This window comes from Anabrus simplex, chromosome 1 (genome assembly GCF_040414725.1).
Source record: "Anabrus simplex isolate iqAnaSimp1 chromosome 1, ASM4041472v1, whole genome shotgun sequence".
Lineage (NCBI taxonomy): Eukaryota > Metazoa > Arthropoda > Insecta > Orthoptera > Tettigoniidae > Anabrus > Anabrus simplex.
Window position 1 is genome coordinate 76194907 of NC_090265.1, and position 60948 is coordinate 76255854.

Below are 60948 nucleotides of genomic sequence, written 5' to 3' on the forward strand. Positions count from 1 at the left end.
GAGTGCCTAACCCTCTCGAGCTCCCACTCATATTGTTTTGAGGTGACTACGTTTTCATAACCGTTTTCCTTCTCTTCGTAATGTAATAAAGTTTTCTTATCGTTTCACCTCCTTAGTATGGGATTAGCCCTTGCGTAAGCGGCCTAGTGCCAAGTAGGTTGCAAAAGTGTATTAGGAGTGCAAGCTTCGCCTCCATTCTATTTTGTATTATGGGCCAGTAACTTAACCTGATGTTTTATTTTCCTCATGTAAAGGCCCTGTAGGTTGGGTATCAAATACCCCTGTTTCACTGTATGTGTGCCTTAAGGGCAGTTAGGAATAAAGGTTGTTGTAGCCTTTGATAGGCTTGTAAAATTGAGAGCGGGTTTGCTCTTTTCCTCTTAACTTGGTAATTAGGAGCAAGTGCTCCTCGTACTTAGGGGTTTTTCTGCCCTTTAATTATTGTGGTGGTGAGCTGAGAACTCAGAAATTAATCTTGGGGCTCTGCAAATTCCTAAATTGTTAACCTGCTATTTGGTACCTGTTACATCTTTGTTATTTGTTGGTATTTGTTGATTTTGAAAAGAAAATATAACCTTTGTTAAAGTTTTAAATTAACTTTAATTTCGTAAGTTGAGACCTATTCCCGCCCGCACCTTCTTTCACCTCTAACTACCACGGATAACTCCGTAACAAGTGGTAGCAGAGCGTGGTTGAATGGGTCTCAATTTTGCCTCTTTTGATGGCTAAACATTGTTTTCGTTTCGAACTCTAACAATTTTCTCAGTTGCTGGAATTTTTTAAATTAATTTTCTAAAAATTTGCGCAAGGAGGAGTTAATTTATGAATTAACCATTAGAAATGTTCAATCTGGAGGCACGGTTGCGATAGACACCAATAAGTTAAAAGATTCCCTTGATTTGCCTATTACCATCCCGACTTTGGGAGAAAAAGAGATCGATGACGCTCTCTCCACGACCACTGATAATGCTACTGAGCTAGCATCTGTAGTGCCAATTAGCCCAACTGTAGAAATTTAAGATATAGGGACAATGTAATTTATGTCTATTTTATTATTTTTCAGATCAAATGTGAGAAAAATACCACAAAGATCAACTTTGGGATACTGCGATGCATCTGATACGAGTACAGAAATCTGTATCAACGCAACCTTTCTACCAGTCCACTTTGGGCAGCGACCAACAACCATTTTCTTCAGACCTATGCACTGCAATGTTGGGAGCTAATTTCTACCTGCATAAACCGGAGCATTTTCAAATTTCAACAAGCTGCCGGGAGCAATCACCAAGTTGGAGAAGAGTCGCATGCCCCTGGTGGAGTCATTTAGGATTGTGGAAGAAGTCAGGGGAAGTTTTGACCGAACCTTTCGGAAGGCGGCCGCTGTCAGCGAAATAAAACCAGCTGAAGTGACTTCATTGAAGTTTTGTTCAATCACTTCAAGTGATGTCGAGAGATCTTTCTCTCAGTACAAAAACATTATGCATGACAGGAGAACAAGACTATTACCAGAAAAAGATTGAAACGTTGCTTGTAAACTCCTTTTATAGTAATTGAGTGTGTTATTAACTTATAAGTAATTTTTTCATGCCTATTTTTTGCCTATTTTACACCTTAGTGCCTATTTAAATGCCTATTTTGGCTAATTTAAGAGCCTATATGCCTGCCTATTTTAACTGTTTTAGTGCCTATAATTCTCGTCTCTAGTGATCACCTATGTCCGTAACTACGTCATTTAATGAAGTGTGTCTACTCCTTTGCTATGACCTATCTAGTGGAACGGCTGTTGTTTTCTGTTATAACTTAATTATCTGCCTCTTCTATTGTTTTAAGTTATATATCCTCTACACTAGACCATGTAAGCATTATATATCGGTTGATTTTTTACTACTGGTAACCATTTATTTTCTGATTGCATATCATGCATACAAGATTTTGTTGATCGAGTCAAAATGTGTCGAGAACCGGGTAGCATTTCCGTTTCATCACCAGGAAAGACATAATTAACCTACTATTGTTCCAGAATATTCTTGTACACTTTTTTATATGAAATGTGATGTGTTTGGAGGTGGGGCCAGGGTTTGTTGCACAAGAGAAACATATGTGTCAGATTGTGCACACAAGCAAAAATGAATCGTTCACCCAGTGACTTATTGTCTTTCTTTCTCTCTTTCTTAATCCATTTACCCTCCAGGGTCGGTTTTCCCCTGAGACTCTACCGCCTCAAGGGCAGTGTCCTGGAGCGTGAGACTTTGGGTCGGGGGATAAAACTGGAGAGAAGGACCAGTACCTCGCCCAGGCGGCCTCACCTGCTATGCTGTGAGGGAATTGGAAGATTGGGAGGGATATACAATGAAGAGGGAAAAAAGCGGCCGTGACCTTAAGTTAGGTACCATCCCGGCATTTGCCTGGAGGAGAAGTGGAAAACCACGGAAAACCACTTCGAGGATGGCTGAAGAAGGAATCGAAAACCCCTCTCCTCAGTTGACCTTCCTAGGCTGAGTGGACCCCGTTCTAGCTCTCGTACCACTTTTCAAATTTCGTGACAGAGCCGGGAATCGAACCCGGGACAATGAGGGTGGCAGCTTATCACACTAACCACTACACCACATAAGCGGACCTGAGCTTATTGTCATGTATACTTACACTCAACTTCATCAGCTCTCATAAAGCACTATAGGTAGCTAAATAATTCCAGCAAAACTGCTAATAGCTGAACTTCACATCTTATTCAGTATTTTACTAATATCTACCTGGTACTTCGCGAACATTCCTTGTGAATGCAACCCGCTCCAGTATCTCAAACCAAGATTTACATTAATGCAGAAGGGAACCAGTGAAGATGTTGGTACGTTTTAAGGGTAAGTACTACTAGATAACCATCCCGTCTCAAATCTAGTCATAATGAATTAACAGATCCGACCCTTTTGTGTTTGAGAGGGAAGAAAGGGAATTATAACGGTGGTGTGAATGTAAAAGCAAATAATACCACACAGGTCGGAAGAAAACAGCATCTAACCAAAAGAGGTCAGTTAGGAAAGGTGAGAACGAGGCTTTTATACAAATAAATGAAATCAAAGAAGCTATGTCAGACTAATCTAGGAGCCTAGTGGTCACCAAATCATGCTCATAAGTCGAGGGCTCCTATGGATTCACCCTATTTTATCGTCTATTACTACAGTGAAAGAATACCGTAAATGTATTTAATGCCCCTACCGACGGGAGAAACCGAGCTAACTGTGAGGGAAGCCATTAAGCTAATCCCCAGACCGCTCCAGAGTCAGAAATTTTCTTATGAACTCCAGCCATCGTCAACATTGAACATTATGCACAAGGTGTGAATTGTAAGTTAGCATCGTTTTGTTCTTGGAACTACTAACTGAAGAAGTGCTATTTTCTTTCCGTAAGTTTGTGAATATTATGTCACGGATTATATATTGTCATTTCCCTTTCGGACCAAATTTCGCATGACCTTGCAACCAGTATTGAAAGTCAAAATACTGAGCTGGAATTCCTTAGAATGAATTAACACTGACGATAATAATGAATGATTACTGTAATTAACATTCGTGGGAAACAAATAAGTGTTAAGCAATTTGTTAACGACTCACTTTTCCTTTAAAAGTTCACACATCCTGATAGTTATAGTGAGTATGCACTCTAAGTACAAATGGGTGACACTCCTCTAAGCAGTGCCAACATATTATTATAGCTGAGTGCTGTAGACCGCTTTTTAAAAAACACCGTGGCATGTACGAAGCTCAAGTTACTTTCTAGAGTTATCAAGGTTAATGTGCAATGATATCCGGCTTCTTCATGATAAGCATTGGTCAGCTCTAACTTGTCTCTATGGAAAACGGTATCTACTATTCTCTACAAGAAAATCATCATCATCATCATCATCTGTTTACCCTCCAGGTTCGGTTTTTCCCTCGGACTCAGCGAGGGATCCCACCTCTACCGCCTCAGGGGCAGTGTCCTGGAGCTTCAGACTCTTGGTCAGGGGATACAACTGGGGAGTATGACCAGTACCTCGCCCAGGCGGCCTCACCTGCTATGCTGAACAGGGGCCTTGTGGAGGGATGGGAAGATTGGAAGGGATAGGCAAGGAAGAGGGAAGGAAGCGGCCGTGGCCTTAAGTTAGGTACCATCCCGGCATTCGCCTGGAGAAGAAGTGGGAAACCACGGAAAACCACTTCGAGGATGGCTGAGGTGGGAATCGAACCCACCTCTACTCAGTTGACCTCCCGAGGCTGAGTGGACCCCGTTCCAGCCCTCGTACCACTTTTCAAATTTCGTGGCAGAGCCGGGAATCGAACCCGGACCTCCGCGGGTGGCAGCTAATCACGCTAACCACTACACCACAGAGGCGGACCTCTACAAGAAAATGCTCCCATTAATTATGAAATCAACCACAGGAGTCTACAGATTATCTTTTTATCTTTACCCCTTAGTGATCAAGATTCGATTTTCAATTTAAAGGTCTGGATCAAGGTACACACATCATCAAATAACAGAATGCCACAGTCCATGTAATAAACACGATTCATGTTTTATCATCCCTATATTAATTATAATCCAAGGTTTCTGTATGGGCTGCCTGCCTGAGGCGGTAAAGGCGTGCTCGGTTCGCCCAAATCCCCGTCAGGAAGTCGTAAAATTTAAGAAATGAGGTTTCCACTTCCGGAGGTGCATATGGCCCTGAGGTTCACTCAGCCTACACCAAAAATAAGTACCAGGTTAATTCCGGGGGACAAAGTCGGCCGGGCGTAGAGCTAACCACCCTACCCCGTCACGTGCCGAGGTTAACAATGGTGGAAGCCTTTACCTTCCACTCCTCCAAGGGCCTTCATGGCCTGTACGGAGGTGGTTTTGCTTTGCTTTAAGGTTTCTGTAGCCTCTCAACCTAGATATGATTGTCCATGGTTTCTTCCTTTTCAGCTATAATAGTTTAACGACAATGCCATGACAAATGGGAATAGACAATGGTCTGAAATTAGCATACACGTTTCCATTGTCAATGTACGTTGGACTACAGAGGATTTAAAATTACGTACCCCACCGGGTGAGTTGGCCGTGCGGTTAGGAGCGCGCTGTTGTGAGCTCGCATCCGGGGGATAACGGGGTTCGAACCCCACTGTCGGTAGCCCTGAAGATGGTCTTCCGTGGTTTCCCATTTTCACACCAGGCAAATGTTGGGGTTGTACCTTAATTAAGGCCACGGCCGCTTCTTTCCCATTCCTAGGCCTTCCCTGTCCCATCGTCACCATCTGTGTCGGTGTGACGTAAATCAAATAGAAAAAAAACCCGCATCAACCGTTATGTGAAATAGGCTACAGAAACCTTGGATTATAATTAATTTAGGGATTATAAAACATGAATCGTATTTATGACAGACTGTGGCATCCTGCCACTTTTTTGTAAAAGGATTATACCAGACCGAATTCTATTACCCTTCATTATTTAGACACAATTTTGTTAAATTATAAGTGATGTCAATTCACTGCAGAGGTAAACATGAAAGATGCGTAATATTAAGCGCTTCACATAGTTCTGGAATCATCAGCAGCACCAATCTCGATTGTCTGCATTTAAACTGACTATATTTTCTAAACCGTGGTTCGGGATCTCAGCCTGCAGATTACGGAAGAAAATCGCGTAACCAATTTAATTCCAAGTTTAGCGAGCTGCAATTCAATGTTTATGCAAGAAGTAACGTGAAACTGCTTAGCTAATTTTATCCTAGCACTTCGAGGAAGATGATTCCTTGCAGTTATCAAGGCTATTTTAAGCCTTTAATTTGAAAGTAATGAAAGGATTCGTGTTGTGCAGGCTCTGCATTTCAATGAGGAGGATTAAACACAACTGCATCATGATCTCATATTAAACTGGCCACATAGTAATTTTCTCTGGTCTTTATACTATTGAATTTCATTATCATTATTCTTGAACGCATATTCTTCAGTAAAGAACTGTGACATAACTCATTTGTTGAGCTTGTTGTATGTTGTTTTTCATACCAAAGAATTACATATCTTCACGAGAATTTTTACGATTTTGTTAAATGATCAAAACTCCCAAACTCTTTCATGCAGAGATTCTTTGCAAATGTCTTGATTCAAGCAATTGTCGATTTGTGACACTATGACATGATAAAATTAATTCTTTAATCGTGCCATAAATATTTAGAAGATTAACCCTCTACTGCATACTGTTGCCATTAGGCAACAAAGAAATTTTCACCTGTGTAAATCGATAAATATTGTAGACACAGGTAGTTTTACGGCACACCGTCAACTGTACAGTCAATTAAACACATGTCCCAGTGATGTTTAGTTTTTTTTACATAACATAAGACAAAACAGCCCTACAGCCAAAGGTACTCCTTCCACCCCTTCAACATGCACGCGAACCAACCACCGTTTATATTACGTGGGCCCTCCCCATCATATTACCACAGGCTTCAGGAGTACATCTGGCTCAACCTCAAAGGCATTACCGACCTACGGTCGTGCAAGTATACTTGCGCCTTGCAATACGTACCCATGGCCAGTAGGCAGTAATGTTCGGTCTTTGAATGTTAAAAGCTTAGCGTAAAATCGTGCACGTGCGTGAAAAGTTTTCATTCCCCACCCGAAGGGCGGGGCGGGCACCCTAGATCGTTACGCGATCTCTCGGGCCAAGAGAGGTGAAGATAACTGAGTGATGTTGTAAATGAAGAAGGTGGGTGATCGATGTGACAGATTGAATGAGGAGGGAATGACTGCAGTGACAGGAAGAAGGGTTTGCTTGGGAGTGAAATTTTAGAGCGGGGTTCCAGGATGCAAATGGAGGGTTAGGAGATGCAGCGACGTTGTGATAGGAATATGTTAAAGATCGTAGGACTTCAATCACCGAAGGTGTATAACGGCGATAACTAGGTGTAGGAAGGCATGGACTGACGAATTGCTGAGGTTGAAAAGAAGTCGCTGGCCGGGTGCGACGATGAGAATTGTTGTTGGGATGGCGAAGAGGTTGGGGTGGAGAGATGGAGGGTTCCACTTTGTGGCGATGACGATAGATGTAAACTCCGTTGTTAATTAGGTGCTGGGCATCGGCGGCTCTCGGGACGTGTAGACGAACCATATAGGTTGGGCCAGATGCGTTCTTATTTCGGAAGGCGCGACGGACTGGGACGCCTTCAGCTTGGAGGTGACGGAGAATGGCCAGTTCTGAGAGGGCAGGATCCACACCGCGGATCACACAGCTGGACATAGTGTGACGAGTTAATGAAGGCTGCATCAGCGATGGTGGTGCGGAGGCTGCTAGTTCATCGGCAGGTGGAGATAACGAAGGCGGTGCTGCGGTTGTAGACCCTGATGATTCAGCTGGTAGGTATTGATGCGGGGGTTGTTCAGAAATTGGGGAGAGATGGAGGGAAGAACTCATGAGTAGGGAAGGATGGCAGCTGGCAACAGTTGTAATTGGAACAGAGGAGGAAAAATTGGTGGTTGTCGTGGTGGTCGTAGTAATGGCAGTAGTGATGGTGGTGGTGGTGGCGGTGATGGGAGGAGGGGAGAACGGGAACAATAACGGTTGTTGGGTTTGCTGTGGTGTTTGTTGCGTCGTCGACATCCGGAAGAATTGGTTCCACTCGGTGGTGCTGGCTGTTGAGGTAGACTCCGTTGGCGAGGATGTGTTGAAGTGGCCTGGCCTGTAGATTTGAACAAAAACACGACGTGTGGGAACGTTGTCTTGCAGTATTCGGGAGACGCCGACAGCTGCGACGCCTTTCCGTTGGATTTGTTTAGGATGGCGTGGTCGTGGACAGCAGGGTCAACGTCAAGGATCCCACAGTTATCCATGATGTTGGGGAAGCCAAATTCCCACTGGGTGTCTGGCCGATATGCTTTATTTGGTCGGCTGGCTGCGATGTTAGAGTTGCGGCGTCACCCGGCGAATCAAAAATAATTTGGGATGAGGTAAGAAGTGTACAGTCCAGTGTACAGACGGTGAAAAATCATTGTGTGGCTCGTATCCTGGGATGTGTGTTTTCCTCTAAAATCGTGCTGCTGCCGCTGTTGGAAAGCTTTCATTCCCCGCCCGAAGGGCAGGGCGGGCCCCCTAGTTCGTGTCGCGATCTCTGGGGCCGGGAGATGTGAAGAGAAAAGTGAGATGTTTCAAATGAAGAAAAGGGAAAAACGGTGTGAAAATTTGGATGAATGGCTACGGGGCTGACGTCATGAGGGTGTGCGGGAGGAGTGAAATATTTAGAGGCTGGTACCAGGCTGTAAATGGAAAATGGAGAGGTGCCGGGTCGCGGTGATATTATAGAGGGAGGAAGTTAGGAATAGCAAGATGTCGAGTGTTGTATCTGATGGGGGGAAGAAACTGATTGGTGGGAGGGGAGGGTAGACGGGTGGAGGGGGTCGATAAGGTGGGAATGGCCGAGTGTGACGATGGTTATTGTTGGAGTTAATGAGAACAGGTTTGGGTGGTGAAAGAGATGGCTCGACTTTGTTGCGATGGCCAAAGATGTAGACTCCATTGACGATGAGATGGTGAACGTCGGCGGCAGTAGGGAGGTGGATGCGGACCATGTGTGTCAGACCGGAGGTGTTCTTGATCCTGAAGACTCGACGGACGGGTACGCCTTCTGCTCGAAGTTGTTGGAGGCTGGCTTGTTCTGAGTGAGCAGGATCCACTCCACGGATCACACAGCTATACATGGTGTGGCGGGACTGTGATGACTGCGATGAGGGTGGTGCTTCTTCGGCAGCGTTGAAAGACGAAGAGGACGACGGTGCTGCAGATGCTGCGGGAGGCATGTAGGAGGCATGACGTTCTTCAGGTGTTGAAAGAAGAGGGAGGGAAGAAATCACTATAGACGCAGGATGACTGATTGTAACCATAGTGATAGGAATAGGGGAGGGGTTGAAGGTTGATATTGTAGTTGAGATGGTGGTGGTAGTGGTAGTTATCGGCGATGTAGAAACGGCGTGTGATGTTGGCCGGCTTGACGGCGTAGATTCCACTTGGTGCGAAGGCAGCTGGTAGGAAGTCTCCTGTGCTGGCGCGACCGTTGTAGGCGGAGTAAAATCAGTGGCTGTGAGCTGATCCATGAGTGACGCAGGAGTAACTTCCACACTATTTAAGATGTGATGAATATCGACGCCGTTGTTCAGGAGGCGGCAGACGTCGTCCTCTGTGTGGAAATATAGAAGGACATCCGGTGACAGTCCGGAACTGTTTAGTAGCCTTGTGGCCCAATGAACTGGAACACCTGCCTTGCCGATTTGTTTTACGATGGCGTCAAATGAGAGAGCGAGGTTGACGTTAAGCAGTAGGCAGGTAAGCATGGCGGGGAGGCCGACCAAAAAACTAGGTGTCAGCCAAAATGCTCTTTAGAGTCGGAGAGGTAGCTGAGGTAAAGATGGTGAGCCACCCCGCCGAGAAAAAATTAAGGAGTAAGGAGTATTTTGCATGTTCCACTCGGAGATGTCGCTCCTAGCGAGAAAAGTAAAATCGTGGAAAATCGTACGTACATTCCAATATGGCAATCCTCATCACTTATGAGTGTTAAGCTATTAGGTACAGTTACGAATTGTTGGTATATCTAAACCACTGAGAGTATGTTGAACATTAAAGCTTGAAATTTTCTTCACCAAACGGAAACGAAAAATAATTCATGCAGTAGAGGGTTAAAGAAAGAACAGCCACCTTGTGTGTGAAGAGTGCGGGCACTGACTTGCCAGTCAAATCTGACTGGAGATCGTTCGTTGATCAAACACTGATTGCTCTTTGTGCGATACAAATACATATATTTCCCCATTTGTTTCTCCTCTTTGGTTGATAGTACTGCATAAAAGAAGTATGAAGCGGGACTCTTCTTTCCTCCCTGTCCGTACTTCCTCAGGGAAGCCAGTGCTCTGGAAGACTCCTGCGTGCAGGAAAAGCCATATTTTCACCATATAATTCTTAACATTAAAATGAGTTTTCGACGAGGATGGGATTCGAACCCACGAGTGCAGGGCACACCGGATTAGCAGTCAAACGACTTAACCACTCGGCCACCTCGTCTCCGTGTTCTCCGTCTTAAGTACACAGAGCAGAACGAAAGGAAGATGCTAGTTCAGAGGACCGCTGAAGTACGAAGTTAGCTCAAATCGTGTCAACACTCTTAAAGACCCCGTTTCACAGTTTGAGTTTAAGCCGAAGCTTTAGTAAGCCACGCACGCCTCTTAAGCAATGCTTACCCAGTCGTATCCACGACCTAGCGTCTGAAGCTCCAGGACACTGCCCTTGGGGCGGTAGATGTGCGTTCCCGCGCCAAGTCCGAGGGAAGAACCGACCCTTTAGTGTAAACATATGAATAAGAAGAGGATACTGTTAAAACATCAGATTTAAAGAAAGAACAGCAACCTTGAATGTGAAGAGTGCGAGCACTGACTTACCAGTCAAATCTGACTGGAGATCGTTCGTTGATCAAACACTGATTGCTCTTTGTGCGATACAAATACATATATTTCCCCATTTGTTTCTCCTCTTTGGTTGGTAGTACTGCATAAAAGAAGTATGAAGCGGGACTCTTCTTTCCTCCCTGTCCGGACTTCCTCGGGAAGCCAGTGTTCTGGAAGACTCCAGCGTGCAGAAAAAGCCTTATTTTCACCATATAACTCTTAACATAAAATGATTCTTTGACGAGTGTTGGATTCGAATAAGAAGAGGATACTGTAAAAAATCAGTTTAAGTGTGTTGACACGATCTGAGCTAACTTCGTACTTCAGCGCTCCTCTGAACTAGCATCATCCTTTCGTTCTGCTCTGTGTACATAACCCGGGGAACACCGAGACGAGGTGGCCGAGTGGTTAAGGCGTTGGACTGCTAATCCAATGTGCTCTGCACGCGTGGGTTCGAATCCCATCCTCGTCGAAAACTCATATTAATGTTAAGAATTATGTGGTGGAAATAAGGCTTTTCCTGCACGCAGGAGTCTTCCAGAGCACTGGTTCCCGAGGAAGTCCGGACAGGTAAGAAAGAAGAGTTCCGCTTCAGCCTTACTTTACGCAGTACTACCAACCAAAGAGGTTGAAACAAATAGGGAAATATATGTATTTGTGTCGCTAAAAGAGCAATCAGTGTTTGATCAACGATCGATCTCCAGTCAGATTTGACTGGTAAGTCAGTGCTCGCACTCTTCACATTCAAGGTTGCTGTTCTTTCTTTAACCCTCTACTGCATGAATTATTTTTCGTTTCCGTTTGGTGAAGAAAATTTCAAGCTTTAATGTTCAACATACGCTCAGTGGTTTACATATACCAGCAATTCGTAACTGGACCTAATAGCTTAACACACATATGTGATGTGGATTGCCATATTGAAATATACATACGATTTTCCACGATTTTAGAGTAAAACACACATCTCAGGATACGAGCCACATAATGTTTTTTCACCGTCTGTACACTGGACTGTATACTTCTTACCTCATCCCATATTATTTTAGATTCGGCCGGGTGACGCCGCAACTCTATCATCGCACCCAGCCGACCCAATAAAGCATACCGGCCAGACACCCAGTTGGAATTCGGCCTCCCCAACATCATGGATAACTGTGTGATCCTTGACGTTGACCCTGCTGTCCACGACCAAGCCATCCTAACACAAATCCAACGGAAAGGCGTTGCCGCTGACAGAGTCTCCCGAATACTGCAAGACAACGTTCCCACACGTCGTGTTTTTGTTCAAATCTACAGGCCAGGCCACATTCAACACATCCTCGCCAACGGAGTCTACCTCAACGGCCAGCACCACCGAGTGGAACCAATTCTTCCGGATGTCGACGACGCAACAAACACACCACAGCAATCCCAACAACCGTTATTGTTCCCGTTCTCCCCTCCTCCCATCACCATCACCGCCACCACCACCATCACTACTGCCGTTACTACGACCACCACGACAACCACCCATTTTTCCTCCTCTGTTCCAATTACAACTGTTGCCAGCTGCCATACTTCCCTACTCATGAGTTCTTCCCTCCATCTCTCCTCAATTTCTGAACAACCCCCGCATCAATACCTACCAGCTGAATCATCAGGGTCTACAACCGCAGCACCGCCTTCGTTATCTCCACCTGCCGATGAACTAGCAGCCTCCGCACCACCATCGCTGATGCAGCCTTCATTAACTCGTCACACTATGTCCAGCTGTGTGATCCGCGCTGTGAATCCTGCCCTCTCAGAACTGGCCATTCTCCGTCACCTCCAAGCTGAAGGCGTCCCAGTCCGTCGCGCCTTCCGAATTAAGAACGCATCTGGCCCAACCTATATGGTTCGTCTACACGTCCCGAGAGCCGCCGATGCCCAGCACCTAATTAACAACGGAGTTTACATCTATCGTCATCGCCACAAAGTGGAACCCTCCATCTCTCCACCCCAACCTCTTCGCCATCCCAACAACAATTCTCATCGTCGCACCCGGCCAGCGACTTCTTTTCAACCTCAGCAATTCGTCAGTCCATGCCTTCCTACACCTAGTTATCGCCGTTATACACCTTCGGTGATTGAAGTCCTACGATCTTTAACATATTCCTATCACAACGTCGCTGCATCTCCTAACCCTCCATTTGCATCCTGGAACCCCGCTCTAAAATTTCACTCCCAAGCAAACCCTTCTTCCTGTCACTGCAGTCATTCCCTCCTCATTCAATCTGTCACATCGATCACCCACCTTCTTCATTTACAACATCACTCAGTTATCTTCACCTCTCTTGGCCCGAGAGATCGCGTAACGATCTAGGGTGCCCGCCCCGCCCTTCGGGTGGGGAATGAAAACTTTTCACGCACGTGCACGATTTTACGCTAAGCTTTTAACATTCAAAGACCGAACATTACTGCCTACTGGCCATGGGTACGTATTGCAAGGCGCAAGTATACTTGCACGACCGTAGGTCGGTAATGCCTTTGAGGTTGAGCCAGATGTACTCCTGAAGCCTGTGGTAATATGATGGGGAGGGCCCACGTAATATAAACGGTGGTTGGTTCGCGTGCATGTTGAAGGGGTGGAAGGAGTACCTTTGGCTGTAGGGCTGTTTTGTCTTATGTTATGTAAAAAAAAAAAAAGGCATCACTGGGATATGTGTTTAATTGACTGTACAGTTGAAGGTAAAACTACCTCTGTCTATAATATTTATCGATTTACACAGGTGAAACGTTCTTTGTTGCCTAATGGCAACAGTATCCAGTAGAGGGTTAATGCCCGGTTTCACAGTTTGAGTTTAAGCCGAAGCTTTAGTTGGCCACGCACGCCGCTTAAGCAAGGCTTACTCTTTGGCTTAACACTACGAGTTTCACAGTAGGGGGAACATGTGCAGCTTTACTAAGCTGAACATCTCCGAAGTTGGTAATGCTTGCGCATGCGCAATGATTCAATTCTCATCTTTGTTTACATCCGTAGCCTATGATTGATTGACTTGTAGGTTATACATCGTTTATCAGCCAAGATAATTTAGAAAATCGAACGGAAAATGTGATTCCAATAATAGTAACAAAAATAGAGTTTAAAAAAGGTCACTCGGCCGTCCTACTGACACGTATTACCACTACAGTCTAAAATGGCCATAACTTCTGAAACATTCATTCAAATAATATCCTGACAAGGTTATTGTAATCCTTATGAAATACTGGAGGCGGTCAAACAATTTTCGATGAGGAATTCGAGGATAATATCGAAATATGTATTTAATGTTAAGGTGTTATAATTTTTACCGCTGAGTATAGCATAAAATCGCTTCAAGGGGGCGATCCGGTTGGAAATAGGTATATACCATCGCGGACTTTTTTGTAGAGGTTTCCATGTTTTACAATTCGCACGCTTACACTTGGGGTCCATCGTTGATGGTTCACGCTGCGTAAGCCAAGAAAGCAAGTGACCGACCGACATTTTTTCTCTTTTACTTTATACGCAAACTGTATTATTTCACGAGCCTCGAAATATATTCAGAAATATAGGTTAATGTTAATGTTATTGGTTTTACGGCCCACTAACTATGAATTTGAACACCTTCACCACAGGAAAGAGACAGGATCGAACCTGCCAAGTTGGGATATAAGAAGGCCAGCGCTCTACCATCCGAACTGAATCCTTAGGTTAAACCTCAGTTTCATACAGCTTAAACCAGTCACAGATAAGCTCGGCTTACCACTTGCACTCCCCACTGTGAAACACGTCCAGAGTTTAAGCTCCCGCTTAAGCCCGATCCAAGGCTTAAGCGTATACTGTGAAACCGGACCTAAATCTGATTTTTTAACAGTATACACTTCTTATGCATATGTTTAACCTCCAGGGTCGGTTCTTCCCTCGGACTTGGCGCGGGATCCCACCTCTACCGCCTCAAGGGCAGTGTCCTGGAGCTTCAGACGCTAGGTCGTGGATACAACTGGGTAAGCCTTGCTTAAGCGGCGTGCGTGGCTTACTAAAGCTTCGGCTTAAACTCAAACTGTGAAACCGGGCCTTTAAGAGTGTTGACACGATTTGAGCTAACTTCGTACTTCAGCGCTCCTCTGAACTAGCATCTTCCTTTCGTTCTGCTCTGTGTACATAACACGAAGAACACGGAGACGTGTTGGCCGAGTGGTTAAGGCGTTGGAGTGCTAATCCAATGTGCTCTGCACGCGTGGGTTCGAATCCAATCCTCGTAAAAACTCATTTCAATGTTAAGAGTTATATGGTGAAAATAAGGCTTTTGCTGCACGCAGGAGTCTTCCAGGGCACTGGCTTCCCGAGGAAGTCCGGACAGGGAAGAAAGAAGAGTGCCGCTTTAGCCTTATTTTACGCAATAGTACGAACCAAAGAGGTTGAAACAAATGGGGAAATGTATGTATCTGTGTCGCACCAAGAGCAATCAGGTATTTGATCAACGATCGATCTCCAGTCAGATTTGACTGGCAAGTCAGTGCCCGCACTCTTCACATTCAAGGTTGCTGTTCTTTCTTTAACCCTCTACTGCATGAATTATTTTTCGTTTCCGTTTGGTGAAGAAAATTTCAAGCTTTAATGTTCAACATACGCTCAGTGGTTTAGATATACCAACAATTCGTAACTGGACTAATAGCTTAACACTCATAAGTGATGAGGATTGCCATATTGGAATATACATACGATTTTCCACGATTTTACTTTTCTCGCTAGGAGCGACATCTCCGAGTGGAACATGCAAAATACTCCTTACTCCTTAATTTTTTCTCGGCGGGGTGGCTCACCATCTTTACCTCAGCTACCTCTCCGACTCTAAAGAGCATTTTGGCTGACACCTAGTTTTTTGGTCGGCCTCCCCGCCATGCTTACCTGCCTACTGCTTAACGTCAACCTCGCTCTCTCATTTGACGCCATCGTAAAACAAATCGGCAAGGCAGGTGTTCCAGTTCATTGGGCCACAAGGCTACTAAACAGTTCCGGACTGTCACCAGATGTCCTTCTACATTTCCACACAGAGGACGACGTTTGCCGCCTCCTGAACAACGGCGTCTATATTCATCACATCTTCCATAGTGTGGAAGTTACTCCTGCGTCACTCATGGATCAGCTCACAGCCACTGATTTTACACCGCCTACAACGGTCGCGCCACCACAGGAGACTTCCTACCAGCTGCCTTCGCACCGAGTGGAATCTACGCCGTCAAGCCAGCCAACATCACACGCCGTTTCTACATCGCCGATAACTACCACTACCACCACCATCTCAACTACAACATCAACCTTCAACCCCTCCCCAATTCCCATCACTAACTTCCTCCCTCTATAATATCACGGCGACCCTGCACCTCTCCAGTTTCCATTAACAGCCTGGTACCAGCCTCTAAATATTTCACTCCTCCCGCACACCATCATGACCTCAGCCCCGTAGCAATTCATCCAAATTTTCACACCGTTTTTCCCTTTCCTTCATTTGAAACATCTCATTGTTCTCTTCACATCTCCCGGCCCGAGAGATCGCGACACGATCTAGGTGGCCCACTCTGAAAGCTTTCAAGCAGCGGCAGCAGCACGATTTTAGAACAAAACACACATCTCAGGATACGAGCCACACAATGTTTTTTCACCGTCTGTACACTGGACTGTATATTTCTTACCTCATCCCAAATTATTTCTGATTCGCCGGGTGACGCCGCAACTCTAACATCGCACCCAGCCTACACAATAAAGCATATCGGGCAGACACCCAGTTCGAGTTCGGCCTCCCCAACATCATGGATAACTGTGGGATCCTTGACGTTGACCCTGCTGTCCACGACCACGCCATCCTAAACAAATCCAACGGAAAGGCGTCGCAGCTGTCGGCGTCTCCCGAATACTGCAAGACAACGTTCCCACACGTCGTGTTTTTGTTCAACTCTACAGGCCAGGCCACTTCAACACATCCTCGCCAACGGAGTCTACCTCAACGGCCAGCACCACCGCGTGGAACCAATTCTTCCGGATGTCGACGACGCAACAACCACGCCACAGCAATCCCAACAACCGTTATTGTTCCCGTTCTCCCCTCCTCCCATCACCGCCACCACCACCATCACTACTGCCATTACTACGACCACCACGACAACCACCCATTTTTCTTCCTCTGTTCCAATTACAACTGTTGCCACCTGCCATCCTTCCTACTCATGAGTTCTTTCCTCCATCTCTCCCCTATTTCTGAACAACCCCCGCATCAATGCCTACTAGCTGAATCATCAGGGTCTACAACCGCAGCACCGCCTTCGTTATCTCCACCTGCCGATGAACTAGCAGCCTCCTCACCACCATCGCTGATGCAGCCTCCATTAACTTGTCACACCATGTCCAGCTGTGTGATCCGCGCTGTGAATCCTGCCCTCTCAGAACTGGCCATTCTCCGTCACCTCCAAGCTGAAGGCGTCCCAGTCCGTCGCGCCTTCCGAATTAAGAACGCATCTGGCCCAACCTATATGGTTCTTCTACACGTCCTGAGCGCCGCCGATGCCCAGCACCTAAATAACAACGGAGTTTACATCTATCGTCATCGCCATAACTTGGAACCTTCCATCTCTCCACCCCAACCTCTTCGCCATCCCAACAACAATTCTCAAAATCGCACCCGGCCAGCCACTTCTTTCAACCTCACCAATTCGTCAGTCCACGCCTTCCTCCACCTAGTTACCTCCGCTATCCACCTTCGATGATTGAAATCCTACGATCCTTAACATCTTCCATCCTCAATATCACAACGTCGCTGCATCTCCTAACCCTCCATTTGCATCCTGGAACCCCGCTCTAAAATTTCACTCCCAAGCAAACCCTTCTTCCTGTCACTGCAGTCATTCCCTCCTCATTCAATCTGTCACATCGATCACCCACCTTCTTCATTTACCACATCACTCAGTTATCTTCACCTCTCTTGGCCCGAGAGATCCCGTAACGATCTAGGGGGCCCGTCCCGCCCTTCGTGTGGGGAATGAAAACTTTTCACGCACGCGCACGATTTTACGCTAAGCTTTTAACATTCAAAGACCGAACATTACTGCCTACTGGCCATGGATACGTATTGCAAGGCGCAAGCATACTTGCACGACCGTAGGTCGGTAATGTCTTTGAGGTTGAGCCAGAGGTACTCCTGAAGCCTGTGGTAATATGATGGGGAGGGTCCACGTAAAATAAACGGTGGTTGGTTCGCGTGGATGTTGACGGGGTTACGTTTGGCTGTAAAGCCCTTTTGTCTTATGTTATGTAAAAAAAAAACAGGGCATCACTGGAATATGTGTTTAATTGACTGTACAGTTGAAGGTGTGCCGTAAAACTACCTCTGTCTACAATATTTATCGATTTACACAGGTGAAAAGTTATTTGTTGCCTAATGGCAACAGTATGCCGTAGAGGGATAAATCTGATTTTTTAACAGTATCGTCTTCTAATTCATATGTTTACCCTGCAGGGTCGGTTCTTCCCTCGGACTTGGCGCGGGTTCCCACCTCTACCGCCTCAAGGGCAGTGTCCTGGAGCTTCAGACGCTAGGTCGTGGATACAACTGGGTAAGCCTTGCTTAAGCGGCGTGCGTGGCTTACTAAAGCTTCGGCTTAAACTCAAACTGTGAAACCGGCCCTTTAAGAGTGTTGACATGATTTGAGCTAACTTCGTACTTCAGCGCTCCTCTGAACTAACATCTTCCTTTCGTTCTGCTCTGTGTACATAACACGGAGACCACCGAGACGAGGTGGCCGAGTGGATAAGGCGTTGGACTGCTAATCCAATGTGCTCTGCACGCGTGGGTTCGAATCCCATCCTCGTCGAAAACTGATTTTTATGTTAAGAATTATATGGTGAAAATAAAGCTATTTCTGCACGTTGGAGTCTTCCAGAGCACTGGCTTCCCGAAGAAGTCCGCACAGGCAAGAAAGAAGAGTCCCGCTTCAGACTTCTTTTACGCAGTACTACCAACCAAAGAGGTTGAAACAAATGGGGAAATGTATGTATTTGTGTCGCACAAAGAGCAATCAGTGTGTGATCAACGATCGATCTCCAGTCAGATTTGACTGGCAAGTCAGTGCCCGCACTCTTCACATTCAAGGTCGCTGTTCTTTCTTTAACCCTCTACTGCATGAATTATTTTTCGTTTCCGTTTGGTGAAGAAAATTTCAAGCTTTAATGTTCAACATACACTCAGTGGTTTAGATATACCAGCAATTCGTAACTGGACCTAATAGCTTAGCACTCTTATGTGATGTGGATTGCCATATTAGAATATATAAACGGTTTTCCACGATTTTACCACATCAACGAGCCATTCGACTGGTAACCTCCGGACTGTACACATCTCCGAGCTTTCTCCGTCGATCTGCCGTGCCCTCGCCTACGGTAACCGGTGTCAGCCCATCATTCGTGGTCTCCATCGTCGTCTACGGCGCCTGCCTTGACCTCCAAGTCGTTCCCGGCCAGCCACTGCCGTCTTCAACCTGAATTACCAGCCCGGGACTCATAACTGCTGAGGAGGTATTCCAACTGGTAGTTGGGCGGGTAGCCTACCCCCCACTGTTCAGCGGGCTGCATTCCCTGCTGCTGCAATACTTCACCGAGATCCGACTTCTGTGACCTGCCGAGTCACTTCTACCTGTGCTGCGGGTTGCATAACCCTCTGCCGCCTAGAGCCCCCTGGGCCCGCACCTCATCGACTCATCGCTCGTTCACGAGCACTGTTGGCCCCATCCGACCACTGCTATTAGCCAGGAGAGAATTTCCAAAAGAGCAAATTCCAAAAGAGCATAAATTTGTCGGCTCCTTGGCGCCTTAGTGGTCTGGGTGACATTGTTGCTCGTGAACGCCTGCCCCCCCCCCCGTAGCTGGACTGGTAGATAGGGAGCTTACTTAGCGTCCTGCTACGGGCATAGGTTCCCCTTAAATTATTTTTTCTCTGCTGCTTATCGGCCATCGTATCTCCGTTACCTGTTGTCCAGAGCTCGTGACTTGTCTGTGGCCCCATCCACGTATAAAAAACTGTCCCTGTCACGACTACTCTGGCAACAGGCATACGGCTTTCACTGTCCACCTCTGGTGTTTGACATTCCCCCTTCTCCCAGCTCACCATTTTTACAGATCCACTTTAACTGCATTGATGTCTTCTCTCACATCCTACTGACTGCCTCCCCAGGCCTAGTGACCCCTCCCCTGCCTCGGCAGGGGACCCAACTGCAACCTTCTTATTTCTTCAGATGTCTTTATTATGACTAAGGTAGGGAAACACCCCTCCAAAATGAACCGTTCCTCCACCATTCGCCATATTAGGCCTGTGAAAGCCAATTCTGTGAAGGGGAAGAATCAACCCTGGCACGAAGAGTATATCCCCCCTACTAAGCTAGGTACAGTTATACAAGCAAGGCATCGCCTTGATGATGACGATCCCGTACTCTCCCCCAGAAACACGACTGCATCCTCGGTAGGCACTACACAGGGTAATTCCCCACCAAGGACAAGGTCCCCCTCACCATGCACCTCAACCGACTCTGGATCTTCAACTCCGCCACCATCGCCTCATGAACGTCAGTCGTCTCATCCTCACGACCAAGATGAAGTGCGCACTCTTTCTCTCAACCAAAGAGAATGCTACTCACCAGACAGGGAAACCAATGAAGATGGCTTACCCTCAGAGAAGCCCTCTACTGTACTCAATCAGCAAGAAGGACTTACTACTACTGTTCAAGATAGTAATGATTGCGGACTACCCTTCTCTTCGCCGACAGGAAGGTCACAAAAGAAACGGTTGAAACACCTCACCGTTGAGCCCCGACCTATCGTGACCTCAAATAAATATGACGTATTCAACAGTTCTGCTATGCCTCCTGCCACCTCGCCTGCTCATAAAGCATCCGCATCCAGAAATCTCACCCCCAATCTCGAATCATCCTCATCCGTCCCCCCTACTCAGATATCTCCCAACCCCAGCACTTCCAATCATTGTGGCAACGCCTCTGTTAATACAGGCACCAGTCAAGTTACCACGCAGAAGAAAGTCAAAATTCCTCCTGTTTACGTCAAGAACGTCAAGGACATTCATGCCTTCACTTCCATTCTCATTGAAAACCAAATCGACTATTCACTCAAGATTCTCCATGATGGTGTGAGGGTTCAAACCAAAACCCCTGAAGACTTCGAGACCCTGAAAATGGCCATTCTCTATCATAAGGGCGAGTTCCACACCCGCCCTCTCTATGATCGACGTTATAGGAAGGCAGTCATCCGTGGCCTTCACATCACCCAGGATCTTCAAGATATCCAGGAAGCTCTCACCGAACTTGGATTTAACATTGCATCCGTAGCGCAACTCACAGCGCTAAGAACCAAGAGAAAACTTCCCCTCTTCCTCGTTACCTACACAGGGGACACCACAGATGAGAATAATATCTACAAAGTAGATCATCTTCTTCGCACCGACATTAAGATTGAGCACTACAGGAGCCTTGTTGGTCCTGTGCAATGTTACCGTTGCCAAGGCTTTGGACATGTCTCTGGTGGATGCCACTGTCACTCCAGATGTGTTATCTGCGGTCAACTCCACGCCACTAAGGACTGTCCGAGAAGAGGGGACAGACAAACCAAACCCTGCTGTGCTAACTGTGGCCAGGAACATACGGCCAACTACCGAGGTTGCAGTACCTACCTGCGTCTCATTGAAGCTCAGAACTCTAGACTCCCCTCTATCAAGAAAAAGCCTGCTGGTCCTCCTCCCTCTCGTCTCAGACCAAACATCAGTTTCGCTAACGCCACTACTGGTACAGAACCTCCCCCACAACCTACCCCCAATACTCTGTCTCCTTCCGACTTTCCCGCTCTTCCACAGACCTCTACGGCCCCCTTACCATCAAGGGAAGCACCGTCATCCAACCCCTCTCTCTCTTCTTCTGAGTTCCTTGAACTCTTCAAATTACTCACCGATCCTGCACTAAAGGAAATTATCTCCCTAATCAAAGTCACCCTCCAAAAACTAATCTCCTCCCCCACTATTAATGATAAGAAACAAGTATTACTTGAAGCAGTCTTCCTCTGGTTCAATAATGCCTAATAATTCAAACAGAACAACTCTTTCCAGGCAATTGAGAGTCCTTTACTGGAATTCCGAAAGTGTCAAGCGCCAACATACAGAATTATGTGTAATCTTAAAACAACTTCATGTCGACATAGTACTCCTAGGAGAAACCTGGCTCAAACCACACATCTCCTTCCACATTCCCAACTACATAACCTACCGCAACGATCGACCTACTCCTGAAAAAGGCGGCACTGCTGTACTCATCCGGAACACCATCTCACACCATAGAATTCCCCCCCCCCCAGATCTTACCTCCCTTGAAGCTACCACAATACAAGTTGACACCCAGAAAGGACCTCTCAATCTTTCTGCCTGTTACATTTCCCCCTCAGCCAGGTTCGACTCAGCTGACTTGGATAAAATCATTCAGAGCGGTACCCAATCTATCTTAGCAGGTGATTTTAATGCCAAGAAACCCAGATGGAACAGCCGCACCACTAACTATAGAGGCAAACTCCTTTCCAGATACTGCGATAAAAATCTCCTCCTAACTCATGGTCCAGACAAACCTACCTATTACTCTCATAACTTCAATGTAAGACCCGACACACTGGACATTGCCATTTCCAACAAAATCAGGCAACACATCGTACTCAACACTATAGACGCCCTTGAATCTGATCATCTCCCTGTCCTTATGACTCTTTCTTTCTCCCCATCCATCTCTCTTCTACATATTCCCATCTACAACCGCAAAATCAACTGGGCACATTTTAGAGAGCACATTAATAACCACATAAATGGCAATCCCAGTGTAAAAGGCCCCGAGGATATAGATGCACTAGTGTCCGAGATAACCAACACCATTATCTCGGCTGCTGAGACCTCCGCCGTGGGACCAGCAGTGGTTCAGTCTAGAAAAGACACCCTGCCAACTGAAATTCTGGATCAAATCAAAATCAAAAACAGCACCCGGAAACACTGGCAAACCACCCGCAACCCCTATTTCAAACTCAAGTGGAACAGACAAAGAAGAAACCTTCTCATCCTCATTAAGCGCCACAAAATTAACGCATGGAAATCCAGACTAGCTGAGTTGAACGTAGCTGATAACTCCCTTCACAGAATGGCTAGAAAATTCACTAGAAAACGGACTGGCATATCCTCCCTTCATGGATTACAAGGATTGGCCTACACAGACCTGGATAAAGCAAACGCACTTGCCGACACACTTGAATCCACCTGTATCCCTAACGATGACCCTTCTGATGATGACTTCATCGATCTAGTTGAAGATGAAGTCGAGGACATAGGTGATACCATCCTTCCCCCTAATTTTAAATTTATCATCCCTCGAGAACTCTACTCAAGTATCCACAGACTCAAAAGCCGAAAAACCCAGGGTCTGGATAACATTTCAGCTACTTTTCTGAAAAACCTCCCCAAAAAAGCCCTTACATTCATTACTAAAGTCTTTAACGCCATATTCAGATACGGTCACTTCCCTACACCATGGAAAACAGCCAAGGTCATCATGGTACCAAAACCCCTTGCAGATTCCACCTTCCCTCAAAATTACAGGCCAATCTCTCTTCTATCTATTCTTTCAAAATTATTTGAAACACTCCTTCTTTCCAGGCTAAACACCTTCATTGAGAACAATCAACTAATTAACCAAGAACAATTCGGTTTCCGAAGTAAGCACTCTACGGTTCATCAACTCATGAGACTTACAGAGGAAATCACCAAAAACTACAATGACAGAAGACACACGGGAGTCTGTTTTCTAGACATATCGCGTGCGTTCGACAAGGTATGGCATGAAGGCCTCATATTCAAGCTCAACTCCTTCGGCATCCCCCCATTTATGATTCAAATCATCAAAAGCTACCTTGCAGATAGGAAATTCCAGGTACAAGTGAACAAAACCCTGTCCAGCCCTCGCCCCATACTGGCGGGTGTCCCTCAGGGTGGAGTTCCTTCACCAATTTTATTTAATTTGTACATGGCTGACATACCTAAGCCAACGCACGCGAAGGTCTACATGTATGCTGATGATACGGCAATATCCTCTGTCTCTTGGCAACCACCTAGAGCACAAAATTACATCCAAGATGCCCTCTCCACCCTCAAACCATGGTTTCGGAAGTGGAGAATCAAAATCAATGTCAACAAAAGCAATGCTACATTCTTTTCTAAACGTACTAGGATAAACCCTTTCCCACTGGTCTTTTTCGGCGAAGTGATCCGGTGGAGAAATGCAACTAAATACCTAGGTGTTATCCTAGACAGAGGACTTACGTTCAAAGATCATATCAATTCGATTTCGGCCCAAGCGAGCAGACGCTTATCTGAAATTATCCCACTTATGAAAGCCGATCAAGGCCTAAATCTAGAAAACAGGCTCACGCTATACAAGACACACATTCGACCTATTCTAGAGTATGCCAGTCCGGTCTGGGGAATGGCAGCCAAAATCCACCTGGATAAGGTGCAGCGCCTCCAAAATCGTGCGCTGCGCCTCATCTCTGGTGCTCAATGGTTTCAACGAAATCGGGATATCCACTAATCCCTTAGGATTGATGAGATCAGAACCAGAATAAAGAAGGCATCCCGGAAATTCTTTTCTGGTCTGACTACTAAGCCCAACCCCCTCATCTCGACGTTGGGCAACTACGATACCCTTGGTCTCCGCTATAAGCGACCCCAGGTTGTCTTAGATTAGTCGCCCCTAAAAAAGGGGCGCAGGTCACATTCTGACCAGTACTGATTTCGTTGATTCCAGGTCCCCCTACCATACATCAATGCAGTCTCCTTCTACCAATTAAGAGATAGCACCCAAGACCTACACGGTCGGAGGGCTAGAATCCTCAACGGATCCAAATCTCCTGGATTCCGTCTGAGACTTGGGGCATGGCCACATCAACACGAACACACACAACACATTGACTGCCCAGCGCTCGTAGACTGCAGACCTAGAAGCACCTAGTAGCGACAGCCACGACACTTGCGCCCAGCCTGCAAGCCACCTTGCCGCCATGTACTAGATCTTCCGACAGCCCCAAAGCTCTCGAACCCAGCACCCGCCAATAACGACTGCCAGACAGCAGCCCCTGCAGACAGGCAACCGTCAATAGCCTGTTTAAACTGCAACAATTACCAACTGCCTTTCAAGAATAAAGGCAGAACCAGCCAGCCTGTAAACCCCGTAAAAACAGGCCAAGCAAATTGTCAGAGCCCTCAGTGTGGTCACTGGTTCGGAACTTGTCCCGTTGCGATACGGTAAAACTATACCTGTTCCGACCGTGCCCACTGAGCGAGCGCCAACCACGCCGGTCCTCAAAACCGAGTTTGACCTAACCAGTGCTTCACCTTACCTACTCCTGTACACTGTCACTTACTATGAGTCAACCACTTAGTTGGCAGGAACAGCTACAAATCAATTTTCAAAATTTTCAAGCAGAAATATCATCTTATTTAGATACACCATCCACTCCACCTCAATTCACCCCTAGCCCGCTCGGACACTACTCTCCGCCATATTCCCCTGCCTCCCCCCAGCACTCACCCCCTCCACCGCTCATCCAGCCCACCCCACCGGCAGCAAACCGAAGCGACAGTTTCTAAGAAGAAAAAGAAGATGAACCAGCACCCACAACGAAGAAGTCGACTATTCAGTCCCACTCTTCTTTGTTCGTGGGAACACCACCTTCCCAGTCTCTCAGAAGTGCATGGTCACTATCTTCAATCTAACAAATCCTGATCCAGTACCCATGACAAAAAAGACCAACATCAGCTCCCTCATGCCGATCTTCGATGAACACATAGCTGTCATCGAAGAATCTCACAACAATCTGTTACTGGTCACTCCTCGACGAAACAAGTCAATACCTCATATACTTCGTACACTGGAACACACCAATGTCTCGACCCCAATTATCATCAATCCGCTGAACGGAGATGTCAATCAACAAGTCACCATCCCACCTGAAACCGCAGACCAAGAAACTCAAACTTTTGCCACCACCACATTTCAAAGAGATGATATCCTTGACGACTCAACAATGAAAGCAGCTCCTGTCACCGATATCAAGAATATCCAGCCGGACGATACAACCGCAGAAGCTGACCACCGAGCCGCTGCTGCTAAGAAAACCAAAACCAAACCTCCCCCTCCTACCATAAGTACCATCACTCAAACCCAAACTCCAGTCACCCTTCAGCAAGAAACGCAAACTTCCCCGGATACCCAGGACATAGACACGCAAACCATCCCAATTCCCCCACCCCCACCCACCATGAACAAGTACCCAATTAACTCACGTCTGTACCCAACCTCAAATCACAAATTCAAGCCAAAAAACCTCACTCACACAGCAAAGGAAACCTAAACTCACCCGAAACTCGAACCAAGCTCCTTCTCCAACACCATATCACAAAACCAAAACCCAGCCTCGACCTCCTCATCCCTCATTAACAATACTCTGCTACAATTGCCTCAAACTGAATCACCATGCCGCCAAGTGTAAAAATGCCACCAGATGTAACCGGTGTGGTGGCTCTCACCATCACTCCGAATGCCAGGTACCCCGGGACCAGGCGACCTGCGCGAATTGCCAAGGCAATCACGCAGCGTCGTTCCCTGGCTGCCCGTATTTTAAGAAGGCAATTAAACAGAAACAGCACAAAATCGCACTTCACAAGTCACAGACAACACCTAACATCCAACCTAACACACCTCAGCCTCTTCTGACCACCCCAGCTCTCCCCCCCCCCCCCCCAAGTCATACCAAACAATAGCCTACTCACCCTCATTCTCAGCCTTCTCCACTATCATATCCAGACTAATTCAGGGCCCCCTCGGTGGACCGAATAGCCGAGACCCTGAAAAGCCCTAATCAGCACCCCCCCCCCCAAGAGCAAGAACTACCAAGCTTAAGTCCTCACTTCCTAAACTGCAATACAACATCTTAAGATGAAGCACTGGTCGCGGGAGACGAGGCGGTGCACTTGCTATATGCTGCCAATAAACGATGCTTTAACATTTAACATTACATCCGTCAACTTACGATGCTATTCAGTTCAAATTTACAGTGCTGCTAACAGCTCGCACACGTCATCATCATCATCATCATCATCATCTGTTTACCCTCCAGGTTCGGTTTTTCCCTCGGACTCAGCGAGGGATCCCACCTCTACCACCTCAAGGGCAGTGTCCTGGAGCTTCAGACTCTTGGTCGTGGGATACAACTGGGGAGTATGACCAGTACCTCGCCCAGGCGGCCTCACCTGCTATGCTGAACAGGGGCGTTGTGGAGGGATGGGAAGATTGGAAGGGATGGGAAGATTGGGAATCGAACCCACCTCTACTCAGTTGACCTCCCGAGGCTGAGTGGACCCCGTTCCAGCCCTCGTACCACTTTTCAAATTTCGTGGCAGAGCCGGGAATCGAACCCGGACCTCCGGGGGTGGCAGCTAATCACGCTAACCACTACACCACAGAGGCGGACGCTCGCACACGTAATACATTAAATTGCGTCAACAACAACGGCAGGGCCCTCTGCCGCTTACACCGACAATTTCACAGTGAAGCAACATTGAGCATAGTTAGTACCCGGATGGGTGACCGCCGAGTCAGCTACCTGTCGTTGAAACAAAAATTTTAACATCTCACTAACTCAGCCATGGCACACACGGATAATGTATGTTCTAACCATATTCACAATTACAGTACACACAATACAGTAAATAATCTCACTATATTACTATTATTATTATTATCACATCAGTATTATAATGTTATTATCCTTATACTTTATTTTCTACAACAGGCCAGGTGAGGAGCGCAACTTTGCGCACCGGTACTGGCACTACAGTAGGCACCCCTTCGGGGGTGTCCAAACGGACATATGGTTTACCACATCATCACATTCCAGCTACTTGTGTACTGTATGGCAACAACTACGAACGGCAACACCTGTATATCAGCAGCAGATCAACAGAGAGCATCATTCGTCGAAAATTTACCACCTGCGGGTAAAGCAACATTCATGGCGTCCGGAAGTACTTCACCACCACCACGAGGACAACACACCGTGATGGACTAAGAAACAATAAAACAAGCAAGGAGTCTTGAATCCAACAATTATCCGAGTCCCACTCATCGTAAGAAGATCGCCTTTGCTCCTGAGGATGACAGGTCCCGAGCATCGACTGGCAGTACTTATACAACACTGTCAGCCAAACCCGAAGCGTCTCCAAGCGGCATATCACTTCTCAACATCAAAGAGAGTGATATTATAGCACCGTTCCATTTACCACCTGGGAACCAGTCTCCGGAATTTATGCCATCAAATATTAGAAGCTATGCAGAGGCAGCATAAAATCCTGCACTGCCCTACCAAGTACGACAGCGCAGTGGCACAGCAAAAAAACACCGGTCTACCTGCCCCATTCTACATTGTGAAGTTGAGGCATCTGAACCCGGACATCAACCATCCGAAAGCAATCTACCATATTATGACCAAGTTTCTGCCCAACGCCATGCATGGATATAATCTAGAAATTCAATGGAGCAAAGACGACTACAATATCAAAACTTCTAGACCATTCTACCCAGTCCTAGTCAACTCTACCGGGCGAGTTGGCCGTGCGTGTATAGGCGCGCGGCTGTGAGTTTGCATCCGGGAGATAGTAGGTTCTAATTCCACTATCGGCAGCCCTGAAAATGGTTTTCCGTGGTTTCCTATTTTCACACCAGGCAAATGCTGGGGCTGTACCTTAATTAAGACCACGGCCGCTTCCTTCCAATTCCTAGGCCTTTCCTACCCCATCGTCGCCATAAGACCTATCTGTGTCGGTGCGACGTAAAGCCCCTAGCAAAAAAAGAAAAAGTCAACTCTATAGGAATGGCGCACTTTGGAACGCACGCTGCAGCACAGAGCCTGGCTCAACAACCACGGCGAAACCAGCCACCTTCGCGTCCAGCCCCCACCTTGTCAGTGGTGGCATACGGGGTCGATCGCAGTTATACTGAGGACGAGGTCGCTGCCCAACTTCAGCAGCAGGGACATCAAATCTTCCGGGTCATTCGTATCCGGAATGCCAACGGACCGACCTCGCTGATGCGTATCCTGTCCCGGGATACTGCATCATTGGACCAGCTACTGAGGGATGGTGTGCTGATCTACGCGAAGCGACATCGTGTGGAGGCCTCCCGCTCATATCCACCTCAGCGCAGGCGCTGCGATCGCTGTCAATCCTACGATAATCCCACTACTGCACCGTGCTTTCTCGATCAGGTATGAGCGATTTGTAGTGGTCAACACGCCTCACATGCTTGAATGAATAAGGGATCACCCAAATGCAGCACCTGCGGCGAAGCTCATCCAACATTTTCAGTTAAATGCAAGGGTAAACCTCAACCTTCCCCCACTCAACCAGAAACCGTGCTACCTATCACTCCCATTGACCTTCCTACCCCGCCTTCCTCTTCCACTCTTCCCCCTCCCTCCACTGAGAACATTCTGCGATTCATCACTATGGTGCTCCAGAATGTTCTCCCCTTCCAACGTCCTAATATTCTGTATCAGGTCCAGTTAGCGGCACGATTGATCTTTCGGACTCACTTGGACGCAACGTTCTCTGGGACAAGAGTGCACTGTGCATTCTTTCCCCTTGATCCTAGTCCACTATTGTAGTAAATGAAAATTTATTACGATAATTTATGTTCTCTGAGAGCCAAGCGCCCGCTGCTGGATCTGCAGATAGATCAACACAAACCGGATATCATAATTTTTAATGAAACATTTTTAACAAGGAAACAAAGTCCAAAATTTAAAAACCATACCTTCTACCGCTCCGATCGCCCCACTAGAGGCCGCGGAGGGGTAGCTATTAGTATTCATCAATCCATTCCCTCCCAACAACATCATCATTATCTAAATGAATATCCATCTGAAAACGTAATTATAGAAATCACGATTGGAAATGAAATAATAGCTCTAGCAACAATTTATATACCTCCAGGTTCTTCCCCACCAACCAAATTTGTGGAATACATCGATCGTAAATACAGTACGTACATTATCATCGCAGATTTTAACATTACGTCATATACGCAACAACAACAAACCATCTACGACCAACTATTACATGATATCCGGGGTGTTGACTTACCCTTCCCCTCCCCCGCCCACCTTATATCACAAACGACCCCTGACATTGTAATCCTCACCCCTAACCTAGCAACGAACTGTGACATCACTATGCTACCTTCAATAGGCAGTGACCATGTCCCTGCCCTATTAACCATAACCAATGTACTAACCAGTCCATATCAACATACCCAACGTCCTCCACCAGTCAGACAGTATAATCGAACCGACTGGGTAGCATACAGGCAAACAATAACAGACAAAATACGCAATACCGACCCACCTACATCATGAATTACATGACGTAATTAAGACATTAGAATTCGCACTAATTACTGCCGACAGACTGCATATTCCTCGCCACACCTCCCATCCCTCCAAACCTCCCCTCCCACCTAAAGTACTCAAGCTATTAAGATATTCCCACGACCTTTACAAGGCATACGTCCGCACCCGTGACCCAAATACCCTCCGCGAACATAGAACAACCCTTAGACATGCTCGTTCATTCATCAAGGCTATGAAACGAAAAGCCTGGGCAAATACTTGTACTGAATTATCCAACACGACTGATACTCGCAAATATTGGACCAAATTAAAACAACTGACACACATAAAGAAATCCTACCCCCATTATCCAATAATACATAACAAATCCGCACCCAGTGATCCTAACGTAAAGGCCGACATTTTCGCAGATTATAGAGTAATTTTCTCGCCGTCTTCCGACCCCTATTTCTTCCATCCTGACCACGCTGTAATAACCGAATATGCGGATATCACTCAACATCCTCTTCGACCTAGTTTTGAACCTCCTTTCGCCCCTGATTCCCAACATCCCTTAAATGCTCCTATTACCGTACAAGATATAAAAGACGTACTCAGGACCATTGGGGACATGCTACTATTTTGTTATTTTAAAACCTAAAAAACTACCATCCCTCCTAAATTCATATCGTCCTATTAGCCTTCTAACAGTGTATTCTAAAATCTTAGAAACCATCCTCGCACGCCGTATATATTCTTATCTCAATTCCCTACATCTCATACCACAATCGCAAGCCGGTTTCCGCCCTCAGCACTCCACACATAACCACCTCTTTCATATCTCTACATCCCTCACAAAATATTTACCTCCCAAAAACCGCGCAGCCCTTATCAGTCTAGACGTTGAGAAAGCCTTTGACAAGGTATGGATCGACGGACTGATATTTAAACTTCGTCACCTCCCGCTACCTATGACGATCATCCGTTTCCTCGCCAACATTCTTAAATCCCACACAGCCCAAATCAATATTCATAATACATTATCCTACTCCTTTCCTATTAAAGCAGGAGTCCTAAAAGGTAGTCCATTGTCACCGCTTTTGTATATCTTGTTTTGTATCGGTATTCCCTAACCTCTTCCTCCACTCAGATTATATCAATACGCTGATGACATAGCAATACTGGCTCTAGGAACTAATAACCGATCCCTGCAATCTCGATTACAAACCTACTTAAATGAGCTCGAACAATGGCTGAATCGTTGGCACATCAAAATCAATGTAAGTAAAACACAATTTATCATTTTCCGCAATCGTAAACGTAGATGCCGTCCTACTAACCAAATTTACCTATCCTTACATGATCAACCCCTTACCGAAACCACCACTCTTACCTACCTAGGCATCACTTTTCAAAATAATTTAAAATGGAATATACATTTGCCCGCCTCTGTGGTGTAGTGGTTAGCGTGATTAGCTGCCACCCCCGGAGGCCCAGGTTCGATTCCTGGCTCTGCCACGAAATTTGAAAAGTGGTATGAGGGCTGGAACGGGGTCCACTCAGCCTCGGGAGGTCAACTGAGTAGAGGTGGGTTCGATTCCCACCTCAGCCATCCTGGAAGTGGTTTTCCGTGGTTTCCTACTTCTCCTCCAGGCGAATGCCGGGATGGTACCTAACATAAGGCCTCGGCCGGTTCCTTCCCTCTTCCGTGCCTATCCCTTCCAATCTTTCCATCCCTCCACAAGGCCCCTGTTCAGCATAGCAGATGAGGCCGCCCGGGCGAGGTACTGGTCATTCTCCCCAGTTGTATCCCCGACCAAGAGTCTGAAGCTCCAGGACACTGCCCTTGAGGCGGTAGAGGTGGGATCCCTCGCTGTTTCCGAGGGAAAAGCCGACCCTGGAGGGTAAACAGATGATGATGATGATGATATACATTTGGACCAGATTTACAAAAAGGCATCCCGCAGGTTTCACCTCCTCCGCTGGTTGTTAGGTCAAACCTGGGGATTAAAAGCAACACAGATTATTAATACGTACAAAGCTTTTGTTCGGCCTGTTATCACGTACGCCTCCTTATCCTGGATCTCCGCCCCCCTTCTCCAATACCTCGACATATTAAAACTAGACCGCCACGCTATTCGACTGGCTTATCGCCTCAGACCAGAAACAAGACTCGAAGTAGTAAATAACCTTTATACATTCCCAACAATTCTTTCCCATATCCATTCTATTCGTCTTCGTTATTTACAGAATGCTGTTTCCCGCAGCTCAACTGAACCTTTAGAAGCAATTAGCCTTTCTCCTCCCGCCACCGCCATCCTTACCAACCAATCAACACCTTTAATCAAACACCTCTTTCCACCATCGACGTCAGCCCACAACTAAAGCTAAACGCACATAAAGTTATGGACCACTACAGATCGCACAATTCTGACTGAGGTTCTTATTCCGGTTATTTTTCCATTGCCACCTTAAACATTTAGTGGAATTAAAGGTGATACCACCGCCATCTCCGATTACATTTGTGTTCAGTGTGTGTGTGACCTCTCAGAACTTATGACGACTTGGCTTTTTCACTTGGACAAGAATTGGTTAATAATTTTATGTCATTGCTTGCACATATACATTCCGATCTTGTTTATCATTTCATTCCATACACGTTCTCTTCAAGAAAACAATGTTTACTCTTCTTAAGTTTGTAGTGATTCGTACTACAAGAAACAGACTTTTATTTTTGCTGATGTTTTCTACGTCCGCCTCTGTGGTGTAGTGGTTAGTGTGATTATCTGCCACCCCCGGAGGTCAGGGTTCGATTCCCGGTTCTGCCACGAAATTTTAAAAAGTGGTACGAGGGCTGGAACGAGGTCCACTCAGCCTCGGGAGGTCAACTGAGTAGAGGTGGGTTCGATTCCCACCTCAGGCATCCTGGAAGTGGTTTTCCGTGGTTTCCCACTTCTCCTCCAGGCGAATGCCGGGATGGTACCTAACTTAAGGCCACGGCCGCATCCTTCCCTCTTCCTTGCCTGTCCCATCCAATCTTCCCATCCCTCCACAAGGCCCCTGTTCAGCATAGCAGCCGCCTGGGCGAGGTACTGGTCATTCTCCCCAGCTGTATCCCCCGACCAAGAGTCTGAAGCTCTAGGACACTGCCCTTGAGGCGGTAGAGGTGGGATCCCTCGCTGAGTGCAAGGGAAAAGCCGAACCTAGAGGGTAAACAGATGATGATGATGATGATGTGTTCTACAAAGGAAGATTTTTTCAACTTTTGTAAAACGTGTGTTAATAGCACACACTCATATAAAACATTTTACAACACATTCTTGTACATGTAAACGGCCAAAGAGTCCCTTTGTTGGACTGGTAGCCCACTCCCCTCACGGGGAGAATGAAACAACTATTTGAATTTAAAAAAAACGATTTTACGCTAAGCTTTTAACATTCAAAGACCGAACGTTACTGCCTACTGGCCATGGGGCGCAAGTATACTTGCACGACAGCTTAGTAAAGCTGCACATGGTCCCCCTACTGTGAAACTCGTAGTGTTTAAGCCAAAGAGTAAGCCTTGCTTAAGCGGCGTGCGTGGCGTACTAAAGATTCGGCTTAAACTCAAACTGTGAAACCGGGCCTTTAAGAGTGTTGACACGATTTGAGCTCACTTCGTACTTCAGCGCTCCTTTGAACTAGCATCTTCCTTTCGTTCTGCTCTGTATACATAACACAGAGAGGATGGAGACGAGGTGGCCGAGTGGTTAAGGCGTTGGACTGCTAATCCAATGTGCTCTGCACGCGTGGGTTCGAATCCCATCCTCGTCGAATACTCACTTTAATGTTAAGAATTATACGGTGACAGGAGTCTTCAGGAGCACTGGCTTCCCAAGGAAGACCGGACAGGGAAGAAAGAAGAGTCCCGCTTCAGCCTTATTTTACGCAGTACTACCAACCAAAAGGTTGAAACAAATGGGGAAATGTATGTATATATGTCGCACAAAGAGCAATACATTTTGCTGGCAAAGTCAGTCCCCGCACTCTTCACATTCACCGTCTACTGCATGAATTATTTTTCGTTTCCGTTTGGTTCCGTTCCGTTTGGACCCTCCAGGTCCGGTTTTTCCCGCGGACTCAGCGAGGGATCCCACCTGTCCTGGAGTGTCGGGGATACAACTGGGGAGAATGACCAGTACCTCGCCCAGGCGGCCCCATCTGCTATGCTGAACAGGGGCCTTGTGGAGGGATGGGAAGATTGGAAGGGACAGACAAGGAACAGGGAACGAAGCGGCCGTGGCCTTAAGTTAGGTACCATCCCGGCATTCGCCTGGAGGAGAAGTGGGAAACCACGGAAAACCACCTCCAGGATTTCTGAGGTGGGAATCGAACCCACCTCTACTCAAGTTGACCTCCCGAGGCTGAGTGGACCCCGTTCCAGCCCCCGTCCCACTTTTCAAATTTTCGTGGCAGAGCCGGGAATCGAACCCGGACCTCCGCGGGTGGCAGATAATCACGCTAACCACTACACCACAGAGGCGGACTCAAGCTATCATGCCCACGTAAAATAAACGTTGGTTGGTTCGCGTGGACGTTGACGGAGTGGAAGGAGTACCTTTGGCTGTAGGGCTGTTTTGTCTTACGTTATGTAAAAAAAAAACAAGGCATCACTGGGATATGTGTTTAATTGACTGTACAGTTGAAGGTGTGCCGTAAAACTACCTCTGTCTACAATATTTATCGATTTACACAGGTGAAAAGTTATTTCTTGCCTAATGACAACAGTTTGCAGTGAGGGTTAAATCTGATTGTTTAACAGTATCCTCTTCTTATTCATATGTTTACCCTCCAGGGTCGGTTCTTCCCTCGGATTTGGCGCGGGATTCCACCTCTACCGCCTCAAGGGCAGTGTCCTGGAGCTTCAGACGCTAGGTCGTGGATATAACTGGGTAAGCCTTGCTTGAGCGGCGGGCGTGGCTTACTAAAGCTTCGTCTTAAACTCAAACTGTGAAACCGGGCCTTTAAGAGTGTTGACACGATTTGAGCAAACATCGTACTTCAGCGCTCCTCTGAACTACCATCTTCCTTTCGTTCTGCTCTGTGTACATAACACGGAGAACACGGAGACGAGGTGGCTGAGTGGTTAAGGCGTTGGACTGCTAATCCAATGTGCTCTGCACGCGTGGGTTCGAATCCCATCCTCGTCGTAAACTCGTTTCAATGCTAAGAATTATATGGTGAAAATAAAGCTTTTCCTGCACGCAGGAGTCTTCCAGAGCACTGGCTTCCCGAGGAAGTCCGTACAGGGAAGAAAGAAGAGTCCCGCTTCAGACTTCTTTTACGCAGTACTACCAACCAAAGAGGACGAAACAAATGGGGAAATGTATGTATTTGTGTCGCACAAAGAGCAATCAGTGTCTGATCAACGAACGATCTCCAGTCAAATTTGAGTGGCAAGTCAGTGCCCGCACTCTTCACATTCAAGGTTGCTGTTCTTTCTTTAAATCTGATTTTTTAACAGTATCCTCTTCTTATTCATATGTTTACCCTCCAGGGTCGGTTCTTCCCTCGGACTTGGCCCGGGATCCCACCTCTACCGCCTCAAGGGCAGTGTCCTGGAGCTTCAGACGCTAGGTCGTGGATACAACTGGGTGAGCATTGCTTAAGAGGCGTGCGTGGCTTACTAAAGCTTCGGCTTAAACTCAAACTGTGAAACCGGGCCTTTAAGAGTGTTGACACGATTTGAGCTAACTTCGTACTTCAGCGGTCCTCTGAACTAGCATCTTCCTTTCGTTCTGCTCTCTGTACATAACACGGAGAACACCGAGACGAGGTTGTCGAGTGGTTAAGGCGTTGGACTGCTAATCCAATGTGCTCTGCACTCGTGGGTTGGAATCCCATCCTCGTCGAAAACTGATTTTAATGTTAAGAATTATATGGTGAAAATAAGGCTTTTCCTGCAACAGGAGTCTTCCAGAGCACTGGCTTCCCGAGGTAGGGTACGTCCAAGATGCACGCTGGTTTTCTGAGTCAGACAGTCGGCGCCGAGTCAACATAAGTATGTCCTGTGTTTTTAAGCGGGACTGGCCATAATGCACCTGCGCGCAGGAAGCCTGCGCACTGGTAGTCTGACTCAGATATTTACCGGAATGATTCGTTCATTCCGGTTTCAGACAACCTGCCGCGCAGGCTGTTGATTTTCGTGTTGAGTGTGGTAATTCGCCCACTTCTTCGTAAGCCTGTGTTCAAATTTGAACAAAAAACAAAACGTATCCGAACTCATTCTGAAATATTCAAAAATCTGTTTTCGTCGACAAGTAACTGTGGAAAAAGGTGTTTGTACTCCCCGTAAATAGATCTTAATTCATTAATTAGATGTATATCACTTCTAATTCGTTTTGTAACATTGTCACTTAGCAGTAATAGAGCTGCAGCCTGTTCTCTTGTTAGTTCCATGCTACACTGATCAGTTGTATTTCATATCTTTTCTTTTGTGGCAGCTCTGTCTGCGCTGACAACCAGCTTTCATAATGGCCACATCCCACCTGCCACTCGGAGTCAGACATTCAGTGCCGACTGTCTGACTCAGAATACCAGCGTGCATCTTGGACGTACCCGAATTCCGGACCGGGGAGAAAGAAGAGTCCCGCTTCAGACTTCTTTTACGCAGTACTACCAATCAAAGAGGTTGAAACAAATGGGGAAATGTATGTATTTATGTCGCACAAAGAGCAATCAGTATTTGATCAAGATCGATCTCCAGTCAGATTTGACTGGCAAGTCAGTGCCCGCACTCTTCACATTCAAGGTTGCTGTTCTTTCTTTAACCATCTACTGCATGAATTATTTTTCGTTTCCGTTTGGTGAAGAAATGTTCAAGCTTTAATGTTCAACATACACTGAGTGGTTTAGATATACCAGCAATTCGTAACTGGACCTAATAGCTTAACACTCATATGTGATGCGGATTGCCATATTGGAATATACATACGATTTTCCATTATTTTACTTTTCTCGCTAGGAGCGACATCTCCGAGTGGAACATACAAGCTACTCCTTACTCGGTCGATTGGAGCCCTGCAAACGAAGCAGACGTGTGTGCGGAGTGCTGAGTGTTGTGGCGTAAGCATAATGGGAATAAGCATAGAACTCTACCGAGCGGTCATCGGCCGATGGAACAATCGAATAAAATATCAGGTATGTGGTTTAAAATGTGATATAAAATACTCTGAAATCGTGCTGGCAGCGTTAGTGATTGCTGCATTATTAGTAATTGGAGGAGTGGAAAGCAACCCTGGGCCACTGAATTGGGAAGATATAGCTAAGATCAAGGAGGTGATAAAAGAGGGCAGCCAAACAGACACAACGAGGGAGCTCATTATGGCACAGAATAAAGATATTCAGGGCATGAAAGACAGCCTTCGGGGTGATATGGCAGGTATAAAAGAATCTCTAGATAAATACCAGGAAGAAATGAAAATTGCTAAGGAACACCGACTGGTATTGGAGCAGCGCACACGGGAGCTGGAGATGCAGGTCCGGAGATCAGTGCTTGCCCAACGTAGCAGATGTCTGGTCATACATGGGATTAAGGACAATAGAAGCGAGGACAAACTGGCGTTACTAGATGCTGTGTTGGAAGTGTTCACACAAGGAGTGAAAGTAAATTGCACGGAATCCGATGTGGACGACGTGCAGAGAATAGGAAGGATCCAAGGGAACAGACCGATTAAAGTACAATTGGTATCTGGAATGAAAACCCACCAAATTCTCCGGAATGCCAGGAATTTAAAAGGGACGGAAGTTTGGATCCAGAGAGACCTGGGAATTGAAGAAAGAAAAGAGATGAAAATCCTACGATTCCACTTGGGGAGAGCAAGAAGGGAGGGCCTTACAGCGTTTATTAGAGGCAAGAGACTATTCATCACAGGCGATGGTTGGAGAAAGAACTACACGCCATCCCAGCTGGAAGCCCAGGCGCGAGGAGGAAGTGCGGTACCGGCGCTACACGGAAGAAAGAATGATGACGTTCAGGAAACAGGAGCAGAGCTCGTGTCGCCAAGGTTGCTGACACCTACTGACAGTGAGGGCGTTGCCACTACTACTGAGAGACGACCTGTAAGTAAATGTTTTACACCTGATGAGGAACCGGGTAATAGCTCGTGTACTACTCCAGTAGCTGAAAAAAGCAGCTGCAGGACAGAGGACGATAAGAAAAAGAAGCAGGGACAGAGCTTGAAGGACTTATGGGCTAAGAAGGGAGTGTTCTCAGATGGAAAATGTAATAAACGGGAAGGAAAGAAGTTAGGGGAAATTTATAGTTCCCCTCATGGAAGTATAGTACAAATTGATAAAACAATAAACACACGTAGTAAAACAGGTAGTGTCTCAGATAATAGGAAAGTGAAATAACTAGCATTGAAAATTGGTTTTGTAAATATAGAAGGCATATTAAGTAAACTGGGGAATGATGGAGTGTCTGAGCTTGTGGAAAATTTTGAGATATTTGCTTTTTTAGAAACATGGATGCCGGAAGGAAAGATTTTAACATGGAAGGGCTATGTTACGAGAAGTGTAATAAAAAGAAAACGAGGGACTCGAGGGAGAATTCCGGGAGGAATAACACTTCTGATAAAGGAAGAGTTTAGTAGTCAGATAGAAGAATTGCCTAGCGATATGCAAGATGTAATTTGGATCAAAATTAAACTGGAAGGGAGTAAACAGAGAGACATGCTTAGCCTTTATATATAACCATCCGATGGGGTCACCATATACCAATGTGAACTTTTTTGAAGATTTAATAGAGGAGATTAACCTAATGAGAGGTAAATATGAAAAAGCAGGAATCATTATGTTGGGGGATTGGAACGCACGAACTGGAGAGGCAATTCCCGCATATAGTAAAGAAGGAATAGAGCCAATGAGAGGTAGCAGAAACAGTCGGGATAAGGAACGTAATGTATATGGGGATAAACTACTAGAACTATGTACCGCAGAGAATTTATATATTCTAAATGGATGGTGGCGGGGAGATGAAACGGGAAAGCTAACATATATTACAGCGCAGGGAGGTAGTGTAATTGATTTGGTTGTGTGTACGGGAGATATTTTAGAGATGGTTAAGGAAATAGAGATATTAGAATGGGCCGAATCACATCATTCCCCGGTATCTGTTACCCTAGAAGTGTATGAGAAAGAACAGGAGGAACATAACACTGTAACAGAAAAAGATAATATTAGGATAATTAATAAATACAAGTGGTGCGAGAATACCCCAAAAAGAGTAGAGTCATATTTAAAGGGAGAAGAATTCCAGATAATTAAGAGTGGAATAGAGGTTGCGTTACTGAGTAGTAAGGTGGACTTAGCGGTAGAACTGGTAGAGAAACCCTTTAAAACTATAGCTCATGTGAAAAGGAAACAGAATAATAATAGTAAAGATAAAAGGAAAGGATGGTACAATGATGTGTGTAAAACAAAGAAAATGGAGGTGATTAGAGCCCTAAAGGCATATAGAAAAGAGGGGGACCCTAAGGTTCGGGCACACTATTGTAAACTAAGAAAAGAATATAAAGTGTTGTTAGTAGAGCAAAAGAGGATATGGCAACAGGAGGAGGCAAAATTAATAAACATAGACTGTAAGAATAATCAAAGTGATAAGGTATGGAATAGAATTAATAAAATAAGTAGAGGTGAGAGAGGATATGCCAATGTTAAAATTGAGAATGGAGTCTGGATTGATTATTTTAATAAATTGCTAGGAGGACAGGATACTTGCATAAATAATAGAACATGTATGGATATCTCGAGGGGCTTGGAGATTTGTATCCCCTGCTTAGATGAAGAAATAACAGAATGTGAGGTTTTAGAAATGATTAGAAAGGTCAAATGTAGGAACGCGGGGGGCTTCAGTGGTATAACTAATGAATTTTGGAAAGAAGCAGTAAAAAGTCAACAAATGCTGGAAATATTAGTAAAATTGTTCAATAGGATATTTGATTCTTTGGAGTTTCCTAAGACATGGCAGACAGGTATAATATGCCCAATTTACAAGAAGCGTGGGGAGAGAAGTAATCCAAACAACTACAGAGGTATAACACTATTGGACTCCCTAAGTAAATTATATACAGGAATTCTGGCAAATAGACTGATGAAATGGGCGGAAGAATTCTCCATCCTCTCGAAATATCAAAGTGGTTTCAGAAAACGCAGAAGAACAATAGATAACATCATGATTGTAAAAACAATAATAGATAAGTATATAAAACCGAAAGCAGGAAAATTATATATATCGGCTATAGATTTTGAAAAAGCCTTTGACACAGTCAGCAGGGGTGCATTGTTCGCAAAATTACGCCTATTAGGGGTATCTAGTAAGATGGTACAAGCATTGGAGGCAGTTTACCGAAGGGTGCAATGCAGTATAAGGGTAGATGATGGGGTAGCATGTGGTCAAATAGATTCTTTATTGGGTTTGAAACAAGGATGTAAGCTATCTCCTATTTTATTTCTGTTATTTATAAACGATATATTAATTGGACATGGAGGTGATAACTGGATGAGTCCAGTTTTAGTAAATCAAGAAATACCAGGCCTAATTTTCGCGGACGATGTCCTGCTGATGACGTTAACGGCCGGAGGCATGCAAAAGAGCATTAATGCTGTGACAGAGTTTGCTAAAACGTGGTCATCAAAAATTAACATTTCCAAGACGAAAGTTCTGATCTGTAAGAAAGGCTGTAAACGAGCGAAGAATGAACAATGGACGATTGATGGTTGTCAAGTGGAGGTCACAAATAGATTAGAGTACCTGGGAATATATATAGCAAACAATGGGAAGTGGATCCATCAAATAAAACAAGCCAAATGGAAAGGTCTTGCAGCATTATCAGTAATTAGAATTCTTGAAAATAAATTCCCAAATATAGACTATAAGATTCAGAGAAATGTCCTGCAAGCCGTAGTTAAAAATCGAATGCTTTATGGAGCTGAGCTATGGGGTGTAGAGAAAGAGTGTGAGATGCTGAATCAGGTTATAAGTAAGTTCTGTAAAATTGTAATGGGGTTACCAAATTGTACAGCAAATTGTGGAGTAAGATTAATATGTGAAGAAAATATCCAAGTAGATGTTCTTAAGAGAGTTCTGAAATATCTGTTGAGATTGAAAGGAAGAGAGGGTGGCGAGCTTCTGCAGATTGCATATCAACATCAGAGAGATAATATCCAGGGAGAGTATTGGTTAACGAAAATCAGAAGTATATTAGATAGGTTGGGATATGGAAGTTATTGGGAGAGGTTGGAAAGATCAACGAATAAACTAATCATTAGACGACTCAGAGATATTCAAAGACAGTGGTTGGTATCCGAGTGTAGAAGCAAGGCGACCCTCTCAGAGTTTATTAGGATAAGGCAGGATATGAACATAAATATTGTGAGTGTAAATAGAAGAGAAATCAGGGGTTTGATATGGTGGTTAATGGGAATTTACAAGAATAGGGGATGGATTAAAGTGAAAGATGCAACAAGGTGCCTTCTCTGTGGTGAAAACAGAGAAGAATTTCACATGTTGAAATCATGTAAAGAAACCATAGCGGTGAGAAGGAAATTTTTGAATAACAAGGAACAATATATGATAAATGAGGATGAGAATGGCTATAGGATTATTAAGATGATAGGCAAAGAATGGTATAAACCTGGTAATCTCAGTAAACTGTTAATTGTAATTAGAAATTCATGTAGAAGAGTGTTGAAAGAGCCTACAATGAGGGTAGGTCATATTACGGATGGATGATTGTGTTGCGAACCGATTAGTTAAGAAATTGCCAATAGGGCTATGTAAAAAAGGAATATTAGTATATGTAGCACTGTAAAGTCGATATGTTAGTAAGCCATAATGTAATTAACTGTCAAACTGTTTGTAATGAGACAGGGCCCAATGGATATAATGTTTCATCCTCAGCTGCTGGCGATCCGTGGCTGAAGGTTGATAACATTCATTCACTACTCATTCCACATATATTATTCATTCAATCATTTATTTAATTCATAACAAGGGCTCTCTCCCCAGTTACTGGTTATCCGTACTGGGAGGGATGAGTATTTTTTCCTAACATGCATGCATGAATATCCATATACCCATTCATAAATCCATCCATACGTGTTTTCTCAATACAGTTAGGGAATTGGCAATTAATTAATTCATTCATTTATTCATACACTCATGTAGATAATCGTAGGCGTGGCCCTTGCATGTGGAATGGCGATCCGCCTGTGCAAAGGGCACTATTTTAGATAGGGAATCATAGCCAATTAATTAATTAATTCATTCATTAATTCATACACTTATGTAAGGCTATAACCGAAGTAGGACGGGATAGGACGGGCCTATCCCAATCGAATATGTAGATTGATCTAAATGCAACAGAGAAAGAAGAATAGGGAGGGGGGCACATGAGGTGCGGGATTTCCGCTTACGTGTGCCTCGCAGAAATTAGGGAATGGTGAGAAATTAGTGTTTGACAGCTATTAGATCAGGCGGGGTCTTCCGTCTGGGCCTCAAGGGAAAGGGCCGGACGTGTTATCCTTGGGAAGGTGGCTCCTTTTTCTCACCAGGGGTGGATAACACGACCGGGCAGTAGTCATGCATAATCCCGTCCATGCATTTATCCTGCCAACCGAATGCTCTCTCCTCAGTTGGTGGCTATCCGTGACTGGGAGGGAAGTGTTCATTCATTTATTCATGCATGCATGACAATATTATTCGGTCATGGAATCATTCAGAAAAACCTCATTCATGCATTTATGAACACCTATGTATAGTGTCTGTGAAAATGGAGGAGAACTCTGTACAGACTTATGATAAATAAATAAATAAATACTCCTTAATTTTTTCTCGGCCGGGTGGCTCACCATCTTTACCTCCGCTACTTCGCCGACTCTAAAGAGCATATTGGCTGACACCTAGTTGGTAGTCGGCCTCCCCGCCATGCTTACCTGCCTACTCCGTAACGTGAACCTCGCTCTCTCAGATGACGACATCGTCCAAAAATCCGCAAGTTAGGTGTTCCAGGTCATTGGGCCACAAGACTACTAAACAGTTCCGGACTGTCACCAGATGTCCTTCTATATTTCCACACAGAGGACGACGTCTGCCGCCTCCTGAACAACGGCGTCTATATTCATCACATCTTCCATAGTGTGGAAGTTACTCCTGCGTCACTCTTGGATCAGCACATAGCCACTGATTTTACTCCGCCTGCAACGGTTGCTCCACCACAGGAGACTTCCTATCAGCTGCCTTCGCGCCAAGTGGAATCTACGCCGTCAAGCCAGCCAAAATCACACGCCGTTTCTACATCGCCGATAACTACCACTACCACCACCATCTCCACTACAACATCAACCTTCAACCCCTCCCTTATTCCCATCACTATGGTTACAACCAGTCGTCCTGCGTCCATAATGATTTCTTCCCTCCCTCTTCCTTCAACACCTAAAGAACGTAATGCCTCCTACATGCCACCCGCAACATCTGCAGCACCGTCGTCTTCTTCGTCTTTCAACGCCGCAGAAGAAGCACCACCCTCATCGCAGTCATCACAGACCCGCCACACCATGTATAGCTGTGTGATCCGTGGAGTGGATCCTGCTCACTCAGAACAAGCCAGCCTCCAACAACTTCGAGCAGAAGGCGTACCCGTCCGTCGAGTCTTCAGGATCAAGAACACCTCCGGTCTGACACACATGGTCCGCATCCACCTCCCTACTACCGTCGACGTTCACCATCTCATCGTCAATGGAGTCTACATCTTTGGCCATCGCTACAAAATAAAGCCATCTTTTTCACCACCCAAACCTGTTCTCATTAACTCCAACAATACCCGTCGTCACACTCGGCCATTCCCTCCTTATCGACTCCCTCCACCCGTCTACCCTCACCTCCCATCAATCAGTGTCTTCCCCCCATCAGCTACAACACTCGACATCTTGCGATTCCTAACATCCTCCCTCTATAATATCACGGCGACCTTGCACCTCCTCAGTTTCCATTTACAGCCTGGTACCCGCCTCTAAATATTTCACTCCTCCCGCACACCCTCATGACCTCAGCCCCGTAGCCATTCATCCAAATTTTCACACCGTTTTTCCCTTTTCTTCATTTGAAACATCTCACTGTTCTCTTCACATCTCCCGGCCCGAGAGATCGCGACACGATCTAGGGGGCCCGCCCCGCCCTTCGGGCGGGGAATGAAAGCTTTCCAGCAGCGGCAGCAGCACCATTTTAGATGAAAACACACATTTCAGGATACGAGCCACACAAGGTTTTTCACCGTCTGTACAGTGGACTGTATAGTTCAGAGAATAATGCCTTCCTTTATACTTGCCAGGGACCCACCAACCAGCCCCTAGAAACATTATTACTTAGACGCTTACTACGGGACGAGGTGGCCGGGTGGTTAAGGCGTTGGACTGCTAATCCAATGTGCTGTGCACGCGTTGGTTCGAATCCCATCCTCGTCGAGATCTTTTTGTGGGGTAGTGGTTAGTGTGATCACCTGCCTCCCCCGTAGGATCGGGTACGATTCCCGGCTCTGCCATGAAATTTAAAAAAGTGGTACAAAGGCTGGAACGGGGTCCACTCAGCCACGGGAGGTCATTCGACTGGAAGTGGTTTTCCGTGGTTTCCCACTTCTCCTCCAGGCAAATGCCGGGATGGTATCTAACTTAAGGCCGCGGCCGCTTCCTTCCCTCTTCCTTGTCTATCCCTTCCAATCCTCCCATCCTCCACAAGGCCCCTGTTCAGCATAGCAAGTGAGGCCGCTTGGGCGAGGTATTGGACATTCTCCCCAGTTGTATCCCGCGACCCTATGTTTCACGCTCCTGGACACTGCTTTTGAGGCGGTAGAGGTGGGAACCCTCGCTGAGTCCGAGGTAGAAACCAACCTTGGAGGTTAAGCAGATTAAGAAAGAAAGAAAGGTATTATTTATGCTGTCTATTTGTTATGGACATATTGCGTTTCAAGTAATTGTCTAACATAATCTGTGCCCTTATAAACACAAAAGGACTCTAAGATTAGTTAGTTCTAAGGACGAGAATGTGGAATAAATGAATCTCAAAAGTTACATACTTGTTTGCAACCAAAGCAAAGCTTAGAGTTACATTTGTCATATCGTGTCTTCTTTCTTAATCTTTCTTTTCTTAATCTGCTTACCCTCCAGGGTTGGTTTTTCCCCCGGACTCAGCGACGGATCCCACCTCTACCGCCTCCAGGGCGGTATCCTGGAGCTCGACACATTGGATCGGGGATACAACTGGGGAGAATGACAAGTAACTCGCACGGGTGGCCTCACCTGCTATGCTGAACAGGGCCTTGGTTGGGGTAGGAAGATTGGAAGGGATAGACAAGGAAGAGGGAAGGAAGCGGCCGTGTCCTTAAGTCAGGTACTATCCCGGAATTTGCCTGAAGGAGAAGTGGGAAACCACGGAAAACCACTTCTAGGATGGCTGAGGTGGGAATCGAACCCACCTCTACTCAGTTGACCTCCCGAGGCTGAGTGGACCACGTTCCAGCCCTCGTACCAATTTTCAAATTTCGTGGCAGAGCCGGGAATCGAACCCGGGTCTTCGGGGGTGGCAGCTAATCGCACTTTGTATTTTTTTTTTTTTTGCTAGTTGATTTACGTCGCACCGACACAGGTAGGTCTTATGGCGACGATGGGACAAGAAAGGGCTAGGAGTTGGAAGGAAGCGGCCGTGGCCTTAATTAAGGTACAGCCCCAGCATTTGCCTGGTGTGAAAAGAGGAAAGCACGGAAATGGGAAACCCCAGCATTTGCCTGGTGTGAAAAAGGGAAACCACGGAAAACAATTTTCCGTGGTTTCCCATTTCCGTGCTTTCCCCTTTTCACACCAGGCAAATGCTGGGACTGCTAATCACACTAACCACTACATCACAGAGGAGGGTGGGATGTTATAGTATTCTAGAAATTCTATTTCAAGTGAATGATCGCTTGTCAGCCTACGTGAGAACAACTGAGGAGATATCTGAAGGTGAGATAGTGACCGTAGTCTAAACGAAGTCAACAGAAATGGAAGAGAGAAATCGTCACATTGACCACACGCCTTACCAAAATCTGTAAGCCGGGAATCGTACGCGGGCCCCCGGGTTCAAGATCTACCCTGTCAAAAGGCTTGTATGGATTGCCCTCTGAGAGTGTTGAGACGACTTCAGCTTACTTGTACCCTCACACTTCTCTAAACTAGCAGTTCCTTTCGTTCTGCTACTGTGTACATAAGGCTGACGGTTAGGGCAACTAGGTGGCCGAGTGGTTAAGGCGTTGGACTGCTAATCCAATGTGCTCTGCACGCGTGGGTTCGAATCTCATCCTCGTCGAGCATTCATTTTAATGTTGAGAATTACATGAGAAAAATAGGGCCTGTGCTGCACGCAGGAGTCTTCCAAAGCATTGGCTTTTCGGGGTAGTGTGGACGGGGGGGGGGGGGAAGAAGCGTACCGCTTCAGGCGCAATTTCCGCAGTACTATCGACCAAAGAGGGTGAAACAAATGTGGAAAAGTATTTATTTGTGTTGAAGAACAGCAACAGCAGTCTATTTACCATCAAATATGACTAGCAAATTCATGCTTCACTCTTTAATCTCAAGGGTGCAATTATTTATTTAAATAAATATGATAAAAAGTTGCTTCTTCTTCTTCTTCTTCTTCTTCTTCTTCTGTTGACCCTCCAGGGTCGGTTTTTCGCTCAGACTCAGCCAGGGATCCCACCTCTACCACCTCAAGGGCAGTGTCCTGGATCTTCAGACTCTGAGTCGGGGATACAGCTGGGGAGGATGACCAGTAATTCGCCCAGGCGGCCTCACCTGATATGCTGAACAAGGGCCTTGTGGGGGGATGGGAAGATTGGAAGGGATAGACAAGGAAGAGGGAATTAAGCGGCCGTGGCCTTAGGTACCATCCCGGCATTTGCCTGAATGAGAAGTGGAAAACCACGGAAAACCACTTCTAGGATTGCTGAGGTGGGAATCGAACCCACCCCTACTCCCGAGGCTGAGGATCCCGCTTCAGCCCTCGTACCACTTTTCAAATTTACGTGGCAGAACCGGGAATTGATCCCGAGCCTCCAGGGGTGGCAGCTAATCACGCTACCCACTAAAGCACAGAGAACCGGGCGAGTTGGCCGCGTGGTTAGGGGCGCGCAGCTGTGAGCTATCATCCGGGAGATAGTGGGGGCGAATTCCACTGTCGGCAGCCCTGAAGATGGTTTTCCATGGTTTCCCATTTTCACACCAGGCAAATGCTGGGGATGTACCTTAATTAAGGCTACGGGCGCTTCCTGCCCATTCCTAGGCCTTTTCTCTCCTATCGTCGCCATAAGACCTGTATGTGTCGGTGCGACGCAAAGCAAAGTACCAAACCACAGAGGCGGACTGATTAAATGATGCAATTTTAATAAATTGAATTTCATGTATAAGGTGCGATTTGAAAGACGTGTTGTTTTGTTTTGCGTAGTCATTGCACTCATATATAACCTCGAACTTATATCTGTTTTGAATAGAAGACGCGTTAAATTCTATCAACAAAATTATTCCACATCTTAACATAAATACTTATCTCTGGCATATGATGTAATCAAGCTTTAAAATGAATTAGCCAACATGACAAAACTCCTTTGCTTGTTTGCTCTTTTGTAATTTTCCTACCGTGCGCCGCTCATTGCATGTAGTGTATCGTGACCTTTTCGCCAGTCTGATTGGTAGTTGTCAATTATAATATGGATTCTTCTGATGAAGAAATATTCCAACAGCTTTGTGCAGAATGCAAAAAAATAAAAAATATATATATCATAGACATGAATTGGTTTTCATCTTACGTGTAATGAAAGTGACTTTCTCAGATATTTATATATTGAACCCATGACCTTTGTGCCCTAAGAATATTATGTATTAAATTATCAATGGAAATAAGGAGTTCGATTTCTTGGTAGCACTGAGTTGACACGTGGCGAGGGGATGGCTACTTTCCGTTGCACGCTCTGGGATACGTGACGTCATTCGCACGTGTCGACAGCGGAAGAATCTAAGTCATTTTTGTGGGCTATTTCAGAAGAGCGCATGTGTATGGCGTACCCAAGCCAAGTCGAAAACATATGGTGCCTATCAAATGAGGTCATTTATCCAGCTAATTGAATATGTATAAATTTTAAATTACCATGAACACTACCGCCGGAAATGTAGCAAGTATGTAGTCACCTTCAAAGCTCTTGTACTTACAGTTTAGTTAAGTCAGAAAAGTTACGGAAATTTTTTTGGCGGCAAAGGGAGATGCCCGCAGAGAGGGGGTAGTTTCTATAAATAAGAAGTGACGCCATGATGAAGCCCCTGCCTTTTTTATCACGAGGCTGAAGACAGAGGGTTGAGCTGCTCTGTAAAATCGAACGACAAAAGTAGACTAAGTCCAACCAACAGATTTTAGCCGTTGTGGCTGGGGTCTTGACTCCATGTGGAGATAGTTTTTCTTGAGTGGAAATAATTGTACCAAAAAGGACGGTCAATGTACCGAATAAATATGTATTTAATAAAGAAAGTAATTCGTATGCGGAAATAATTACAGTCCATCGAGTGCGCTCAACTAGAACAAGTGAAGGGCATTTTCTTTTTTATGCTTTATTTCCATGAAACCGGAAGAATAAAATGATCCGTACAGCCAGAAATGTTAAATTGGCTAAATAAAAATGCCAGGGTCACAGGTGAGCCCTATGATGAACGCTGGCGTGACTTAAGGTATGTGACTTACCATCTTACCACCTACTATATCTTGTTTCATTATGTCTAAATTATATGTATTTGAAGGGGGTATATACGACGCAGTTGGCCGTCCCTATGTGGTTTTTTGTAAATGTCAGATTACGACGATAAAGGGTCATTTGTTTTATTTTCCACTTGGATAAATTTTCGAAGTCTTGCGAGTGCCGTATGATGTTGTAAAAAAAAGGGTTTCGAAGTGATATCACGTCCAATGTAGATCGTCATTTCCGTGTGTTTATTGCCTATATTTTGTGATGTCAAATTAAGATGTTCACTCGACGTAAAATTTTTCTGTCTGAATTTTTGACGTAAATAATGTAAGAAATCCACGGTTACCCAATTTCAATCGAGTGGAAGCGCGCTGTCGGGTGAGAGTATGGAGTGATGAATTTGGTCACGGAGTGAAATGTTTTCCTAGGCCCATTTAAACTGTGTCTGACTGACAATAAAATAGATTTAGTCGAATTTTACAGTCATTTTCGTGAAAATCCATTTATTAAAATACGATATCATTTTATGCGAAGTTATTCATTATTAAAGCACTATTAGACTTCGTGGATTCTAATAAGGATTTTATTCCAGTTCTTTTGTCAGTGATAGTCGTGAGTTTGGGAAACAGAGGTTAGTTTTGTCGTGTGAGTCGAAATGAGATTTGTGAATCAGGTGTTGGAGACCTGTCAATGAAGCCGGGACTTGTGAAAGCCCGAGGAAGATCTTGTATAATGTTTGGGGATGGAAAGTAGAAGTAGAGAATCCATGCCGGTATTAATTTGTGACGTGTACAATTAGTGTGGGCATTTTGAAGTACAATCTATGTGCATTTTGTTGGTTAGAATATCGTATTTGTGTAATTATGTCGGCAGAGTTTAAAGGTTGCATTCTGAGAGGCCAGTCAGGTTGAACGAACACATGTCTCATATCACTGCCAAGCGAGGGTTGAGGCGAAATGCCGTCAGGTGATAGGGGTTCGCCCCTCGAATAACAGAACATGCAGAGTGTGTTACGCATTGAATTGAGATTGCATTTCTCGGCAAGGGATAACGTTAAATGTTGGATTTAGTTGAAATTTTCATCCGGGAATAACGTGTGTGTTATTAGGTACTGTAAATTTGTTTAATTGAGAACGTAATGTGCATTTGAGACCACGAACTTACAGTATAATGAGCAAGGTTAGCCAAATTCAGGGTTGTCCACAATATAGAGCGGTGGTAGTGATGATTGTTTTGTCTGTGAGGGGTGCGCAAACTTTATAAAATGTTATGAGGAGATATGACATCGTAATTATATGGCGAGTTTGTTTTGTTTGTACGTAATTATTAGGGTTATCCAAGTGTTAATAATGGCTAGGGTTAGATTAGATTTAAAGTGTGAGGTCATGAAACAAGATATAAAACTGGACATGAATGATGTAATAGTTCTTTTCCAGCTATCAGAATCAACAGATAAACATCCCATGATTTAAAAAATTTACGTCACATTGTGTAGGAATTTGTGAAGAAACCACCCGTCCGTGGAAATAAAATTTGTTGTTCTTTAAGATTTCATTAAATCATTTAAATTTATTTAATTATTAAATTCAGTGAAAACCGTATTTGAAATAACTTTACAATCAGGCGAATAACTTGAAGATGCATTCTGGAAATCGTAGTTTATTTTCTGGGGTATATGTAAATGTTAACGTAACGATTAAGAGGACATATCCGAAGGTAATGGATTTTACTGCCACGAAGTATAGTGAGCATTGCTGTTGTTGCATGATTTGACATTATTTGATTGAGCAGAAATGTGCTGAGGATAGTAAAGTGGAAACTTTGGTCATCAACCGATGTAACTTAATTGTACTTAGCCTTCAGCTTAGAAAATTGGATGGTCAGGGGGTCATCAATCTCAGTGATTTAGAGTAGGGCCATATGCCACCGTAGAATCATTTTCGTTGCGGTCATCATCCACAATGACTTCAAAGTAACTTAGAAGTTTAGATGTCGGTCCATGACATATCGCAGATCACATCGATTCGTGTTACGAGGTCTGGACCATAAGGAATTACTATGATGGCACATTTAGTCTCACATGGAAGCCGAATTTAAGGATTTCCAGACTTTCCTTTCTTTAATTAATAATTGAGACAATGGTTTCTAGTAAGAATGCCCATCAGGCAGTTACGTCAAAGGCTCACACCAGTGTTCTGACCTTCTATGTAAAAAATGATTGTCCAGTGGACACGATGGAGTTAAATGATACCGTTGATAACTCAGGAATACTTCAGGAATTACTTGAATAAATATAAATATTGTTTTAAAACAAACCTTTCATTTAAGTAGATAGATTAGAATTACTGAACCCTACCTTTACCTCAGCAAGTGACGAAGAACCCGATACGACCCAAGAGACAGATCTCATGAACTTTTGCCGATATGTAAGAAAGGTAGGTATCCTTCAGTATGGACCGAATGGTTCAGTAAATACAGTATATATATCTTCTTACAGCATAAAGAAATTATTTTAGGACGAAACATTTTTCATCATAGACATGAACTGGTTTTCATCTTACGTGTAATGAAAGTGACTTTCTCAGATATTTAGGTAAAGATTCGTGTGTTTCTTTCTTTTTTCTACATTCTTAATCAGTTTGCCCTCTAGAGATGTTTTCTCCCTCGGACTCAGCGAGGCATCCCACCTTTACCACTCAAGGACAGTGTCCTGGTGCGTGAGACTTTGGGACTAACATGGTTGAGGAGGGCATCGAGCCCCCATCTACTCAGTTGACTCCTAAAGTTGAGTGGACCCCGTTCCAGCCCTCTTACCACTTTTCAAACTTCGTAGCAGAGCCGGGAATCGAATCCGGGCCTCAGGAGTTGGCAGATAATCACACTAAACACTACATCACAAAGGCGGGCTTCGTGTGTTTATTGTTGTCAATTATTCCCAACTACCTCCATTGAAGTCACTGCAATTTTCTTCCATGCTGCTTCTTTGCGTTTTGCTCACACAGTATCCGTGTATTTTTATTTTCAACGATATGAATGTATCCGACCGCCTCTATGGTGAAGAGTTTAATGTGATTAGCTGACAACCCCGGAGGCCTGGGTTTGATTCCTGGCTCTGTCATGAAATTTTGAAAGTGTTACGGGGAATGGAATAGGATGCACTCAGCCTCGAGAGGTCAACTGAGTAGAGGGGGTTTCGATTCCTTCCTCAGCTATCTTCGAAGTGGTTTTCCGTGGTTTCCCACTTCTCCTCCAGGCAAATACCGTGATGGTAACTTATAGCCACAGCCGCTTTCTCCCACTTCATTGTCTATCACGAGGACTGGAACGGGGTCCACTTAACCTCGGGAGGTAAACTTAGTAGTGGAGGTTCAATTCCCGCCTCAGTCATCCTCGAAATGATTTTCTGTGTTTTCCCACTCCTTCTCCAGGAAAATGTCGGGATGGTAACTAACTTAAGGCCACGGCCTCTTCCTCCCATATTCTTGTCTATCCCTTCTGATCTTCCCATCCCCCCCACAAGGACTCTGTTCAGTATAGCAGGTGAGGCCGCCTGGGCTACGTACTGGTCCTCCTCCCCAGTTGTATCCCCGACCAAATGTCCCACGATCCAGGATATTGCCCTTGAGATGGTAGAGGTGAAAAGGACGGAAAGCTGATTAAATAATAATAATAATAATAATAATAATAATAATAATAATAATAATAATAATAATAATAATAATAATAATAATAATTGTACCGGGCGGTACACCTCCACGCCGCTAATTTAAAATGTGCGCCAGTTGAGACTCCTCTGCTGGAGGAAGTCTGAACTTTATTGACGGTATTAATTTTCAAGTTTCTCAGAAGATGTCACTACCTGGAAATCTTAGAGTTTTTGAACTGTGTCATTTTCGACGTATTTTTGTTTTGCTTGTAGTAAGAAGTGTGAACTTTCTCTTCTAGAGGACACTACTGAAGATCAACAATAGTGCACCCTAGTGCGGAGTGAAAGAACTGTTTTTGGAGAAATTTTTATTTCAAAAGTTTGTTTCTTGTTAAATTTCTTTCTGTTATTGTTTAAGTTGGCTGTATACCCCTCTCTTTCCCCTTGTTTTGTATTTAGCCAATCCCGAATTTCTTTTATTAATTTCTGACCAATCGGATGTATCTTCCCCCAACTTGAATAGGTTGCTGTATCCTACCCAATAAAGTGCTTGTGGGAGGGTGTTTTCATTCCCCTAACGCCTCGAACCTTCCGCGAGAGAATATAAACTGCTGATTTTAGGGTCTCCGGACCACTTCTGTTCCATCTTTCAGTGTGTAAAGTACATAGCAGGGGGCGGGAAGCGCCTCTTCCTTCGGCGGCGGTCAACAACAAGGTAATGGCCACTTAATAACTTCCTTCTTTGCTAGCTCAGCAGTTTAACTCTCGGGGCGGGTCCGAAGTTTTTTTTTCATTATGTAACCTTCCTTAAATGTAAAGAAACTTGTATCTATTCTATCTTTTAAACTGCATATCGGGATAGAGAGTGCTTAACCCTCTCGAGCTCCCAATCATATTGTTTTGAGGTGAACTTATTTTTCTCAACCTATTTTTCGTTAACGTAAAGTAAATTGTTCTTTTCTAAAGTCACCTCTGTAGTATGGGATTAGCCCTTGCATTAGTGGCCTAGAGCCAGATTAGGTTTTAAAAGCAAATGCATTAGGAGTGCAGATCGCCTCCTCTCAAATTGTTATTTTAGAGGTCATATAATTATCCTTTTTCTCACTTAATAGACCTCAGTAGGATGGGTATTTTACCCCTGTGTACATGTCCTTAGAGGACAGCTTGAAGGTAGAATTCGGAGTGGCCTATGGTAGGCTTGGATTTTAAGGGCAAGTAACCCTTTCTTGAAAATTTTGTTTTCTGCGCGCCTCAAGGAGGCCTTACTGTGTATTTTGGAGCAAGGGCTCCTAGGCATGAATGGGGTTTTCTGCCCCTCTGTTGACACTTGTGTTTGGGGTAAAACTGAGCTGATTGCTCAAGGATTTTGATCGCGGGGCTCGAAGCCCAAATCCTGTAAATATTGTAATTGTACATTTGTTGCCTTGCTACTCTGTACCTGCCATGTTTGTTAGTTCGTTATTTTGAAAAGAAAATATAACCTTGTTAAATTTTAAATTAATTTTACTTTCGTAGCTTGAGACCTGTTCACCACCACGCACCTTCTTTCACGCATAACTACCATCAAAACACGGTAACAATAATAATAATAATAATTGTTACGGATGTTTCCGTGGTAGTTAGAGGTGAAAGAAGGTGCGGGGGTGAACAGGTCTCAGGCTACGAAATTAAAGTTAGTTTAGAATTTAACAAGGTTATATTTTCTTTGTAAAATCAAGAAATAACAAGCATGGCAGGTACAGAGTAGCAAAGCCACTATTCGAGAATATACAATTGCAGAGTTACAGGATGGGCTCCGAGAGCCAAGCCCACAATACTTGAATAATTAGCCCAATCTTACGATATACAGAAATTCAACAAAGGGGCAGGAGACCCCAATCATGCCCAGGAGCACTTGCTCCCAATTACACAGTAAAGCCTCCTCGAGGCATACAACACTCAATTTTCGAGAAAGAGCCACTCGCTCTCAACTTTAAGCCTATCAAAGGCCACACCAAACTCCACCTTCAAGTTGTCCTCTAAGGACATAGACACAGGGGTAAAATACCCAACCTGCTGAGGCCTATTAAGTGAGAAAAAGGTTAATTACATGACCTCTAAAATAACAATTTGAGAGGAGGCGATCTGCACTCCTAATACATTTTGTTTAAAACCTATTCTGGCTCTAGGCCGCTAATGCAAGGGCTAATCCCATACTACAGAGGTGACTTTAGAAAAGAACAATTTACATTACATTAAGGAAGAATCGGTTGTGAGAAATAAGTTCACCTCAAAACACTATGAGTGGGAGCTCGAGAGGGTTAAGCACTCTCTATCCCAATATGTGACTTTAAAAGAAAATAGAGCTAAGAGTCGTTACATTTTAGGGAAAAGTTACATGGTGGAAACACTTCGGACCCGCCCCGAGAGTTAAACTGCTGAGCTAGCAAGAAAAGAAGTTATTAACCGGCCATTACCTGGTTGTTGAACTGCTGCCCGAAGAAAGAGGCGCTACCCGCCCCCTGCTATGTACTTTACACACTGAAAGATGGTACTGAAGTGGCGCAGAGACCCTAAAATCAGCAGTTTATATACTCCCGCGGAAAGTTCGAGGCGTTTGAGGAATGAGAACACCCTCCTACAAAAACTTTATTGGCTAGGGTTAAGCAATATATCCCCTCTGGGGAAGATACACCTGATTGGTTAAAAAATTAATTAAAGAAATTCGGGATTGGCTAAATTCAAAACAAGGGGAAAGAAAGGGTTATACAGCCAACTTAAACAATCACAGAAAGAAATTTAACAAGAAACAAACTTTTGAAATAAAAATTTCTCCAAAAAACAGTTCTTTCACTTCGCACTAGGGTGCACCATTGTAGTTTTTCAGTAGTGTCCTCTAGAAGAGAAAGTTCACACTTCTTACTACAGGTAAAACAAAAATACATCAAAAATGACCCAGTTCAAAAACTCCAAAATTTCCAAGTGGTGACATCTTCTGAGAAACTTGAAAATTAATACATTAGATAAAGTTCAGACTTCCTCCGCCAGAGGAGTTTCAACTGGCGCAAATTTTAAATTAGCGGCGTGGAGGTGTACCGCCCGGTACAATAATAATATTTTTTTTTTTTTTTGCTAGGGGCTTTACGTCGCACCGACACAGATAGGTCTTATGGCGACGATGGGATGGGAAAGGCCTAGGAGTTGGAAGGAAGCGGCCGTGGCCTTAATTAAGGTACAGCCCCAGCATTTGCCTGGTGTGAAAATGGGAAACCACGGAAAACCCTTTTCAGGGCTGCCGATAGTGGGATTCGAACCTACTATCTCCCGGATGCAAGCTCACAGCCGCGGGCCTCTACGCGCACGGCCAACTCGCCCGGTAATAATAATAATAATAATAATAATAATAATAATAATAATAATAATAATAATAATAACTAGGAATACAGAATATTTTGTACTCTTTGATCAAATAACGGTTTTTAATGACAGTTAAGCGCGAGATTTTTCAATGAAGAATTTGTTTTCTGAAGGACGGAACATTCGGCGTATAATTTATAGAGTGCACCGTAAGTGAAAAAACAATCAAACACAATTTTAACACAGAGTTGAAAAAACCGGGCCTTAGAGTAATCGTTGTGAGCGTCCCATGCATGGGGATCTTACTAGTGACTTTACATCATTGCAGCAACCCCTAAATACCCTCGTGACCGTATGAAAAAGTCTAAAATCTTTATTAACAACCTCTTTAATATCATTACCTGAATGAAGATCATTCCTTAGATTACGGAGTGAGGAATGAGCGTCGGGCGCACAAGAAGACCTATCCGGCTAGTATAAGTAAAATTAGTAACTGAAATGAGAATAGGCCCATACAAAACGGCTGCATGGTGTATTGCAACACAAAGCGCTGAAGTACAGGGTGATCACAAATTCCCATTACACCCTACGTATCACATAGATCGTGTTTCCTATGTATTACACTGGTGTTTATGAATTGTTGTTTCTTAGTGTTGCAGGTGTTGATATATATCTAAATCATGGCGGGTGAGTCCACTTACACCATGGAGGAACGGATCGTAATGAGCACGTGGACTCACGAACGACCGCATACAGGAAAGTCAATGAGAGATATTCAGCATGATTTCACTGTAAGGTTTCAGAAACCTTCCCCACCAATGAGGTATTGCCTGATAAATGGATTGGACGTGGTTCTGTCCATTTGCCTGCGCCTTTGGAGGAGTGGTCACCCCGAAGTCCTGACCTCTCATCTTGTGATAATGCGTTATGGGAATTCATTAAATAGGAGGTTGCTGCCACACGTTACGAGACAGTTGACGAACTTAAGGATGCTGTTCGAAGTGCATTTACTACCACCACGCCAGCAATGTTGAGGAGAATTGCACATCGTACATGGAGGAGAATATATAATAGGAAAAGCACCCGAAAGGGCATATACAATATGATTACATCAAATTTGAAATTATTCTTTGCTAATTTGCGTGATGCTTTTGGTCCTTTTTGAACATAACACAATATGATATTTTTTGCAGCACTTTCCACAGAGCGAACATATGCAATTCCCGTTTGGTAGGTGGAATTTCTTATTGGTACATAACTTGTGGTGGTAGCCATCAATGGCTAGTCTTGTGATTGTGTGTCTTTGTTCTTCGTTAGCGTTTGTCCATGATCTGTCTTGCATTGCATCGGTACTGTAAAATTCCAAGTCGATGTCCATTCGTTTCCTTTGTCTAGCAGCTAGAAGTGCCTGGTAAGAGTCAGTAGATGGCAGGCTTAGCTTATGCCTGATATCCTCTATGAAGAAGGTCTCTCTTGCTAATTCATAGGCAAGTCTCGATGGTGCATACTTCCCTATTCGCAGGCAGTGCTTTATGAATCTTGCTTTCACCTTTTCAATTCTCTCGAGGTTCTTGTACGTTAGATTTTCCCATATTAGCTCTATGCCATATGTTATTATCGGTGTTATTGTGGCGTCGAAAAGAGTCATAGCTGTATTCAGCTATAAGCGATGAAGGTTCTTGAGTCCACATATGTATTTAATGGCCGTTGTTGTCCTTTCTTCCACATGGTGGCTGAATGATCGACCCGTTGTCTGCAGGGTGATGCCTAGGTATTTAAATTTATTAACCACTTCCATCTCTTCGTTGTTCAATAAGAGCGTGTTCTTTGGAGAATCGTACTCTGTTATGAAAACGATGGTGTACACACAGACACCCTGGAATAAATAATAACGAATAGTCACACTACCGCAAAGTTGTCCTTCGCCATGATCCCACAACAATAAGACACAACAATTCATTACCATCTATGTAATACATAGGGGGTAATGGGACTTAGTGATCACCCTGTACGGTAAACCACCGAGCAGATGTCGAAGAGACTACTGGAAATGGAAATAGGATATTGGTGAATAAGCTATAAGTTTACGTCACCGGACAGAATGAGATATTACATTAAGAGCATGGAAAGAGTGAACGAAGGTACGATCTACCATCACTGACGCTATAAACTGCGATCACGTTAAGGTGGTACAGACACGTGTGCTGAAAGGAAGATTACATCTGACGTAAGACATTGAATTGTATATTTGAGAAAGCACACGTATCCACTACTACAAATTTTGAGAAAAGTGGAAGAAACTGCCTACAGCTTCTAACGTTTGGAATCATAAAAAAAAAAAAAAAATCATATTGTTTCAGGAAAAACCGTACATCTGGCAGCTCTACTTTAATGGACACTAGTTCACGCTGTTACGTACACTGTACCGCTCTACATCTTCTGTGGCAGTGAAACTTTCGTATGAATGCGGCAAGTCATAATACAGGATTAAGTATTACATGCATACACACATCTTCATTAGAAACTAGTATACTAACCAGCGTTCCCTGCAAGACTTAGCGAATTAACAAAGTACCTCTTCAATCCTTTATTTGTAACAACCTCTGTGACCTGGTTCATAATAATTAAAGTCATGCTTATTAATTGTAATAATTAATATCAGTACCTTAATAGAATCCTGAGATAATTCGGACAGGAGATGATTAATCCCAATTGAATACACGGAACTGGTTCATCTGCTCCTTTTTCAATACTCTCTGTGCTCTACTCACCTCCTTCCCCACCCCTTTTCGGCTGTGCAACACACGAAAACAAGTCACACCATCATTTGGACTGGGCTGGTAATAATAATAATAATAATAATCGGCGTACGCAGAAATTATTTTCGTTGCGCGGGGAATTAAATATTAAAGTTTGAGAACTTCTATAAAATAATGCTGGGTGCATATTGTGAAATTAGAAACACTAAATTAAAACTTTTAAAAAATGCAATTAATTAAGACACATTTGAATTAATGTTGATTACAATAGGAGACATCTCGTCCAACTCGTTGGCTGAATGGTCAGCCTACTGGCCTTCGGTTCAGAGGGTCTCGGGTTCGATAACCCGGCCGGGTCGGGGATTTTAATCGCTTCTGATTAATTCTTCTGGCTCGGGGACTGAGTGTATGTGTCCGTCCCAACACTCTCCTCCTCATATTCAGACAACATACCACACTACCAACCACCATAAAAACACGCAATAGTGATTACATCCCTCCATATAGGGTTGGCGTCAGGACGGGCATCCGACAGTAAAATAAGGCCAAATCCACTCGTGCGACGCAGTTCGCGCCCGCGACTCCACAGGTGTTGCAAAAAGCGGTAGAAAGAAGAAGGCAATAACAGACATCTCCTGGTTTTTTAGCCAGCTCATGGATAATGTTATCTAGGATCACATGTTCTTCTTTGTCTATATACAAAAGAGCTAACACATTCAATCTTTCCTGTGCAGTCATATTCAGCAAATAACCGTTTAAATATTTCAGGGATAAATTAAAAGCGATCTGGTATGGCAGTGGTTACTCGTAAGACAGCAAACAATTTCAATACTTTGTTCTGTTGGGAACATATCACTGTCGCAAAATGTTACGTGCAGAAATGAAGTTCATTGGTTCAGGATGATTGCTTTTAGAAGAAAACCAGTATTTATTAATGGAAGCATCAACACATTGTTGGCAAATTTCTTCTTCTCCATAATCTGTTTACCCTCCAGTGTCGGGTTTTCCCTCGGACTTAGCGAGGGATTCCACCTCTACCTCCTCAAGGGCAGTGTCCTGGAGCTTCAGACTCTAGGTCGAGGATACAACTGGGGAGAATGACCAGTACCTCGCCCAGGCGGCCTCACCTGCTAATCTGAACAGGGCCCTTGGTGGGTATGGGAAGATTTGAAGGGATAGACAAGGAAGAGGGAAAGAAGCGCCCGTGGCCTTAAGTTAGGTACCATCCCGGAATTTGCCTGGAAGAGAAGTGGGAAACCACGGAAAACCACTTCCAGGATGGCTGAGGTGGGAATCGAACCCACCTCTACTCAGTTGACCTCCCGAGGCTGAGTGGACCCCGTTCCAGCCCTCGTACCACTTTTCAAATTTCGTGGCAGAGCCGGGAATCGAACCCGGACCTCCGGGGGTGACAGCTAATCACACTAACCACTACATCACAGAGGCGGACTGTTGGCAAATACGTAATTCAAATTAATAACAAAACAATGAGCTACCTAAAATCTTCATTTGTATGGTTACCAAAATCATCACAAATTCTAAACTTCAAAATTTCAGGGCGCGGGGGGGGGAATTTTATCCCCTGAACCCCCCCCCCCAACCCTCTGCGTACGCCCTTGATGATCATAATTGCGTGGTGAAGGTCATTCGAGTTGTCACTGCGTAGGCAACTGGTGTGTCTCTGAGGATGGGACCGTAAATTATGATCAATTCTAATGCTGAAGGGGCACACACACACACAGAGAGAGAGAGAGAGAGAGAGAGAGAGAGACCCCGAACCATTGGAATTAACCAATGAAGGTTAAAATCCCCAACCCGGTCGGGGATCCAACCCGGAACCACTTGGGCCAAAGGCCAGCACACTAACCGTTTAGCTATCGAGTCGGACACGAAGAACGTAAGAGAAGCGCAAATGAAATACACAAAATATTGATATGTTGGTATTTTGGTGATTTTATATTTAAACTTCTTCCTTTCTTACTTTGGGGGCTGCCTGGCCGAGGCGGTAAAGGCGTGCTCGGTTCTCCCGGAATCCCCGTCAGGAAGTCGTAAAATTTAAGAAACGAGATTTCCACTTCCAGAGGTGCATATGGCCCTGAGGTTCACTCAGCCTACACCAAAAATGAGTACCAGGTTAATTCCTGGGGGCAAAGGCGGCCGGGCGTAGAGCCAACCACTCTACCCCATCACGTGCCGAGGTTAACAATGGTGGAAGCCTTTACCTTCCACTCCTCCAAGGGCCTTCATGGCCTGTAGGGAGGTGACTTTGCTTCCTTGCTTACTTTCCTTCTTAATCATTTTACACTCCATGGTTGGTTCCTCCTTCGGATTCGGAGAAGAGGACCAGTACCTCGCCCAGGCGGCCTTACCTGCTATGCTGAACAGGGGCCTCGTGGGAAGATGGAAAGAGCGGAAGGGATAGACAAGGAAGACGAAAGGAAGCGGCCGCGGCCTCAAGTTAGGTACCATGACGGCATTT

The 60948-nt window shown here is 44.9% G+C and overlaps 8 non-coding genes across 8 annotated transcripts; 7 read left to right on the forward strand and 1 right to left on the reverse strand.

The window, feature by feature from the left end:
* Window positions 1-9974: 9974 nt before the first annotated feature.
* On the reverse strand, window positions 9975-10056 carry TRNAS-GCU (transfer RNA serine (anticodon GCU)). The gene has a single exon. It is a non-coding gene; the product is annotated as a tRNA-Ser (tRNA).
* Window positions 10057-10826: 770 nt separating this feature from the next.
* Window positions 10827-10908, forward strand: TRNAS-GCU (transfer RNA serine (anticodon GCU)). Its single transcript has one exon. It is a non-coding gene; the product is annotated as a tRNA-Ser (tRNA).
* A 7291-nt stretch (window positions 10909-18199) lies between these two features.
* On the forward strand, window positions 18200-18281 carry TRNAS-GCU (transfer RNA serine (anticodon GCU)). Its single transcript has one exon. It is a non-coding gene; the product is annotated as a tRNA-Ser (tRNA).
* A 15384-nt stretch (window positions 18282-33665) lies between these two features.
* Window positions 33666-33747, forward strand: TRNAS-GCU (transfer RNA serine (anticodon GCU)). The gene has a single exon. It is a non-coding gene; the product is annotated as a tRNA-Ser (tRNA).
* Window positions 33748-35041: 1294 nt separating this feature from the next.
* TRNAS-GCU (transfer RNA serine (anticodon GCU)) lies at window positions 35042-35123 on the forward strand. Its single transcript has one exon. It is a non-coding gene; the product is annotated as a tRNA-Ser (tRNA).
* Window positions 35124-35743: 620 nt separating this feature from the next.
* On the forward strand, window positions 35744-35825 carry TRNAS-GCU (transfer RNA serine (anticodon GCU)). Its single transcript has one exon. It is a non-coding gene; the product is annotated as a tRNA-Ser (tRNA).
* Window positions 35826-44354: 8529 nt separating this feature from the next.
* TRNAS-GCU (transfer RNA serine (anticodon GCU)) lies at window positions 44355-44436 on the forward strand. The gene has a single exon. It is a non-coding gene; the product is annotated as a tRNA-Ser (tRNA).
* A 1788-nt stretch (window positions 44437-46224) lies between these two features.
* Window positions 46225-46309, forward strand: TRNAS-GCU (transfer RNA serine (anticodon GCU)). Its single transcript has one exon. It is a non-coding gene; the product is annotated as a tRNA-Ser (tRNA).
* The last annotated feature ends 14639 nt before the right edge of the window (window positions 46310-60948 follow it).